General features: G+C 40.6%; 1 protein-coding gene across 6 annotated transcripts; it reads left to right on the top strand.

Annotated features, from left to right (window-relative positions):
• The first annotated feature begins 13,319 nt into the window (after positions 1–13,319).
• Positions 13,320–51,606, top strand: LOC148020234 (E3 ubiquitin-protein ligase SINAT3-like). Of its 6 annotated transcripts, XM_087700561.1 has the most exons (5): positions 13,322–13,769; positions 15,054–15,442; positions 44,115–44,259; positions 44,782–45,168; positions 50,771–51,606. In XM_087700561.1, exons 3-5 carry the CDS (start codon positions 44,185–44,187, stop codon positions 51,089–51,091), a joined length of 783 nt encoding a protein of 260 aa, XP_087556687.1. In that variant the 5' UTR covers positions 13,322–13,769; positions 15,054–15,442; positions 44,115–44,184; the 3' UTR covers positions 51,092–51,606. The 6 variants fall into 6 exon arrangements, with proteins under 6 accessions (XP_087556689.1, XP_087556686.1, XP_087556687.1 ...); XM_087700560.1 differs by lacking the exon at positions 44,115–44,259 and having other exon boundaries at positions 13,321–13,769; positions 44,850–45,168; XM_087700557.1 differs by lacking the exon at positions 44,115–44,259 and having other exon boundaries at positions 13,323–13,769.
• Positions 51,607–72,089: the final 20,483 nt, after the last annotated feature.

Below are 72,089 nucleotides of genomic sequence, written 5' to 3' on the forward strand. Positions count from 1 at the left end.
AAATCAAAGTAAGTGAGAAAACAAAGCATCTACACAGCTCTATTGCTCTTATCTATGGGTTGGCTTGATAGGGTTGCGTGTTTGGTTTCTAGTTGTCCTCGTCGGCTTATAGGGTTTTTCACTGCACTATTCTGTTCAACTCATTCAGGGTCAAGGTGGGGTCTTACAACCAGCCCACAACACCAGACATGTCAATCTTATGGAAACAATCGATTGGAGCATGTCGGGGCTTTCTGCAAGATTCAGGTAGAGGATGCCCTTGGCCTACACCCTTGCTTGATTTCTGGAGGTTCTTGGGGGTAGTGGTGCCATTAGGATGGAGATTTTTAGCAAATTGTGATCGACACACGTTTTCGACCAACAGAATCGAATGCTCAGACCAAAGACCTTGTCTGATTTCTAGAATCAGATGCATCACTTTTGTTTGATTTCGAGAATCACACGAGAATAAATCGAATACACCACTTCTGTTTGATCGGTGTCTGATCGCAACAACCGGATCATAGAATTGGACCTAGTGACGTGTTTGATCTAACATACATTCGAATAAGACCAAGCACCCCTATTCAATTTTGAGAATCAGACATATCCCAATCGGACCATCTCATGCCGTCCGATCAGCCACACCTTGTCCAATTGTGGCAATCAGACCTGACCCTATCCGATTTCCAAAATCAAACACTAGTAAATCGGACGTCCGATTCTCAAAATCGAACACTGGTATATCGGACATCCAATTCTCAAAATCAATCTCTAGTAAATCGACACAGCCTAAGAAAAGCGTTTCAAGCGAGCACTAATGGCTACCTCTCACATAGCCGATGCTCCATCCCTCTCTATGAGTGTAGTGAGCTTACCTTGATACCTGATTGAGTTGCTTTCTCTCTCAAGAACTCCAATAGCTCCACAATTCGCGATGCAAGCTCAAGTATCCTCAAGCCTCTTCCTCCAAGCTCCATCCTCCATAGCCACACGCAAGACAAGAGAAAAGAAGAGAATAAAAAGAGAGGCGATGGTGGGGGGCTTCACCTCCAAGATCCCTCACCCTCACACACTCACTCCCTCACTCACTCACACTCCCTCCCTCGAGCACTCACAAGCAAGCAAGCAAGAGAAGAGAAGAAGAAGAGTCCACTTTGCCACACACAAAAAGAATAAGCTCTCATTCATTTTTTAACTTTATATACATGCTCTAAAATCCCATGGGCATTCATCTCCTTTTTACATGGCTAGTCGTGGCCTACGCCTTTTTTTCCATTGTCCTCCTATCTTCCTAGCTTCCTTCCTACCGCCCATCTACCTTTACAATTTGCATGGGTGAGACCGGCGCTCTCAAAATAAATCATGATGCGCCTTGCGCTATTTTACAAAAGTATTTTGACCTGCACTTTTTCTTGTGCGTCTTTCTTCTTGATTTAGGACTTTTCTGTGCTTCTTATATTTCCATATTTTTCTTGGCACGCCTTCATCTTCTGTTTCACTTTTGCCTTGGCCTTGTCTTCTACTTTAGATTTTTCAGATTTTCCACCTTGTTCGTTTGAGGGTTAACATTGCAATTGCTAAAATATGAGTATATAATTCCCTATGTGCACTTTAGTGTGTTATGAAACTAACCTACACTTTGCCTCTCCAGACATCTTAAGGAATTTGCTATTATCCTCCATCCATAGGAAGAGGTGTCAGAGACTTGGCTAGATATGCCAGGCAATGCTAATGGCATTCCATGATGAACTCCTTTGAAACTGTGGCATAGGGACTAAAGGAGGCAGTTAGTTGAGGCAAGAGTCATGGCAGTAGTCATAGCTATATCCAAGAGATACTCGTGGGAATGGTAGAAGTTGGAGGCAATGCATTAGTGGCTACTCAACGAGAAAATGTTGATTTGTAGGGGTAGGTGTGGGCTAACAAGGGGATATTTAGGAGCAACAATAACATTTGTTGGCTTACCAGTCTATGTAGCTAGATCTTGCATGTTAAATTTGAGACCAGTTGCATGTTTCATAAGCTAAGGCAATTGTGTTGTGTGCTTAGGTGGTAGGCCAAGCAAATGAGGACAATGCTACTGCCATGCAACTAGAGCAATTGGAGGATATAAAGTAGACAATGCTATAAGAGATGAAAAAAGAGTGGGAAGAATCTATGATGTGGTTCTATTCTGGCTTTTAAGATCTGTATGCTCAATTGCCTCCTCTTCTTACTAAGGATGAAAACTTGGATGTCAATGCATAGTCACAACATCAAGCTCGACAGCGAATCTAACAATTCTAGTTTCGACTTAGACTAATGCATGAAGTTTTGCTACTCTTGCCCCTACCAAGTTTGGATATATAGTTCTACTACAATTGCCTAAGTGGAATTCAGGTTCAAAGTGTATGGGAGGACATGTTTCATTGGAAAGACCTTATCTCGGCAACCTTTAGATCTAGCGTCAACCTTTCGCACTAGCCCCACCCATCAAATATCTTTTTGTGGATGAAAAGGCCAAAGGTGAAAAATCGATGCTAGAGGACCTTGTGCCACTCATCAATGAGGAAGACTGGCTAGATTCGCTTGCCTTCTCTAATGTCTTTGTAGTGGCTTTGGGTGGTAGTTTGGGTGGTAGTTTGGCTAATCCAAAGCGGAGCTACTTCTTAAGCAATGCCAAGTTCTAAAGAAGCAAAATGCCAACCTAAGAGAGAAAGTTAAAGTGCTAGAAGAGGATGCTCTCCACTACCATGCAATTTTTGAAGTAGTTATCAAGCATAAAAGCATGTCTGAAATCCAATGCAATATGTGTTGCCTTCTCAATTGTAGATAGCTCAATTGTCTATTCCTCCCTTTGGTTTTTTTGACCTGATCCCAACTCTAAAGGTTGTGAAAAGGCCATTCATTTGACCCAGTCCTAGCTCCATTAGCTATTCCCCCCTCTGATTTGTTTGGCTCAACCCCAAATCCAAAGGTTTTGAAATACCATTCATCTCAATGTAGTAAATCAGCTGCAAGGAGTTTAGCATAAGGGCCCAGTAGGCTATGCAATAATGTGCTTTGCAATAGTGGAGCTTTATAGGAGTCTAATGATGGTGATAAGTCATAAATAAAGTAGTAATCAAAGTAGATATAGCAGGAGTATTGGATGACTAAAGTGGACTTAGTTTGCATTTGGTAGGCAAGACTTCAACAAAAAGGTACGAGATGCAGCACGCTATGTAGAGGCTTTGGTAGAGTTGAGCTTGTCTTTCACAATATTCCTTAGCTTGGGTTCAACCTCCTCTATGGAATTTGATTGATCTATGGATGTAGCATCCCAATTTAATTTATCATCTATTTCCACCACGCCCAACTCACTTCCTAATCCCCCTCCAATCCGAATTTGGCCTCCCATTGATTTTAGGGTTATTGTGGCCCCAAACCACATTCCACTGGTTCATGCTCTAAGTCTTCATCCACTGCATCCTCTAATGCTTGTTCTTGGTCCTACTTCTGTTTTTCCTTTGCCTATAGTGGTCACTCTAGATGAACCTACCCCATATGATTCAAGAAACTTGGAAGAAGACTAACCTCAGTGAGTCTGAGTTCACCACATGTATCATCTGTTGAGTGATGGACGTCAAGTGGTTTGAATGGATGCTCTATGGTCACAACATAATGAATAGTCATGCACCAATGGTCATGTATCTCTAGATTAGCCAATTGGCAATGTGGCTTTAACCACAAATGACAATGGCAATGGTATTATTGATCTCATTTTGTCTTTCAATACTTTTTGCTCATTCATTTAGTAAGTGATGTGATGTGATAAATTTTTCACTATGTTTTGATAAGTTTTATCCAATGTCAAGTATGGATATGGCATTTTGTGGTGATATCTATACTCGATTACGAGAACCAAAGCTACAAGACTTTCAAAGCCAATCTTCAATTGATCCAACCTTCCTACCATGCCATATATGTTTCGAAGTGACCACCTCATGAATGATCTCCTACTTAGCTACACAATGAAAATGTGAGAACCTTGGTGGTTGATTCCATCCTAGGTCTTGACAAGGAAACTAAAATATTGGGCTTTGTGCATAACAATTGAGAACCTTGGTGGTTGATTCTATCCTAGGTTCTGACAACAAAACCAAAATATTGGGCTTTGCACATGATGATTGGGACATCAAATATAGTCTTATTAATTAAAGAGTGTAAACGTCATAAGTCAGCTATCTCTCACTTAGCCATCCTGTGTTCCTATCAAACCAATCATGCATTCACTCTTCTAACCTTGAAAGTAACAAATGCAAAACCAAGGTTTGGACGTAGTGAACTTACATATTTCGTTGTAGTCCAAAACTCAAAGGTCTATTTATAGCTCTACAATCCATGTGACGCTTCAAAAGTTCCAACTCTGTGTCCTTGCAAACACCTTTTGCACTCTAATGTAGAGAGCACATAATAGAGAAGAAGAGTAAGGAGAAAGCTTCATGCACAAGTCCCTTGCTCTCACTCTCAACTCAATCCTCACTAACTCCCTCAACTCTACCTCTCTCACTACAAGGGGATGGAGAAAGACAAATGATAATGGAATAGAGCTTCACCTCTTAAGTCCCTCATCTTAACACACACACACACACACAGATGCACACACAGAGAAGTAAACGAGCAAAATGGATAATAAGCATAACAGAGACTTAAGTTTGCACACATGTGAATAACTTGATCTATTATTTTTCATCCTTCTTATATAAAAGTTAGGGGTTCCACACCTCTTTGTGCTCATGACTCGTGCGTTTCCTAAGATTCATTTGACTAGTCTACCCTCACATTCTTTGCGAGTTGATGGGTCTACGAGAAATAATACAATTCACATGGGAGTGAGCCTGACTCTCACAATTAATACAATGATGTCATACAATGACAAGTGCCTCAATATAATTTGATGAAGCTAAAAAATTAGTACATTCCTAAAAATGATTTCGGATACTTTACACTTGAGCTCGCTTTACTTTCCCTCTGACTCTTTGTTAAGTTAGTTTCACCAAGCTCAACTCATAGGTTGTCTAGACAAGCATAGCAAAACCTATAATTAAGAAGAAATCAACCAACCTTAAAACAAAAGAGCTAGTTGTATCATTACAAAATTCTCAAAAGGTGAATATAGAATGGTTAGTCAAGTCACATCAACACCCTTGGAAAAGTCTAGGTCTCCTCTAATACAAAGTTACCCTATGCCCAAAAGTGCCTAATCCCCCTACAAGAAGAGGAAGGAAAACATGCTATTGACACAAAAGAAGACAATCCTATAGGAGATGTAGTGAAAGGTAAGGTTGGGTATCCAAGTACCTCCTTCGTGCTTAAGGGTACTATAAGGTTTCTACAAAATTTGGTTTTCCAAGTCAAGAAATAGTGTAGTAGCCCTATTTCTAAACCAAACATTCTAGCAAACCCTGTGTCGAATAGTAAGCCTAACACCAAGCCTCATCCTCCTAGAGATACACCTAGTTTCATTCTCCAGAAGTTTATGCGATTTTTTGAACTTGAAAAAATCTTTAGCCTTATCCAAACAAAATATAAATGTACCTTTTACAAATTGTCACCGTGATTTGTAAAAATTAGGAAGTTAACTCATCACAATCTTGTGTACCTCTTTGAACACAATGAAGTCAATGTGGCCAAATATCTTATGTTAAAGCTCATTGATTTCCTCTTCAATCCTACTTGTAAGAGTTGAAAGCTCGTACAACTTGTCACACCTAAACTCCTTTTTCTGATCAAATTGTAAACTTCATTACATATCTTTACTTCCAAATTATTAAATGGGACATTGAGGCTACAAAATCTAAATTTAATCCAAGAGATAGGTAGGTTCTTCTTACTCTGAGACATGTGCAACACTTACAAAAGCTTATTGGATTTTCCAATGATGGTGAGTTGGGAAGTAGCAATCATTATTTCAAGTGGTCATCTTGTGTTGTTTTTGAGAATTAGTGTTGGCTTCTATTATAGGCCTTAGAGAACTAGAGCACTCTTTCCTATCAATTGTTCCATGAAAAGTGTTGTTATTAAGCACCATGAACTTCTCCTTGCTTTGTCAAGCACCTTCAACTATTTGACTCGATGGGTCTATTTTTATTGTTATACTAGATTCGATTTTTTGTTTCCCTTATATACATGCTATTCTCTTGGCTAGTGTGTGATAAGAATTGAGCAAATTCTTCCATTGTGACCTATTCTCCTACTCAAGTTGAGCGAGAAAATGCTTTGAAGACTTGGTGAATTATGATTGTGCATGTTTTTCATGTATTCTTTTCTCAAAATTGTCCACTAAAAACCAAGGCTTAATGACACAAGTTGAATAGAAACTTGTGATAGCAATAGAACCATTATCAATGCATACATAACCTATTGGTTTTAGCTCCAGAGGTTGTTTTTTTCAAGATGTTTGACCATTCCCCTATTGTTTTGTGATGGTGATAGAACCATTTTCAAAAAACAAAATGGTATACACATCATGTTTCCTTCATTGACAATGATCATTTTTGTGCTTAACTCTTTGCATATGATATTTCAATTGACTTACAAGTATCATCATGCTTTGTTCATGCCCTATAATAGTTTTAGATGAGTTTGCAATAATTTTTGGATTTGTCATTAGTAAGACCAAAATCTCGCAAGGTGCACTATATGTAAACCCTTTATATCGCGTGTGTTCAAGGCCTATTTTAAAATACCCTTATCTGTGTATTTTTTCTAAATAGAGCACACCCTTTTCTTTTCAATTTATGAATGAGTCCTTTATGCACCCTTTTGTATGTAAAAAGTGTGTAAAAGTGGTATTTAAAATCCTTACGTTGAAACTATGTAATATGCTTACATATTTATGAGCGACCCTGAAGCCCAAAATGGAGCTACTCTACTGTTAGAAATAAGCTTCTCACTAGCTTTAAGGTCATCAAAGCATGGTCAAGTGTTCATGCACTTAGGCTATCTTTGGATATTTGCATTTTGATGAAGCAAATATTTGAGTGGTTCACCACCATGAGACTAAAGCTTGAAATCCCAAAAAAGTAAAGTGGTGTCTATAGTTTGGTAGGTGAAATCAATATTATAAGATCAATGCTTTCTTCCACGAATCCTTTATAGTAGTGGTTTATGCCTTGTTCATGGCCAATTGGGTGCAAGTGGAGTGACTATTTAGGAGGTTTCTATGGTCATATAGTGAAAGCTAACAATTTCACTTTATCTCATGTCACCAAGTTATCTCTCCAAAAGAAGATGGAGGGTTAGGGTTGGAGTTTTTGTAGGAGAAAGCTCAAAGACAAGTTTTGCTTATTTACAATGTATTTTGTCCACTCGACCATGGGAAATGATTATCCATGACTAAATTAGAAGGGCTCCAATACATGAAGTCGATTTTATGCAATTGGAATAGATTTGGATAAGCTCTTTTCCATTGAGGATAAGGTGATCATCAAAGCCTCCTCGATGGCCCAACAACAACTACTTAAGGTTTGAAAGCTGATGTTTAAAGGTATCAAGTGAGAAGGGTGGATATGTGAGATTCCAGTCTTTTCTATGAAAAATTTTGCAATATCTAACCAAGGATGACTCTTTGTACATAATGCCTGCAAAAGTGCTAGCCTTAAGGCTGCCATATGTAAGTTATGCCATGAAAGAGCAATATGTTACTAATTCGAACTTTGCTCATGTTTATGATCAACTTTGCAATGGCCAAAGGTATGGACACTTTGTGCTAAGAGATGGATTTCTGATGATACATGGACGACTGTGTGTCACAAAGCAGTTAAGGCCTAGAGTTATCACTGAAAGTCATGCTCCTTCGTATGCAAGACACAGAGGTATTGATGCCATGGTCAAGGCAATGGAGCATTTTTTTTATTGTCTAGCTTTGAGGTATGATGTAGAACAGTTTGTTAAGACATGCATTGTATACCAAAAGGTAAAGCATGATAGGCAAAAGATGCACGGTTTGTTGTAGCCCTTGCCTATTTCAGATAGGCCTTGGCAGAGCATTGCAATGGACCTCATTTTTGAGCTTCCTAAGACACCTATAGGGAATGATGGATATGGACTATCATTTGTAGGTTTAGCAAACAAGTCCATTTCATTCCGGTGAGGAAGAAAATAAAGGCTAATCTTATGGCACGATTGTTTTTGCAGCACATCTTTTAAATATCATGGTATGCTAGAGTCGATCATTAGTGATTGAGACTCCCAGATGACAAGTTTATTTTAATTCTACCTCCTTCATAATCAACAATTTCCTCACTAAAGTCTTGGAAAAGCAAGCTACAAAAGCCTTTAGTTAGGAAGAGGAAGAGGAGGGAATTAAAAATTGGAATGGTGTTTTGTTAAAAGTTGATCTCTAGTCTGTGCCCTTCATAGAAAGAAGAAAAAAAACCTCTTTCGCATTCATTGTGGGGCAATATGTAAGTCACACCTTTATGGTGCAAGCTCAAGAAACTCATAGCAAAGATGTAGTTTCGTAATTGGTTATCAACGAAGCATGCATAATTAGGTGATGGTAGAAGGCTAAACAAAGAATCTATGAAAAATCTAAGGCTTTGAATTCTTTCGTTTAATGAAGGTATGGTCCATTGGAAATATCTTGTTGCATGAAAAGAATAGGGCTAGTGGAGCTAAAACTTTTGAGCCTAGTCCAAGTAAACTTAAGTTCAACTGAAAGGTAGGGATCATGTATATAATGTGGCTTTAAAATCTCCAAGAAAAGCTATATGATTCATCCTTCGTGGACATTTGGAAATTTTGTTCTTTAATACTTTCCATTTGGGAGCTATAAATGTTCTTTGATATTTGAACATGAATACAATGTTAGCACATATATCTAGAGTTCTTGACCCATGTTACTAGCTTCAAAAGGCTTCTAAATATAACTCACTCAAATCATGAACTATGTGTATGCACATTTCCTAACTTATGCTACAAGGTCTAAACGACATAGTAAATCATATAACATTCCCTACTTTTCTCTTTGTCAACTTCCTCAAGGTAGTTAGTACTTGCCCCAACATATGCATATGGGGAGAGAGAGAGAGAGAGAGAGAGAGAGAGAGAGAGAGAGAGAGAGAGAGAGAGAGAGAGAGAGAGAGAGAGAGAGAGAGAGAGAGAGAGAGAGAGAGAGAGAGAGAGAGAGAGAGAGAGAGAGAGAGAGAGAGAGAGAGAGAGAGACGGAGGGAGGGAGGGAACATGGTATGATTGAATGCTTTCTCTTTATGGTACGAGTGTGTATTTTGATCGATCTTGACAATCACTTAAGCTATTGTATTGATGCTTGATGGGTCCGATGAAATCACAACATATAGATTATTTAAAAATCCAATAAGAGAAAAAAACAAGTAACCACATATGCAGTTTCTCTATAATAATAACATTTCTATAAGGACTATGTGGTTTATCCAATGGAAGCATTACAAATAGATTATTTTTAAACTCAATAAGAGAAAAATCCAAGCAAATACTTTCAAGGTTTCTATACTAATAACATTTCTATAAGGATTTTGTGGTTTCTCAAAACGATGAAAATAGGATTCTAAAAGGGGCTTAGCATTGTTTCAATTTTGATTGACTTTGGAAACTTGCAAGTTCCTATGCTATTTTTCCCACAAGTTTTAAAAAACTACTACTTACATGTACTTCCCAAAAGTTTGAACCAACAAATTTGTTGCTCACCAATGTTTCTTAATAATAAATACAAAGTAAAAGCATTCACAACTCATTTTCGACATCAACAAAATATTACACACTGTTGTGAGAGAAGGGCTTGATGATAGCAGTGTGAGAGGGAAGAGGGTTGTAGAGTTGATAGGTAAAGGAGGTGATGGTGTTGGTGGATGCATCTAATGAAATGGAGGTGTGGAAGGAGGGATATGCATTGTGGGGTTGGTGGTGATTAGGAGAGAAGGCTATTAAAACTAGGACTAGTGACATGGAGAGGGGGCAACTCTTCGGGTAGAAGGCAAAGAAGGAATGGATAGTAATGAGGCTATTCGTGCTACTACTAGGGTAGATGGAGCTTGTAAATTGGGTTGTAATTCTCACTTGTTTTTTTTTTTGTAGGCTAAGGTGATAATATGGCAGGAAAGAGTGGCACAACACAATCTACCTTTAGTAGACATTCTATTTCAAAATCAATCCTATTCCAACAAATTACATGTGGCAAAATTAGCATAGAAATAGGAAGGTAGTTTTTGTGCAAATTTGTATGTCTCAAAAGGTCTTATATTACTTCCTCATAGCTTCAACACTCTTTATTGATCCCCTTTTGGTAAGTGTATTGCTATTCAAAAAATCGACTCCAATTCATGGGTCAAAAAGAGTTGTTAGGTGCTACATTAGCACTAGGAGAATGGTCTCTCACAACATGCTAAGGGTAGAAGAGATATTGACTAATGTTTGAGATTATTTATTAGAAGGAACCAATGGTTAGTTCATTGTCTATTTGTAAGAGAATGACCCATGTACCTTGGTTGGATGCATTTGCATGTACTTAAATGTGCCTTGAAAAATTTGCATATTGTAATGTTATAAGGTCATTATGATTTGTCCAAGTGTTATGAAACTCTATTTATATTCTTTAGACAATACCCTAGTGCTTTTCTTGAGGAGTTACCATGATAGAGGTGTTATGTCTACCAAATGTGAGATGAACCTAGTTGAGAATGTTATCGTGCCCAAAGAACATTGCATTTGCATTGGTGTTGTTGGTCGTAGTTTTGTGTCCCTTGGCTTGCATTTTCTAAATTGTAGTTGTGAGCTGTACTTGGCTATTCTATGTGGGATCTCTATTGAAACCTTTTGGTATTTTGTTCGTGAGTTGATGCACATTGAAATGTCATCCAAATATGCTATGACACTCTTCTATGTAATGCGATAAATGAATCTTGTATTTGATGTTATGTGGAATGTACTTCCAACATTTGACAAGTTGAAAGGCATTCTTTTAAAGTGATTCAACCTTGTTGCGTTTGTGAAAGTAGTTTTATGGGAATCTTGTTTGGATCTAAGGGAATTTGTGAGTAACTTGTCAAGGAGTTTGAAACCAATTCAAATTTTGTATTGCTCATTGTCTTTCCTGACCGAGTGGGATTCAACTTTCCAATCACTTAGGGATGGTTTAGTGATACCTTTTGATAACATCTCTTTTACTAAGAAGTTGATTTTGTGAACTTCTATAGGTGGTCTTGTTCTCACAATTATCTTTAGTGGAGGGTGGTCATGGGTTCTTATGGTGTGGTATGTTGATAAAGTTATTTGGGAAGTAATTGTTGTGTGCTTAAACAAAGATGGAAATTTTGAGAAAATGATTTTGATGCCTAGGGTTTAATGTTCTTTGTTTATGATTTGGTGTTGAGGATTAGTGTGCTACATGCAACCAATATCTATTGTTGCACATAATAATGAAGGGATAGTTAAAATGTGTCAGTTTGAGGGCCTTTGACTTGAGTTCTAATTGAGCTTGTGCCTTTATGAACCAATCTAATCCCAAAGTGATGGGGCAATTTTGAGGTGGAAGTATCTAAAAAGAATGTGTGTGTGACATATGGAAAGTGAGTCTTCCAATTATGCGAGTGTGGTACAATGTTTGATGATTACTAGAGACTAGTGTGATTGGGTGTTTGATTTCTATTGGGAGAGATGTAGTTCTTTAGTAGTTTCTTAGTGGATTGAAGTAATAGAACTTTTTGAGTCTAGGAGAGCTTCTAGATTTTTTAGATGTTTATGTAATTGTATGGTGCATGCTAACCTTGGTTGAATTTTTAGGTATCTTGTATGTATGAATAGATGGCCTCTAGCATCTGACCCATCTATACATTTTTTGTAGTAGCTCCTACCATGCCATGTCTTCCATATTCGATTGTTTTGTAGTTGTGTAGGCCTTGCATTTTTTGCAATGCTTCTTGACATGCTCGCTACAAAAGAAACATCTCACTTTTCATGGGCATCTCAATATGGTAAATTCCTTCTTTGTGCCCATTGAGCATATTGGACATCAAAGTCCATTAGTGTAGAAGTATGTATCTCTAACATGCCTTGGGAATTGAAATCTAATGTGGCACTACTAGCCTCTATGCATTGTGTTATTTGTATGGCTTCATGAAAAGTTGTACGGCCTCAACCTTGCACTTGCTTGGTTAAATGTGGATGTGTTTGTGGCCATAAAAATAACTTCTTCATGGCCTTTGTCATAGATAGGTACGCCCTAAGCAACAATTAAATTAGCTTTAGTGCAATTGTGCGATGGGTTCCTTGGGCTTTTGTTTCAATTTGACAATCATCATAGGGCTGTTATTGTAATGTTCTGTAATGCTAACTTTTCTATTACAATTATTTTGTTAAAAATCCATTAATGGTAGTTGGAAACATTTCAAAATGGTCAATCCAAGTAAGAATGTCCTTTATAGGGAGCATGGGAAAGGATCTAGGTTGGACTTTGCTATATGCGTGTTTTGGTTATTGTTAACTAGATGCATCAACATGTTAGCTAAGGATTGATTAGTGTGATCATTTAAAGCATCAAAGTTTGAAAGTGCCTACAAAATTGTTTGTAGGATGTTGTTGTTATTGGAATTCAAGGTACCTGAGGTTATTTCTATACCATGAAGAGGTTGGACCCGAGTGCACTAAAGTTGGTTGACTCATCTTCTAGAATGAAGTAGGTCATGTATCTCCACAAGATGTCACATGGTCTCACTCAAAGATAAAGATAACAAAACTGAGAAGCCTTAATGTTCAATGATTACAATACTTATCCTCCTGATTACATCTCTCTCTCTCTCTCTCTCTCCTTCCTTTAGTCTAACCCAAGAACCCTCTTCATTCATTTTGTTACAATCTGTGTGGCCGGTGGTCATCATGCCACGTAACCAATCTGCAATGCTATACAAGTGTCCTCTCATGGACATGGCAATACACTTGTATAGATATAGATAAGTGCCTGGCCCCAGGTAGGTAAATTGACTTCAAGATGATACTAGTTGAAAACAAAGTGCATTGGCCATGCACAAGTAAAAGAATGATGGGGCCATCACATGGCAAACTGTTAAAGATATGCAACTCTATCATGGCGTGAGCAACACAATAATGCCACATTAGCAAGACTCTACTCTGACAAGTAAACATAGCACCGTCCTTTTCGATGGTAATAAGTTGGTTAGAAGTTCCTATTTTCACGGAAATCAAATGGAGTTAGTTAACCTGAGCATTTGATTGGAATCGACTTGCATGTGTCATGGGCCTAATTTGGTGTTAAGGAAACCCCTCAGGCATTTTAAAATAAAGCCTTTTGCGTGGACAGCCCAGCCCTTCAAATTTTGAATCGTGATCGGTGCAGACGGATAGGAAAAGGGAGCGAAAGGAGATCAGCTGTTTTCTGACAGCGGCGGCGGTTTTTCCGAGCGCGGGTGGTTTTTGGCGACCGAAAGAGAGAAGCGACCCTGCTCTGTTTTTTAATATTTTTATCAAATTTCCCCTAAAACAATAACACGAGAGACAGAGAACGCCTCTCGTGACTCGCTATGGCCGATTGGAGCAGCAGACGAGAGAGTGGCTTGCGCCATGGCGGATTGGAGCAGCAGACGAGAGAGAGGCTTCAAGCAGACTTATTACTACTGTGACTCAGCCTTCACCTTCATTCTTCTTCTTCTTCTTCTTCTCGCGACTCCTGCCGATATCTCCCTCTCTGCTTTAATCCGCTCGCTTTACATTCCTTCTTTTGCTTTCATTATTAGCATCCTCCCGCCATTGCATCTTGCAGCTGCTTCAATCCAGTAAGTGCGCTGTCTCGTGTGCGCTTTCTTGTCTGTCTCTTCGAACTTTAATATGTCCCCCTGCATTGGACTCCGTGCCGTTTTGAATGCCTGTGTGCCCTTCGATTTGGATGTATTTAGTAATGGCGATTCTCTCCCCCCTCGAAAATGCATGCATTGTTTTTCAGATAGCTCGCACACATGAAATACATACACGGTAGAGGATCTCATACCATAATCGTCAGATCAATCAAGAATAGCCGGTGTGGATCCGTGCCGCTGTGCATCAAATGTATTAGGTCTCCAACAATCCCCTTTCCTCCTTAGAGCGTTCATGATCCTTCGGCAACGCCGGGAAAGGCAATGACCATCTGTGGTAATTTTTGAGCCTTAATTTGGGAATGTAACACGCCTAGTTCCACAGACCACCCGCAAGCTACAGTATCGCTAGTGGATCAAAATTAGTTCTGTCTGGTTGCTGAAAATAGCCTTCCGTCACAATGCATTTCCACTGACAAGGCAATAACAATTAAGTGCTATTCCAGCCTGTCACCTAAGGACATCCTGCCATACAAGGAACGAGACACCTAACAATGTTTCGCAGAAAGTCAATGGAAGTAATGGATTACCAGTCCCTCCTTTATATTATCCTTGCTTCACCGAAATATTATTTTCTAGAAAGGGAGACATTTCCACCACGAGTTTTGAGTTAATTGTTTTCTGATAAATAATGTCTCCAAGTAGGCCAATAGTTTTACAAGCAACCGGGTTGGTGTATCTTTGTTGTTAGTTGCTCGGACGTGTCAGTGTGCTATTCAATATGGAAAAGATCGGTCTTCCTAATAAGAGGATCCTTTGCCTGTCGATAATTAAGCAACTTGATCTGGGAGGTGCTCTAAGTGTGTTTGGTTGCTCATCATAATGGAAGCACGATCATCTTTTTCTCGAAAGTTATTTTGGTAGGATGCACTGGCAGGGCTTTAGGAAACAGTCATTTACATCGCTAGACATAGTTTCAGCTTCAGTAAAGGGCATGTTTCTGATAGTTTTCCTTCAGAGGATACGTTCTTTGACTTCAGAAGCAAATGATTCGGATAGCACACAAAGAAACTGCCCAAAGTTTGAATTATTATAAGCTGCAATATTACTTGTTTCTTTTTTGAACATGGGCCTTTCATGTGAAGCTACTTTTTAACTTTCAGGTAGGCAAAGCAGGATATCTGAACTAAGCAAAGTAGGCACCACATTTGAAGCATTCAAAACGACCTTTTTGATTGAGTCTCATCTACTAGTTGTTACTTTCAGGTACTTTACCCTCAATGATGACTTGACATACAACACTCGTGGCTTTTGCTGTTGAGGAAAAATGTGAAATCTGCCTTCAGAGTCCAGTGTCTGGCCAAATATTTTGATCTTATTCTACAGAACGGTATCCAAAGCTTCACAAGGTTGCTGTTTGTATGAGCAGCATGGCTCCAAAAAGCATGTGTCTTGAGGTTCCAGAATCTCTTGCACAAGAAGGGGATATTGGTTCCAGTGTGGCAAATGTTTCGGAAATGGATGCTGCTACCATTTCTCTCTCCAAAGCATATATTTCCAGTGCTGGGAAGTCAGCAATGCCCCCTACAAGTAGTGTCCATGAACTGTTGGAGTGTCCAGTGTGTACAAATTCCATGTACCCACCTATTCATCAAGTAAGTTACCACATGAAATCACAATTACTAGTTAGTATGTTATAACCACCTCATAAAAAGTGTCATCATAGAATCAGAAACAAGCAGTTGGAGGAAACTTCATTGGATTAGACACCGGTAACATACAAATTAAAAAATGAAATAATATCACAAATGATCACAAGGTGTGTGAGGTTCAGCAGTACTAAGAAATAAATGAGACACCTTATCAGTCCCTCTCTCAGACACTTAAGTTCACAGCTTAAAAAATTGTGCAAAGAGTGCAAAAAAGAAGACACAGTTGCACTCAAAGTATTTTGAACAAGGGAGAAGATGAGTGTGTTGAAATGGTGAAATCTGGATCCAAGATAGGAATACTGTGGCTGGAGAGAAGGTTAATTCTGCCCACCGCCTTTCACGAGAGGGCAGAGACAGCTGTTGCAGGTATAGTGGGCTGGCCAACTGGTAGTCAGTCTGCCGTGGAGTAGCTGACCATCAATTGTCACTGTGGCACTATTGCTGCTTCCATCACGAGACCCACATTTCTGTGACTGCATTTGTTCCTTTGGCTGTGTCTGGCTTGTTGAGCCACCAAAACCAAGGCTTGCATTAATATTTAACTATCATGCATTAATCCTAAAGCTTTATTTATGTTAAAATTTTTAATTTGTGCACAATAGGACAAATGCCTGAAAAGTCCTCTACAAGAGGGCATGTTGTGGAATTGCATTTCAGTTACACATTTCATTCACACATTCACTCTCAGTCAGTCTCCTTCACTGAGTGCTTTCCCTCTCCATCAACCAGCCTATCCCCTACCTTTTTAGAACGGTGGGCCTTTGCTGCAGCAGCCACTTGGGTCCAGAGGCCTGCCCAGCAGCCGCTAGCTCTTTTGGCATCATCACCCATCATTGGGGCTGTGTTTTCTTGCTGCTATCCTACAAGGAAGTTGCTGCCCATAATCAAGTGTTGCTGCCATCAGACTCCACCACCTAAGGGAGCTGCAACCTGTGTTTTTGTTTCTCTTCCTGTTGACTGCTTCTCACACTAGCTGGCTGTCACCCAACCCATATGGAGTTGCTGCAGTCCGTCAGCGCGCAGCACCAGACGACTCCTCTGCCCAGCGTGCAGCTCCAACAATCAGAGCGCCACCTGTACCTGCGTGCTGCCACCCCTGCCCAGCGAGTCCTCTGCCCTGTGTCTGCCCAGAGTGCCCCTTCGCCTGTCAGTCTGCCTGCGCAGCCTCCCTGCGCTGAGCTAGTCTGTGCCGTCAGCTCCAGCTGCCAGCGCGCCACCTGTCTCCACCAGCCAGTCCTGGGTGCCGCCTCCTCAGCCCAGCGCGCGCCCAGTCCTGCCTGCGCGTGTCACTGGACCTGCACGCCTGTACCTGTGCGTCAGTCCGACTGTACCCAGCAGTCATTACCTCGGGAATCGTGCCCGTCGTCAACACGCAGAGGTAACATTCTGCACTTTTCTTTTACACAGGAGTTCGTGCAACAGGTTCAGGTTCAGCATTGGGAAACGTGCTGAACAGCAGGTTCAGTTTTCAGCATTGGGAAACGTGCTGTGTCTGTCTGTGACACATTGAATGCACATTTTGGGGCTTTTGTAACAGACATTTGTGACAGAAATTTTGGGCAGAAAATTTTGGGGCTTTTGATGTTTTAGTGCTGCTGAGCACTAATTGCACCTTGGGAAGCGTGCATCAGTGACAGTTTTTTTTTTGACAGAGTACCCTTTGCACATTAATTGCAGACTTGTGTTTGCTGCAATTTCTGGAAATTTGCAGATTTCCAGCCCGTACTGCATTGACATTGCTCTATTACCTTTTGGGAAATAATGGCAAATCAGGGAGGAGATGTATTCACCTATGTGTCCAAGGAAGACCGATTGGATGGGAACAATTATTCCCTTTGGTCTTTCATGATGAAGAATGTATTAGTGGCCAAAAATTTGTGGGATTATGTCAGTGGAGAGGAAGCACGACCGGGAGTTGTGGCTTCCGCTACTCCTCCTCCAGGAGGACGTGCAAGAGGGCAACCTCAGCCCCCTCCACCTCACCCCGCTCAGCCACTTCCCCCAAGAACTGCAGCTCAGAAAACTTGGGATACACGGGATGCACAGGCTATGTCGCTGATTGCATTGGCAGTTCAGCGTTCTATCATTCCTCATATTCGTTCAGCAGCTTCTTCACAAGAAGCTTGGTTGATATTGGAGCAGATGTTTGCAGGAAAGAATGAGACTCGCATCTCTTTCTTGAAGAAAGAGCTAGAGACTCTAAAGATGAATGAGGGTGATTCTATGCAGGATCATCTCAACAAAATTCAGGACTTGCGGGAGCAACTCATGAATGTGGATGAGTACTACTCAGATGCGCAGCTGATTTCTACAACATTGAATTCACTGCCTCCCTCTTACTTGGCTTTTCATACTGCCTTGAACCTCACTATGAGGATTTCGAAAGAGCCCATCACTTTCATTCAGCTTGTCAGTTTGCTTCTAGAGGAGGAACAAACTAGACGGAACAGTGGTGTGGATGGTATAGCCTCTGAGCAGGCTTTTATGTCAAGGTAGAAGGGTAAAAACAGCCAAGGGAAAAATGCTTCGCAGAGTTCTGGTAGTAGTAACACTTCACAGACAAGTCAGAAACAGGGGGGCACGCAAGCCAAGAAAGGAAAATGCCATTACTGCAAGAAGCCTGGCCACTACATCACTGAGTGCAGGAAGCGCATCGCCAAAGAGAAGAAGAAGGAGTCAGGGATGTCTGTTTCTGCAGCTCCTTCCACTGCTAGTGAGTCCGCGTCCTTTGTTGCAGACAGGGACTATTGTTTTTACACTTGCAGTTATGATGTCTCTTGGGCTGATAGAGCATTTAGCTCTACAGAAGATGCTGACACTTGGTTCTTTGACAGTGGTGCTTCACGGCATATCACATCTCGTAGAGATTTGTTTGCTTCTCTTGGTGCACCTCCCGTTGGGAAGTCTGTTCAGTGTGCTAATAATGCATCATACCCTGTTCGTGGTATTGGGAAGATTCAGCTTACAGCCATTGATGGCTCTATTCTCCGCCTACAGGATGCTTTGTATGTGCCTGGCATTAAGAAGAATCTGCTTTCCATTTCTTCTATGGCACGTTGTGGTTTGCAGGTCACCTTTGATGATGACCGTTGCATGGTCCGTGACAAGGAACACATGACATTGGTCTTGACAGGTTCTTTGTGTCATGGGTTATATGAGTTGGATGCTCTTTCGGTAGATCAGTCTGCATATTTGACATCCACTCTTACTCCTGCTATGTTAGAGGCAGAGTTATGGCATGCTCGTTTGGGGCATGTAAACTATGGCAGCTTGATGCTATTACAGCGTACTCAGATGTTGGATGGATTACCTCTCTTGGAGAGACCTCCTGAGCATTTATGCGAGGGTTGCATTTTGGGGAAAATGCATCGTTTCTCTTTTCCCCGTGATGTTGCTTTTAGAGCAACAGCCAGATTACAGCTTGTGCATTCGGATGTTTGTGGGCCCATGCAGACACAGTCATTGGGTGGTTGTTACTATTTTGTAACATTTATTGATGACTTTACACGTTTGTGCTGGGTCTATTGCTTGAAAAAGAAGTCAGAAGTGTATGATGCATTTTTGGCTTTCAGTGCACTTGTGGAAACTCAGTCTGGTTGCAAGATTAAGACTCTCCGTTCGGACCGAGGGGGGGAATACATGTCCTCTATGCTGAATTCTTATTTGCAGCAGAAGGGCATTATCCATCAGTACACTACTGCATATACTCCACAGCAGAATGGGGTAGCAGAGAGGAAAAATCGGTCACTCATGGAGATGGCCAGATGTATGCTGAAGGCAAAGAGTTTGCCTCATAGTTTTTGGATGGAAGCCGTCATGTGCGCTTGCCACATTTTGAACAGATGCCCTACCAAGGCCTTGAAAACCGTCACACCTTTTGAGGCTTGGCACAGCCGCAAACCTTCTGTTGGCCACTTCCGTACTTTTGGGTGTCTTGCATATGCCCATATTCCACAGGTACTTCGAAAGAAGTTGGACAACAAGGCTGTAAAATGCATCTTTATGGGATATAGCAGCGAAAGCAAAGGCTACAGACTCTATGATCCCGTGACCAAGAAGGTTTTTGTCAGCAGGGATGTTGTATTTGATGAAAAATCAGAATTATCCTTGGCTGGTTTTGATACATATCAGGCTGCCCGTGATGTCTTTGAAGGGCTGCTGCCCATCACATTTGGTGATTCAGCTGGTACTTCAGCAAATGAACCTAATGTTCAGCCAGCTGCTCCTATGGAACATGCAGTAAATCAGCACATTGCTGAAACTGAAATTCAGCAGGAACTTGTACACAGTCAGGAAGCAAGACAGGTGCCTAGATGGTACACGCAGACTATGAGAGATAGTCATTTGGAAACACCCTTGGCTGGTCGTACTCGAAGGCAAACTCGACTGCATGATTCAGCACATTCCATGGAGTTTGTTATGGCAGCATGTACTCATGATAATGAGGAGCCTGAATGTTTTGAAGATGCACGACATAGTGTGCATTGGATGGCAGCCATGCAAGCTGAATTGGATTCTATTCATAAGAATCATACTTGGGATTTGGTGTCTTTGCCAGTTGGCAAGCGTGCCATTGGTACGAAATGGGTCTACAAATTGAAAAGGAATGCAGATGGATCCATAGATAAGTACAAGGCACGGCTGGTAGCTAAAGGCTACGCACAGAAAAAGGGCATTGACTATGAGGAGACCTTTGCTCCTACCTCCCGTATGACGACCATTCGGTCTATGATTGCCTTGGCTGCACATTTTGGTTGGAAAGTGCATCAGCTGGATATAAAGACTGCATTCTTACATGGGGAACTTCAGGAAGAAGTGTATGTACAGCAGCTTTTTTTTTTTTTTTTTTTTTTTTTTTTTTTTTTTTTTTTTTTTTTTAAAAAAGCTCTATATGGTTTGAAACAAGCTCCACGAGCTTGGTACGCAAAGATAGATGCTTTCTTGCTTAGTCAGGGGTTTGTAAACAGCCCATCTGAGTCTACCCTTTATGTACATAAAGAAGGGGGATCCATGCTGATTTTGTGTCTATATGTAGATGACCTTTTGCTCACTGGAACACATGCTGATCAGATTTCAGCATTCAAAAATAATTTACAGCAAACTTTTGACATGTCTGACTTGGGTATTTTGCACTATTACTTGGGCATCCAGTTTGTACATGATGCTAGAGGCATTGGATTATGTCAGTCAAGGTACATTGGGCAACTTCTTGAGAAGTTTGGCTTACAGGATTGCAAGCCAGTTTGTACACCCATGGAACCTGGGCTCAAACTGTCATTACATGATGACAGTGATTTGTTTGATATCCATACTTATGCTCCAGCAGTGGGATGTCTCATCTATCTATGCCACACTCGGCCAGACATACAGTTTGCCGTTTCAGTTTTGAGCAGGTACATGCATCAGTCTCGTATGTCGCATTGGCAAGCTGTGAAGCGTGTGTTTCGTTACTTGCAGGGTACTAGAGCTCTTGGATTGCTTTATGCCAAGGGGGGACCATTGCAGTTACATGCTTACAGTGACTCTGATTGGGCTGGTGATTTTGATACTCGTCACTCCACTAGTGGCAATTGTTTCTTTCTTGGCTCGTCATGCATTTCTTGGCTTAGCAAGAAACAATCCACTGTTGCCACGTCGTCATGTGAAGCTGAGTACAAGGCAGCCTTCACTACTGCAGTTGAGTGCGTATGGCTTAGACGCTTACTTGCTGATTTGGATGTATCTGTTACGGAGCCTACTCCTTTATATACTGACAGTCAGAGTGCCATTGCAGTGGCACGGAACCCTGTGTTTCATGCTCGCACGAAACACATAGAGATTCACTACCACTTTGTCAGAGAGAGGCTACATGCAGGTGATATCAGCCTTGTCTACTGTCCTACCACCAGCAATGTGGCAGACATCTTCACCAAAGCTCTTCCACGAGACAAATTTGAAGCATTTCGCGATGCTTTGAATTTGACGCCCTTTGGTGGCGGATGATCCTTGTACACTTGATCACTCTTCACTCCAGGGGGGTTTGTTGGGTATCTCACACGCCTTACTTACGCCTACGCTCATATGGGAGTGTGCGGGTGATCACTAGGACACTGGGGCACTTTTTACTCTCGGTAGGAGAGGTTTTTTCCCCCAGATTATGTGTACTATTTTGTATGTGCTTGTGGTGCACACTTACGGGCACTTACTGTGTTTGGGTGTAAACAGCCCCTTATAACCCTAAGGTATAAGGGTTATCATTTGTACTTTCAGCTAACACTCTATTCAGTACTATTGCATTGGGTGTCGTGCTCAACTCTGTCTCTCACTCTCACACTGTCTACTGCACTTCAGCTGCACCTCGATCCTCTCCCATCTGACAAAGGTGAGGAGCATTGCAGATGCTTTAGCAGTGATTGATGCAATGTCGGATGATGATGATTTGGTTTTATTTACTCTGAGTGGCCTTAACAATGAGAAAGGATGGAAATCATTTGTTATTTCAGTATATGTACGAAAGCCATTTTCAGATTTTGATGTGGCTTTTTAGATTTTGATGAGCTGATCTCTCTCATGATTATTGAAGAGATCAATATGCAGGGTGATTCGTCTGAAAAAATTGGTGAACAGGTCCAAGCATTTTACTTGAGTTCAGGAAGAAGACGTGGTAGATCCTCTTTAAGAGGTCGTGGTACAGGACGTGGTAGTGACAACCAGCAAAACAAATTGAATTAGTAATTTGGCGATATGCAAGTTTCAGGAGGTCGTGGTAACTTTAGAGACAAGGGGAGCTTTAGAGGAAGAGGTGGATTGCAGAACAGAGATTTTAACAACTCTGGTATTGTGTGTCACTACTGTGGCAAAATAGATCATATTTCAGCCCAATGTTATACTAAGAAAGATGATATTCGCAGTGATAAGTTGCAACAAGGAAACTATGCATCGTCTTCACGATTGTTATGCAGCATATGTTGAATGCTGTTACAGGAAAGGGAATACATGATGTTTGGTATGTTAATTCAGGTGTATTCAATTAGATGACCAGCTATGCAGAATGGTTTGGAGAGATGTAAGATTTGAAAAATACAGGTTATGTGCAGACGGTTGATGATTCATGCCACCTAATTTTACACATTGAAAAAGTTTCATTGTCTTTGTATGATGGTAAGACAAAGAGTTTTTCAGATGTATTACATGTATCATCTATTACAAAGAACTTGGTGTCAGTCGATCAAATGGTAGAGCAAGAGCTGCAAATCAGATTTAATGCAAAGGGTTGCTTTGTAGAAGACTTCAATGACAAGTGCAGGTTGGTTGCAAAGGGAAGTAGAGTTGGACGTATATTTACTCTGGATGCTGGAATTTCTACTATGAATGTTGCTATGTATGCTAAAGGAAAAGGTATTGCAGATATTGAAATTTGGCACAAATGCATTGGACATGCAAATGTACAAAGGTTGAAATTAATGCAGTCCAAAGGGTTAGTTATAGGTTTGCTTACATTTAGAATTGCAGAATTTTATAAGGTATGCGAAGCATGTCAGTTTGATAAGCATGCAAGACAACCCTTTTCACATGACAGAGATGTAAGCAGAAATATCCTTGATGTTGTGCATACAGATATTTGGGGGCCTATACAAAATGTATCTCTTTTTATGAAGGAAAAGAGTGAAGCGTTTGAGCACTTTAGAACTTTTAAGGTTGCATTTGAAAGAGAAACAGCTTGAAAGTAAAGTGCTTGAGGTCAGATGGAGGGGGAGAGTATCTCTCGAATGAGTTCAGTGATTTTTTGAGGTCTCATGGGATAAAGAGATAGTTTACATGCAAGTATATCCCACAACAAAATGGGGTTGCAGAAAGGAAAAACAGATATATTGCAGGAGGTGCACGCGCCTTGATGGCTGAAAAGAATATGTCTAAGCATTTTTGGTCTGAGGTTGTTCATACAATTGTTTATATTATGAACAGAACTCCCACAAGTGCAGTTCATGGTATGACTTCTGAAGAATGCTTTACTGGCAAGAAGCCTGATGTATCGCACTTGAAGGTATTTGGCTGTGTTGCATACGTTCATGTGCCAGATGAGCTACAGAAGAAGCTTGATCCAAAGGTAGAAAAATGTGTTTTTATTGGATACTCTTTAGAGCAGAAAGGGTATTGTTGTTATAATCCTATCACATGTAAGTTCAGAGTGAGTAGAAATGTCATCTTTGATGAAATGAGCAGTTGGTATGCATCTAGTGGTGATGCATTGGATGATGATGATGATTATGACACTCGTGTGTAGGCTGAAAAGCAGAAATCACGGACTCTTAGTGGACCAAAGACATCATTTGGTAGTTCTTGGTCTAGGAGACTAAGGAGTAGCTCTACATTTTCAAGTGCATCTAGTAGCACTACAGGTAAAGACAAAGAAAAGGATAAAGTGTCAGATGGCATTGATGCAGTTCTTGATGGAGACTCTAGTGGCTCAGAGAGCTTGGATGATGAGCTTGGCATTTTTTCTGTGAGGACTTCAGGTGTACAGAGAGCACGCATCAATGCAAAGACTCCATTGAGTGATCCAGTGGTACGCAGGTCTAGCAAGGTGAGATACCCTGTTAACAAATTTGGTTTTGAAGGTTATGCAGCTCACCATTATGCTTATATGGTGAAAGTGATTGAGGATGTCGAGCCCACATGTTTTGAGGAGGCTGTTGGTCATGCATCATTGGGATGCAGCAATGGATGAGGAGATGGCTGCATTAGAGGCCAATAAGACTTGGGATCTAGTATCATTGCCGAAGGGTAAGAAAGCTATTGAATGTAAGTGGGTTTATAAGATTAAGCACAATGCAGATGGTTCTATTAGTAAGTACAAAGCTAGGTTGGTTGCAAAAGGCTATGCCCAGACATATGGCATAGATTATGAAGAAACCTTCAGTCCAGTTGCTAGGATGGCAACTGTCAGATGTGTGATTGCTTTGGCAGCAACCAAAGATTAGAGGTTGTAGCAAATGGATGTGAAGAATGCCTTCTTGCATGGTGATCTGCAAGAAGAAGTGTATATGAATCAACTAGCAGATTATGAAGATTTAGAGTATCCCACGTATGTATGTAGGTTGAAGAAGGCGTTCTATGGGCTCAAGCAAGCACTTGAAGCATGGTCTGACAAGATCAAAGAGTATCTTGTCAATATTGGCTTTTATGTTTCTGATGCTGATCACTCACTTTATGTGAGAAAGGGAGATGCAGGTTTGGTCATTATAGTCATCTATGTGGATGACTTGATTATTATAGGTGATAGTGATAGTGGGATTGTTGAAGTCAAGGACTTTTTGAAGAAGTTTGAGATGAAGGATTTAGGTGAGATGAAGGATTTAGGTGAGCTCAGGTACTTCCTTGGCATTGAGGTGATCAGACGTGATGATGGTATATGGCTATCCCAAAGACAGTATGGCTTGGATATGTTGCCCAAGTATGGTATGACAGTATGCAAACCACTTTCAGTCCCGTTAGAGCAGAATGTAAAGTTGAGTGCTGATGTTGGCGATGAGATAGAAGATTCTACTATGTTCAGGAGGATAGTGGGGAGTTTGATCTACATGACCATTACAAGGTCAGACTTGAGCTACGTTGTTGGTCTTGTGAGTCAGTTTATGCAAGTATCTAAAAAGCCACATTTGGATGCAGTCAGACTCATATTGAGATATGTGAAGTCCACATTATATTATGGAATTTTCTATGAGGCAGGTACAGATGTACAGGTGTTTGGATACACAGATGCAGATTGGGTTGGTAGTATGTCTGATAGAAGATCTACCAGTGGATACATGTTCTCTCTTGGTAGTGCAACAGTTACTTGGAGCAGCAAAAAGCAATCTACAGTTGCTTTGTCGAGTACAGAGGCTGAGTATAGAGGTGCTGCTGTTGCAGCATGTGAGGGAGTATGGCTGCAAAAGTTATTGGCTGATTTAGATGTGTAGGTGGAAGGTCCAGTTGTCATTTATTGTGACAACATGAGTGGTATACAATTGGGTGTATGTCAGCACACAGGATCAGATAGCTGACATCTTCACGAAGGCATTGGATACAGAGAAGCTTCAAAAGTTTCGAAGCTTACTTGGAGTTGCAGAGATGCAATTGAGCTTGAGGGGGAGTGTTGAGATGACAAGCTCAACACATGCGGACATTAATGATGGACCGCTTGGTTAGATGGGTCCATACGTCTACACTTAGCACGTCGGTGGTCATTATGATTCACATGGCCACTGACTCATTACTTATTATATTTAGGTTGTTATACCTATTTACAGTTGGCATAGTTATAGCCGCCAGTTGACTAGTGTAGTCGGTTATGCATTGTTTGACTTAGTAGGCCACTTTCCTTTATGTTGTATCTTATCTATACTTTGTGTACATTGTAAAGTATGTGGAAGAAGAAGAAGGAACCAGCAAGAAAACGTTTTGGCCTCCATCTCTCTTCTTGTCTCTTGAGTGAGCTTCTCCTTGTGCATTCTGTGTGTGTTCGACGCAACATCTTGAGCAAGTCCCCCCACCATGCGATTCTTGACATATTCAAAGAGCTACAAGTGGTTGAAGTTCCATCGGTACAATATTGGAAGAGACGCAATACATCTCTTATTCTTTGGATACCTATAAGTGGTCACAGTTTCACAGGTTTGTACAGCAGGTATCTACCATTCTACAGGTCATTCTTGAGCCCTACAGGTGTTCCATAATTTCCTTCAGGTTATTATAGGGGTTTACAAGGGTTATTCTTACTTAGGGGTCTCCTAGAGGGTCAAACAGGGCATTTACAGGTTGTAGAGAGGGTGCAGGGAACTTTTGTTCAGCATTGAAGATCCTATTATAGAAAATTTTGTATTGATCCGTATTGAGAACTTGATAGTTCCATTCGAAGAGGGAATCCTAAGCTTCAATTTGAATCAAAAAGTTTATTGATTTGATATTAGAAGCCTAAGTTATTACTGATTTACTGACAATAGATACAATGAAACAGCACCCAGACAGCATATAGGGTGACACTATTTATCATTGTTTCACCTAAATTCTTCAACCCAAGTTGAAATCTTTTTAAATTTGGTATATGCTCATATAATAAGCTTTCCATTAAGTTACTAAGTATTCTGATTGGTGCTATATTTTGAGAGAAACAAGGGATCTATTGGCAAACTGTCTGCTACTACAACATTGTTTTCTAATGGCTAGGAATAAGAAGAAAGACCCTATTACAGAAGCATTGAATGAGGGTGTCAAAAACTTTCAAGGGGATAAAAAATTACACATGTTTCTCTTAAGGGAGGACATATTAAACTTGCTCATAGGTATTATGGTCTATATCCAATAATTAAGCGAGTTGGGGATCTTGCTTATCAACTTGATTTAACTTCAACTACACGTATCCACAATGTCTTTCATGTATCTTTGCTCAAGAAGTATGTTGGTCCTGAAATTCAAGTTTTTGAAGGACCACCTTCCCTTGATGAAGATGGTTTGATCATTTATGAACTTGAAAAGGTTGTTGGTAAGTGGGAGAAGGTTCTAAGGAATCGAGTTCTTGTGAAGTATCTTATAAAGTGGAAAGGTTTGCCTATGGAAGAGTCTTCTTGGGAACATGCTTCATATTTGGAATAATTTCCATGGCTTTTTCAAGAGGATAATTCACTCATTGAGTAGTAATTAGTGTGTTGTAATAAATTTCTGTATTGAAGCTAATTGCTTTGTTTTCATCAAAATTCGATTTTGATGGTATGCTTGGGTACTATATATCGTTCTCTACATTTCTATTGCTCGCATATGGAAATTGGTCACTTCTACTTCAAGATATGACCAAATTTGTAATGCAGTCTGTTTTGGACAGCCTATAGCAGTTTGTTCCACTCACATGGTTCTTCTTCATCGACTTATTTAGTCTTCTACAGCATGGAGCTTTATTTCAACATGATTTCATGTATTTCAAGCTATTTTTGTACTCATCCTTGTATCTTGTATCAAATTCAGCTTTGAGGACAAAGCTCTTCTAGGCCGGGATGGCTTGTAATAGAATAAAAATGCCTTAATAGGTTAGCCAATATTTAGCCTATTAGGACTAAGTATAAAAGGCTAAGTTGTAACTAGCCAAGGATCTTTTTGGTCATTTTTAACATTTCATATTTGAGGTTTTAACCCCCCACCATCTAAGAGGGTGCATACTCTTGGCTACCATAGCTTGGGGTGCATACCATGCTGTAGCCTCTCATCATGTGATTCTTAGCCATTAATGGTAATATCATTTTAGTCTAGCCACCTTGGCTATGGTTTCTTGGCAAATTAGTCTATTTCTTTGTATTTCTAGTTTAATTGTCTCTTATGGAAATTAGCTTCTTTACAAAAGCATGGACCATCTCTTACCTAGCTTGTTTATGCTTGCACAAACATACACATAGTAGTGAGTAGCAGTGAGGAAGGCAGAGAAATAGAAGGATGTTGGAAATGACGAAAGAAAAGTAGTAAATGAATGAGATGTGTAATGAATGAGTAGCGGCACATATATAGGCACAAAAATCTTGTCTCTAGTCTCGCCCACTAAAAGTCTGAAGAGAATGTCTACTCTCTAAAAAGCCTCAAAAAGACTTTTTGAAGTGGGAAATGAAAACCAAAAATGGAAATAAAGAAGCAAACTATATGGAATGATGTAATTTCCCAACAAATTATACACGCTTTTTTTTTAAAACCCAGTGGAGTCCATGAGAACACATAAGTGCATGCAAACCCTGGGATGAACAAGAAACCACTAGAGTGGGCATGTAGCCCACTCTAGTGGTTTCTTGTTCATCCCAGTTTGCATGCACTTATGTGTTCTCATGGACTCACTTGGGTTTTAAAAAAAAGCGTGTATAATTTGTTGGGAAATTACATCATTCCATATAGTTTTGCTTCTTTATTTCCATTTTTGGTTTTCATTTCCAGTTTCAAAAAGTCTTTTTGAGGCTTTTTGAGAGAGTCAGAGCGTCTCTTGAGAGACTTTAGTGGGCGAGACTCAAGACAGTTTGTGCCTATATATACTGCACTACTCATTCATTACACATCTCATTCATTTACTACTTTTCTTTCGTCATTTCCAACATCCTTCTCTCTCCTTGTCACTGCTACTCACACCCATATTGGAGGACATTGTAGTTCATGGCCACCTTCCACCTTCCATCCATCCCCACTTGGCATTCTACTGTGGCATTTTACTACGGCGTTCTACTGCATCATTCTATTGTTGTATTTTGCATCTTGGTTGCTTCCCTTTCATCAAGTGTCACACCTATTGGCATCATCACCATTAGAGATTGTTTTCATTTGTGATTTTTAGCTCCTAGCTCATCATTACCAATTGGCATCACTCCTAGTAGTCGGCGTTAGCTCATCAAGTCTATATTTGTAGATTTGGAGGCTTCTTTGGTTGTATCCTTGCTCTAGGCACTAGTCTTCATCCTTGCGTTTGCAAATTCAGAGGCTTCTCTTCGACGGAAGTCTCCTTACTTTTGGCGATGCCTCATCATCCCCCCGTTTGCAGACTCAGAGGCTTCTTTAGTGTCTTTGCTTCAAGGCATCTTTTGTGCTACAGCACCCTTGTATCAGGTTCACTTCATTATTTCAGTTCTTCATCATCTTGTTCATTTGAGCTTCTTTTTTTTTCTCAATGTTTGTTGTACACACTCTATGTTTCTCCCATGCAAACCTTACTATCTCTTTGGTTGACATTTCTTGACATGGTATCAGAGTATACTTGTTTTCTTGATATGGCATTAAGGCATACTTGTCTTTCTTGACATAATTTGCATGGAAAAAAGCCTAGCTTTCATTATTTAAAATCATCATATTTGACAATTTTTTTTCGTATCACATAATTCAAAATTTTTTGTAGCTCATGTTGCATGCTTAAAAGGGTTAACATTATCAGCCTTCTAGATGAGTGCTAGTACTATGGCACATTAGTGTAGAACGAAGTGCTAGGGATGGTAGATGATGTGATTATTTTGAAATGTTGTAGCTATTTGGAGGATGTGATGGAAATGTAGCTTTGTAGCTTTGTTGGGGGTACGTGAAAAGATAGAAGAGGGCTCATGGATGTCATATTAGTGAAGAGGGTGATTGGTTACTGATGTTGGTTCTTTAACAAAATCTTTTGTAGTTGTGGATCTTTGTAGAACCTACAAGGTACGCTTTGTAATGTTTGTGCTTGTGCATGTGTAATTGGGAGATGGATTGAGCTATAAGAAGGCTTGGGCATCGTTTCACACTTGAGGGTTGATCGTGAAGCATCTGGCTTGCTTAGCCTTATAGCTTTCCTATAGAGCTCTTGTTTTCTTGTCATGAGAAATTTATAGATTTTTGCCTATGATTTGAGCTGAGTCTCTTTGACTAGTGATGTAGCTAACTTATCTATCGGCCCTTTTGATGCTTTCCCCAAGCTCCTCCTTACTTCATTCGCAGTTCTTTTGATTGCTTTGAGTAGATCTACATTAATGGTTTATTGTAGATTGTTGCTAGCTACCTTTAACTATCCTTGTGCTTTTCAACTCTCTTGGATTTCTCTTTGATGTAGAACTGTCTTAGCCTTTTCTTGTTGAAATTGTTCTTTGAGGTTTGCAATTTGAGCTTGCAATTCTTTGATTTTTTTTTTCTCTTGATTCCACCCTTTTTCTTTAATTCAATTTGGAGGTTCTAAAATTGGGGATTTGCTTCGACTATGACTTTTGTGTAGGTCTCCTAAGTCTTTCCTAATCTTTCTTGAGGTTTCCGTTTTCTCTTAAGTGTCTCTAGCTTGTTCCTTTGAAGTTTTTCACACACAATTTTTAAGGTATCTAAGTCTTCTTTTGTGTTGAGTACTAGACCATACTTCCTTAAGCTCAAAGTGGACTCTTCGTGACGTTGCTTGTCTCCTTGTACAATGTTAGAGGCCATTTCTGTTGATATGAGATTCTCCAATTTATCCATTTTCTCTTGAAGGCCTTGTATCTAAGCCACCGGTTGTTGTTGGTTTTCTTTCAAGGTGTAGGGTAAAGGCCAATTCCTAAGCAAACCAAGGGGAAAATTGGTTTGAAGACTTGTTGGTTATTAATGATAGCAAGTAACACTTGGATTAGTGGAGGAGATAAGAGAATCTTAGTTGTACTCTATCCATTTGCAAAAAAAGCTAAAGAAATATCGCAAGGGGTGCTAATTTTGGGGCCAATAAGCTGCCCATCGTTCAGGATTAAAGTGGTAAAGTGTGCGTTTTTGGGTTTTGTGAATTTTATACTTATTGTAATTGTTAACTAATCATGTCATTACCACCCATCTCGAGGAGGAAGGCTGGTTTCAACGCCACACCTTGGCTAGCTACCACTTGAAGCCATTGCCATCGTGTCGGCTTAAGTCTTCTTGGCAATTGCACTGTGAGTTGTCATCTTGACCCGTGCACTATAGATTGCCATTGGAGGCTCCATCCTATAGCTTGTGCCTCTTCATTGCCAATAATAGATACCATTGCTTGATAAAGTGCTATATTTAGTGCTCTCCTTGATGTAGCCTCTTCTTTTGCTGTCTTATCTCTTTGTCGCCGACTAGCAAGGATCTACCATCCCAGATGTTTGCCCTTGCTCCAAGTTGTCGTTGGTTTTGTGAGACAAATTGTTGCTTGATAGGTCATTGCCTTTTCAGCATAGAACTTGCATCTCTTTTGACCCTTTGATCCTCCCTTGTGGAAAGATATGCTAGGGTTTGTATTGAGGAAATACAACATGTACGACTAAGATTGAAACACAAGGACTCAGACAGAGACAAGCAAAACTTGAATCCCAAACACAAAACATAAAATGCAAAACCTCAAAACTCAAATATAGAGAGAAGAAACTTTGAAGTGAATGAATGTTGTAAATGAATGTAAGAGTGTATAGAATGCCCAAGGACAGAGCAATGTAGTGTTGGAGAGTGGCATCCACCGAAGACGGATCCCAAGTGTTGTGACCACCAGTCGAAGATAAGAGAGTGTTGAATAATGAAGGGTAGCAAGTTGGTCACTAAAACATAGTAGTCGGAGACTAAAATCTGGTAAACATAGCAATGTACCACTAAAGAAGGTTGAAAGCTGATCTCTGGAGGTAGAGAACTGTCAGGTGACAATAGGAGAGGTGTTTGTTGATGTAGATGACGTATTAGATAGTAAAAACGCAAGTGCAGTAGATGGAGACCTCCAAACAGTGGAGCAATGGTTGAAAATAGGCCGTGTAGGGTTGGATAGTGATGGGCTGCAATTGTTGGGTGTAAAGTCCCTTAATCTTTGTGTATATAAACTTATACGGGTTTGAACACACTCTTATTTGTGCCCTAACATATAAATACATTTGATTCTTTGTGTATTGTGACAAGTTGATCCACTCATCTTGGGATTCTCTCACTCTCATATTCAACACTATTGTTGCTCCATGTCTGACTCGCATTTCTATTGTGCACTCATCCCGACAAACTGGTATCAGAGTTGTGGTAAAGGTGTGTGCGCTTTTGGAGGACCATGCGAATTAGTTCCAATGTGTGTGTGCGAAGGAGGCATGTCGTTCCTTTTGTAGGTAGGCGACAATGTCTTCGGCAGTCAGTGTGACCAAGGGAGACCAATGTGACCAGGTAGACTTGGTGGCAATCAGCGGCAATTAGTCGTGTGCAGGTGACAGCAGGCGTCAATCAATCGTGAACTAGGCGACAACGTGGCAAGTAGGTGGCAACACTCGATAGTTAATGGAGACCAGGCAGTATCACATGACAGTTGGTTGATTGTTAGCTCGATATCTTTTGATGACTTGACACATCTACCTAAGCCCTAGTTCGTGTGTGTAAGCACAATTTTTAGATTTGTGTAGATTTGTGCTTGAAAATTTGGGGTTTTTTCTAGGTTTGGCTCTGTTCATGCATAACAATGACATTGGACTCGGAAATTGTAAAAATTGTGTACATTGGCTTTGAAATTTTTGGGACTTTTCATGTATTAGTGAAATTTTGCTCAATTGAGCCGAATGTTGACATTGGTGTACATTTGGACTTGAGGGATTTGGGGCTTTTGCAAAGTTTTGTGAAATTTTATTAAATTTGCTTGTTCTATGCTCTTAGAAACATGTATTAATGTAATTTGTGAACATGTTCACAAGCTTTTGCTGAAATTCACAAATCAAATTTGTCAAAATTCACAAATTTTAGCAAAAGCATGTGAACATGGAGTTGGATGAGTCTAAGCCAGCATCTAAGCATTTGAGTGTTTTCACGAGGATTTTGAGTCAGTTGCAAGGCTTTGGTTTGCAACCCTTCAATGATAATCTGAAGGCTATTTTTTAATTGATGACTTTGCTTGATAATTGGGAATCTTTGGTTATTTCACTTAGCAACAACCTTGCTTTAACCTTTGATGGTGTTAGGGACTCTATTCTCAATGAGGAGATTAGAAGAAAGTCCAATGGAAAAAGCAATGGTTTAGTCTATCATCTTAGAGGCAGGTCAGAGGTGAGGGGTAATGTAGCAAATAAAGGCAAAAGTAGGAGTAAAAGCAAGGGCAAGCAACAGGATGTTACTTGCTATCAGTGTGGGCGTAAAGGGCTTAAAACGCTCGATTGTTGGAACTACAAGAAAGAGCAAGAAAGAAACAAGGAAATAAAAAAAAGGATGTCAAGAAAGATGATGACAGCTCTTCCTCAAAAGAAGTTGTGAAGGCAAATGTTGTATCTAGTGTGGTCATTGAAGAGCATCCTGGCATTGAAGAGATACTTGTTGCAGCATCATGCAATGATGTAGATATTGTGGCAGCAACAGGTGATATGTACATCACAAAAAAGGATGTAATTCATGTCTTACTTTTAGCTCATGATGGGCTGTCCTAATCATGGATAGTGGACAGCGGTGCCTCTTTTCATGTTACTCCCTCTTTGGAGTCAATTTTTGAATACATTGCAGGTTGCCTAGGCAAGGTTTGCTTAGGCAACAACTATGCACGTGAGATAGAGGGTATAGGTATCATTTACTTGACCCTTGAAAACGGCCCAGAGCTGATTTTGCAAGATGTCAGATATATACTTGGTATAAAGAAAAGTCTATTGTCAATTGGGCAGCTTGATGCAAGAGGGTGTTTTACTACCTTCGGTGGTGTTTCTTGGAAGGTCCACAAGGGTTCTATGTTGATTGTTAAAGGCAACAAAAGGGGGATTTTGCATTATTTGCATTATAAAGCATTATTGGCAAGTTCTTGTCTGTGGTTGAAGTGCACTCATAGATGGAACTTTGGTACAAAAGACTCAGCCATTCTAAAGCATTACTTGGCAAGTTCTTGGCTGTGGTTGAGGTTCACTCATCACAGATGAAACTTTGGCACAAAAGACTTGGCCATATGAGCTAAAAAGGCCTTTAGATTCTCTTCTCTTTAGGGAGATTTGATGTAAAAGGCTTTGGTTTCGAATTTTGTAATGATTGTATATATGGAAAACATGTGAAGTCTTCTTATTACTCAGGTGTCGTTAAGAAGTCCAATGCTCTTGATTTAGGATACTTTGATGTGTGCACTATACTTGTTAATTCACAAGGGGATGTACCATACTTTGTCACTTTTATTTATGATTTCAATAGAAAGTTATGGATGTATGTATTAAAGAGAAAAAAGGAAGTGTTGGATGCTTTTAAAAGGTTTCATGCTTTTATCACTACACAAAAAGGGCTTAAGTTAAAAGCTATAAGAACAGATAATGGAGGTGAGTATGCTTCTAATGAGTTTAAAAAGTTTTGTGAGATGCATGGCATTAAGAGGGGGTTGACAGCCCCTTATAATCTTGCATCAAATGGCTTGGTTGAAAGATATAATCGTACACTTTGTGAGAGAGTCAGATGCATGTTGTCCACAACTAATCTCTTGTAGAAGTTTTGGGGAGAGGCTCTTAAAACAGTAGTTCATGTATGCAATCGCTCTCCCAATCATGCATTGGAAAATTGCATTCTTGAAGAGGTTTGGTTTGGTAAACCTGCTTCATATGACTATTTGTGTGTCTTTGGTTGTGATGCCTTTGTGCATGTTCTTGTAGATTAGAGGACTAAACTAGACTTGAGGGAGAGATGGGTTATAGAGTTTGGCTTTCTTAAGGCAATAAGATAGTACGCAGCCGAGATGTAGTATTTAATGAGGCAAAGTTGCTGAAACATGCTATACGGGGTGACCTTGACAAAAAGAAGGTCAAGTTTCAGAATGAACAACTGGCTATTCAGCAGCCATTAGCTAAAGATTCTGTTTCTTTTGATGCTGAAAATGAGCAACAACCTATTGTGCTACAGCCAGAAGATAATGGACAGCAAATAGATGCACATGATGTGCATATACTTGAGGATGTAGATTCATTGCCTAACAATACAGATCATTAGATAAGAAGGTCTACACATGGCAGAAGGTAGCCACAAAGGTTTCAACCATCTTTGGATTGCATTTTATTGATTGATGAAGGTGAGCCTTTGACATTTAGAGAGGCACAATCATGTGAAAACAAGAGAAAGTGGAAGCTTGCTATATAAGAAGAGATGAAGTCTCTATATGCAAATAACACATGAGAGCTTGTACCTTTGCCCAAGGATAGGAAAGCTATCCCTAATAAATGGGTTTACAAGGTGAAATGTATTGATGTGAAGCCCAAGTACAAGGCATGTTTGGTTGCTAAGGCTATACACAAAAGGAAGACATAGACTTTCAAGAAGTTTTCTCATCAATGGTGAAAATGACTATGCTCCGTGTTTTGTTTGCTCTCATTGCATCCTTGGATTTAGAGTTGGAATAGATGGATGTGAAGATTGCTTTTCTTCATGGTGACTTGGATGAAGAGCTGTACATGAAACAACTCGAAGGTTTTGCTATTCTAGGGAAAGAGCATTTGGTTTGTAACCTGAAATGCAGCTTATATGGGTTTAAACAAGCCTCTAGATAGTGGTATAAAAAGTTTGATACTTTTATTCTTAGCCATGGATTTAAATGTAGTCATACAGATCATTACTTACATACTAAAAAGGGCTGACGAAGGAAGTTTTATTGTGTTGGTCTTATATGTGGATGAGATGTTGATTGCAAGAAAGCATAAGATACTTTGAATACTTTTAAAAGGTAGTTGAGTTCAGTGTTCTCCATGAAAGATTTGATGATGGTCTTGTTACACTGACTAAGGTCAAAACCCAAGATAACCTTGTAGATGTTCTCACTAAGAGTCTTGCAAAGGCTTACCATGAGCATTGCATTTGATTAGTGGGAGTTGGCTAGCTTAAAGGTACCACTTTGGGCCTTAAAGTGGGAGGTTGTTGGATGTAAAGTTCCTTTGAATGTAAAGTTTTTTAATCTTCGTATGTATAAATTTATATAGGTGTGAACACATTCTTATTTGTACCCTAATGTATAAATACATATTTGTTCTTTGTGTACCGTGACAAGTTGGTATACTTATCTTGGGATTCTTTCACTCTCACACTCAACATTGTTGCTACTCCATTTTTGATTCACATTTTCATTGAGCACTCATCTTGACAATAGTTAGTGATGGTTGGATAATAGATGGTAGGTGGTTGATTGAAATCTGCACGGTGTTGAAACTGGAAGGACACAACTGAGAGAGTTTGAGATCGAGCAGGAGTGAGCGTGAGAGTGTGACGGTTGGAGAGAGTGTGAGCAGAGTGAAAAGTCCGAGACGATAAGAGTGTACCAACAATGTGTTGGTACACAAAATCTCATTCATTCTTTCAAGTTCTGTACCCCTTCTACTCCTTTCAAGCTCTCCATCCTTTTTACTCTCTCAAGCTCTCTCCTTGAGTCTTGTCTTAACCTCTCAACCCTTGCAAGTTCCAACCTCCTCCTTCATCAAGCTATAGCCTCTCTTTACTCCCTCAAGCTCTCTACTCCTTCAAGCTCTCTACTCTTTTTGCTCCTTTCTTCAATCATCTCACCCTCCATCCGTGACCCTCTCGGCTCTCTCTATACATCATCAATGACACCCCCTCTCCATGAGGCTTTTCGCTTGCATTGTGCCTACTTCGAACGAGTGAAGAATAAATCCAACACTTGCAAGTGGCAATGCAAGTATTGCCCAACGCTCCAAATCTCATCCGTCACTCGCATTCTCATTCACCTTTGCAAATTAGGAGGGGAAGCCACACCATGCCTCGGTATTCTCGACGATGTCTATGAAGATTGTCGTCAGAAATACTTGCCATTGAAGCGACGCAAAGGCCTTTCAAGGGGAAGTGAGGAGGTGATCTCTCTCGATTGTGAGGTCTCGAATGTGGAAGACAATTCCTCTCCAACTGTCTCGGTTTTCTCCGTTGGAGAGGCCTTTTCTATTCCATCTAAAAAAAGCCATTCGAGTGATGCACATATGTCCAAGAGACAAGCCACTCTTGCCCAAGCAATGGGGTAAGTTTCCGGTCTTCTCTTCTTTCTCAAGGAGAGAGAAAGGCAAGCGGAAATAGAGATTGCACGTACCATAATTGAGTGCAATCTCTCTTTCCATATTCTCAAAGTGGATCGATGGAAACGGATGGTGAAAGCCATTGCCGCCATTGGTCTATGCGAGGGATGGTATGATGTCACGTACAATGACATGCGTATCAAGAAACTCGATGAGGAGAGAGAGAGGATTGATAAGTTCCTTGAGCCCGTGCGTGCCGGTTGAGCGAAGTATGGATGCTCTACTCTATCCGATGTGAATGGAGTGACCGCAAAAAAAAGGGAATCCTCAACATCCTCGTCTCTTGCCCACTTGGCACATACTTTCTACGAGTGGTGGATGCAAACACAAGGGAAAGGAGAACCACGGGCTTGTTCATGTATCGGCACATGCAGCAAGCCATCATTGAGGTAATGCTTCTAAATCCATTATTTTGTAATTTCTTCATTTAACCTCCCAAATTTATTATAATTTCATCGTGTATAATCTTGTAGGTTGGGCCACAAAATGTGATGTAAGTTGTCACAGACGTCTCGAATTGTGTATCTATGGGGCGAAAACTTGATACCGAGTTTTCGTCTATAGTATGGATACCATGCGCTACACATTGTCTAGATCTTTTTATGGAAGATATAGGCAAGTTGGATTGGGTGGCAGGGATTGTCAATGATACTTGCACAATCGTTGGCTTTGTCAACTCCAAGGTCTGAGTTCTTGCGATATATCGCTTATACTCGGACTTGGAGTTGAAGAAGCCCTTGAAGACTCGGTTTGTGGCCATGTGGCTTCTCCTCTAGCGTTTCTATGATGTTTGCAAGAAGCTACAAAAAACAATTGTGTCAGATGAGTTTAAGGAATCGCTCGAAGGGTTGTCCACATGAAGCCAAGTGGAAGCAAAGGCCGTTCAAAGGCTTTGCTTAAAGGAGGAATTTTGGATGGATGTGAGGGGCATTATCATTGCCGTCACTCCCATCTACAAGGTGCATGACGGACATGGAGGGGGCTACTATGGGCCTCCTCTATTATCTTATGGCGGATGCAATGGAGGAGATACAATCATCGACCATCTTGGATGGGGAGGTCTCTTTTTCATGGTATTGTTTTTATTTTTATTTATTTTTAATGATTTATTCTTCTTTTTAGTTTTAGAATCTATATTTCATATTGTCTTACACTTTTTTTAAAAAATTTCACCTCTAAATCTTTTTCTAAATCTCTATCATCTTACACCTACTGTAGTAATATCTTGGATACCATCCCTAAAAGAGATGACATTCTCTTTTTGACAAAGAAAAGATGGAAGTGGATGAAGCGACCCATACATGGGTTTGTGGCACTCTTGCATCCCATCTTCAAAAAACCCTCTCTCTTTATGGATGCCAATGTTCTTATTGATTGTGATGTCTTTCTTCCAAAGGCTTTGGCGGAAGAGTACCATGGTGCCTTCCTCTAGGAGCTCATTAATTATAGCAATCAAAGGGGCACTGCTTTCGCATCTACCATTTGTTGGAAGCGGGAATCATTGGTGAAGTCTATTTTTTGGTGGGAGTCATTTGGCTATCAATTGTCTCACCTTATGCATTTTTGCATAGGTTTGAAAATCGCATCTATTTTTTCATTTAATTCTAGTTACAACTTACAACTTGCAAACTTAAAGTTTAAACTATTTTTTCTTCACATGGTTTAGGATTGTTCGTTGGGTGCATGTGAGAGAAATTGATCCGCCCATTCCCTCGTGCATATCAAAATTCGTGATAAGCTTAGTATACGACAATTAGAGCGATTAATTTATTGTCGCTCCAATTTATGCATATTATACAATATGCATGAGATGTCTATGGCAAGACAGATATCATATATCTAATTTTTATATTTTTTAGTTCATAACTTTATTCATAGATTATGAAATATATTTAAAAAAGTTTCACTTGTTTAATCTAAGTTCTTCATTCTTTAAATGTATAGATAAATGTGGATTCACTCAAGCTCTCTGCTAGTATACTTAAAAGTGTGACTCGCGAGAGAGACTTAGAGGAGGAGCAAATCTTTAGGGAGCTTTACTTGGAGCTCGAGGAGATAGACTGGTGAGTCTCTCGTACTCGTGCATGGCGTGTCCGTGTTGTTATTTACCCTCGTGCTGATAGCAATGGAATTTTTACTTCGGCATCCACATCGGCTGCTCGTGATGCTTGTGGGGCCCTTAGATGTTGCACGAGGTGTGGGAGTGGCTCGAGAAGTACTCCTAGTTCGGCCCAGGAGGACATACCTTTCAGTCTCTCACTTAGAGCTTAGAGAGCCTGAGTATGATAACGAGGGCAATGTCATTAGTGAGGGTGATTTTGTTGAGGAGGGTGATGGTTCCTTAAGCGGTGACGAGAATGCTTCTACCTTTGATGCCGAGAGTGATATGAGTACCTAGTGTAATCATATATTTTGATTTTGATTGAGCCATGGATGATGGCTTTTATCTTGATCCATTTTTGTACACTTTTTGTATGAGATTGCACATATGGCTCATAATAAAGTTGTTGGTTTTATTATTTATACTACACCACTCTCGAGTCTTATTTCAACTCTCTTGTGCACTTTTGGCTAGAATCTCTAAGTTTATGTTTTAACTTGTAAGTCCAAACATTAAGCATAGACTTAAAATTATATGTATTTTTAATTTCATCGGACGTAACATTGGACGTAGGTCTAAGATTTATTAGTTCGATTAGTACCGTACTACTATCGGACTGTACTAATTGGACGCCATTGAATGTGACAACCATGCTTGATATGTTAGGAGTACTAGATGCATTAGGAAACATTTTTGTTTGCATACTTTGGACCATTGTAATGTGATTGTACATGAAAATTTGCATACTACCAATCATACCAAGATACATTTTTCCATACGTTGTATGCATTACTAGCCTTATGACCAACACTATATGGAGTATTTGCTTTATCAACATTAAGACCATGAGTCCCAAACACAGTGCATTGTATATATGCATTGCCAAACTTGCCACTTTGTGCCCAACATTATGCCAACTGTGCTATACATGGGGTTATGCATATTACCAGTCATACGTGGATACATTGGGCCTTGCACACCATGCATTGTTTGTTGCATATGATAAGGATTTGTGTCACACATTCCCATATATGGTCTTTGATTCACCATAGCATGGAAACTAGTGCGAGCACCAAAGTATCATGATTGTCCCATCATTGCTTGCATGCCTTGCTGTCCAAAAAGCTTTGGATTGGCACTTTAAAGTTGGCCTTGCATATGCATCAATTGCCCCATTGGCATCATTTGCTTATATTCACTACCCACATTTAGAATATCATGTTGTTGTATTGGCTCTTCCTTTAGTGTATCTTGTTATCGCGAAGTTCTTAAAGACGATATTTTCTTTTTGCCTTTGCCCCCCTTCTTTCAAGGGTTCAAAAAACACATAAATTGAGAATCATTTATCAATTGCATAGATATTTTAGTTGTCGGTATTTAGTTGATCTTAAATTGGTAATCAAATTTCTCTTCCTCTTGTTTATCATCAGCTTCTAAAGGCTTAGAAGGATCCACATTTTGGTCTTAACCAACATTATTAGCTTACTATCCATGTTGTTCGCCTTGTTCAAGATCAGACATTGCATTTTTTCTAACACTTTGTGAATTTTCAGATTGAGAGGCATCATTCTTGCTTGATCCCATCTCACCATTTGAAGACATTCTTACTGTAATGGTCGGCTGAATATAATTTCAGTAGTAGCACGAAGCTTTGGCTTGCAATCAAGTGCCTTGGGCCCACCAAACCAAGGGATTGAATGGTATCTCGGCAATGGAACCATGGCAATAGTCTTTCTCCTCGAATAGGGTGGTAAATAACTTGATTTAGCACTAGTTACAACAAGCATGAAAATCACATAAATTGAGAATGCACACTTTATCACTTTGATCTTGGACATTGGACATCGTGTTGGCCCCAAAATTGGCATTCCTTGTAGTATTTCTTTACTTATATTGAAAATGGAAAGAGTATAATTGAGATCTTATGATCTCCTCTGCTAATCCAAGTGCCTCTTGTTGTCAAAATTGACTAGCAAGCCTCCAAATCAAATTGCCCCTTGGTTTGCTTGGGGATTGGCCTTAGCCGTCGCCTCTTGTATGCTATCATTTGTATTAGAAGAACTTGGGTTGCTATCACTTGCTCTTGGAGAGCTCCAAACTGCTATTACATGTTATAGGACTGATCCTTGGTGGCTGCAAATCACATCAGTTGCCTCTTCTTGCTCTCTTACAGTCTTCTCTCTCACAATGGTTTGAATAGACTTCCAGTAGTCAACTTGGCTTTCAGATCATCCCCTTTCTTAATGGGAAACTCTTAAAGCTCAAAATCGAGATTGATATATCGAGTGCGATCTTGTACCACATAGTGGTTAATGAGATGACTCTAACTCTCAGATGCAATGGAAAAATATTGTAACTAAGAGTGAAATTCAGGAAGTAACCCTTGCATTAACTCAATGTTGGTTGTGGCATTGTGGGCTCTCCATTGAGAGATGTGATCAGAGTGAGCTAATCGAGGGTTCGACATGGTATCAACGATGAGGTTCCAAAGTCCTTGAGATTTAAGTACTTGTTGCATGAAGTTCGATCAAGTGGCGAAATTTGATTCATTAAAATGAGTCTTATCCGTGAAGGCATTTTTGGCCATTGCAATAGGAGTGGTAGTGCCAAAAGATGGAGGTGTATAATGGAGATATGGGGGAGCGGAGTACATTGAGAAAGGAATTTCAAAGTGCCCACCATGCATATGAGAAGTGTGTACAATAGATCCAAATGTGGCATGGGTGAATTGGGGAGGGGCATGGTAACCGCTTGAGGAGCCCATGGTGGAGAGATAGGGACACGGGGAGCAGAGGATAGAAATCCTTGCGTAGGAGTGACCCAAGGGATGTGAGATGACAATTAATAAGTAGAGGATGGATATCCTTGCATGTGAAAGGTTGTGGGAGGTTGGTGAGTGTTCGGAGGTAGTGAGCGGGATTCCCATCATAAGTATCCCAGAGTGGAAAGATGTGATAAAGTAGTAGGTGAAAGATACAATGTTAAAGGGTGGCATTCCTTCTAATGATGTACTAAGAGGTAGAGGGAATGAAGGGTAGGTAGGTGGTGGAATGGAGAAAGAGAAAGTGATAGGAGCGGAGATGGAAGATCCAATCCCTAGTGTGCGTTGAGCAGAAGTGGAATGTAATCCAAGATTTTGGAATGAAGATACGAGTAGATCAGAATGTGGAGAAGATAGTGGTGGGATGGGAGGGAGTTGAGAAGTGTGATTTACTTGCTCAAATGAAATAGATGGTAGAGGTATACTTGATGAAGGGTATATGCTTTGAGAGTCTTCTCTATTTAAGTTAACATATTGAAAATCATCCAGATCTTGCACAATAAAACAAGAAATAGGAGAGGGTTTCGGCTTACACGAGGGTTATATGAACTTGACACAAGGTTTGGTGGAGATAAAGGAGACGGATTGCTAGACGTATTGAATGTCATAATTCCTCTAAGATCAGAGAGATGGCTAGTCTCACTAATTGATCCAAACTGAGTAGTAGCACTTGTTGGAGTGTAAACCAAACTATACATGATGCGCAAGTACTTCTCAAACTCTTCATCTGTAAGATAATCAAAACAACAAGAAGAAGATGGTAAAGGTGAAGGTGCGTCTACCTCCTCCTCGAGACCATAATACCTTTTTAGAGCCTCCAATGATGGAGAAGGTTGATAGGGTATCATAGGATTCGAAGAAAAAGGTGCTTGAGACATTATGAGTCAAAATTGAGTGGTGTGTGAGTCTCGCACAAAGACTAGCCTTCACAATCACTGCAGGATACTCTTTAGAAGAGCAACGGCTTTGATATCATGTGAAGATATGCTAGGGTTTGTACTGAGGAAACACAACATATTTGACCAAGATTGAAACACAAAGACTTAGACAGAGACAAGCAAAACTCAAACCCTAAATGTCAAATGCAAACTGCAAACTGCAAAACCTCAAAACTCAAACATAGAGAGAAGAAACTATGAAGTGAATAAATGCTGTAAATGAATGTAAGAGTGTACAGAATGCCCAAGGGCAAAGCAATGTAGTGTCGGAGAGTGATGTTCATCGGAGACAGATCCCAAGTGCTGTGACCGCTAGTCGTAGATGAGAGAGTGTTGAATGATAAAGGGTAGCAGGTTGGCCACCGAAACACAGCAGTCAAAGGCTGAAATTTGGTAAACATAGTAGTGTATCACCAAAGAAGGCTGAAAACTAATCACCCGAGGAAGAGAACTATCAGACGACAATAGGAGAGGTGTTTGTTGATGTAGATGGCATGTTGGACAACAAAAACAGAAGTATTGTAATAGTCACCCGGTGGGAGAGATGGTAGTAGCCTATCGCTTGGCATCATATGCTGAAAACACAGACTGATGTGGTGCTATAACGATGCAGCAAATGGAGACCCCCAAACAGTAGAGCGATGGTTGAAAATAGGCCATCTAGGGTTAGATAGTGATGGGTTGCAATCGTTGATGGTTGGACAGCAGATGGTAGGTGATTGATGGCTGAAATTTGTACGGTAGAGTGAGAAACCTGCACAAAAGGATGAGGCTGAATGGTGGGCAGCTTGTCTATTTATAGATGTTGAAGGGTGCCCTAAAAAACCTAGGGTTTTGGGGGACCATTGAAACTCTCTCGAACTGCATACCAAATTTGCATTTTTCATTAATTAAGCGTGTTTTGGGGTTGCTTAAAAATGCTAATCAGCTATAAAGCATGTTATAGCTCAACACCTTGGGATTGTGCCTAAGGATGACATGTCATCTCCCATCTATAATCTCTCACCTTTGGTAGGCAAACACCTAGACTTTGGTAGGTGTACAAGATGACATCTCTATTTGTGATGGTCTCTTGAAAATTTTAGCATCCATTTTCTTTTTCTAGGGTGCGTTTACTTTGCTATTTTAGCATGCATTTCCATTTCCCAAATGTGCATTTCCTCTATCATTTATCATGTAATTTTGTATATATATGTGCTCTTTTAATTATTTTGGTTGTGCAAACATTGCCTTGCAGTTCATCAGGCAGTAACTCCTCTTCAAGAGTTTGTGCTTGTGACTTTTTGCTTGCTCTTTTTTTCAGGACAGGAGAATGTGTCTTTTTCCTTTTCTTCTTGGCAAAATAGACAATTTTGGGTGCTAAGTGGCAGTCAATGTTATCCCTTTCCTGTCCTTTCATGTTATTATTGTCTCTTCACCACATTGGAGGGACCTACGCCATCTCCCATGTATGGCGCCTAAACCCAATTCACCTTCATAAGTGCATCCTGTGTCCTTTGTTGTTCATGTTTGCCTTATTGCATTCAACCAATATTCGGAGAGAGAGAGAGAGAGAGAGAGAGAGAGAGAGAGAGAGAGAGAGAGTGTGTGTTTTACGAAAAAAAAGAGAGAGAGTGTGTGTGTGTGACTGGATATTGTTTACTCCACTCTGGCTGTCCTTTCTGTGTGATATTTGTGTGTTATGGTCTTAGAGGCCTTTTGGTTTGATTTGTGTTTGTTCTGTTTTTCTTAGCTGACCTGATGGTCTGATGTAAAATTTTCATTTAATTCAATTATCTTCACACGAGAGAGAGAGAGAGAGAGATTTTACGAAAAAAGAGAGAGAGAGAGAGAGAGAGAGAGAGAGAGAGAGAGAGAGAGAGAGAGAGAGAGAGATTTTACGAAAAAAGAGAGAGAGAGAGAGAGAGAGAGAGAGAGAGAGAGAGAGAGAGAGAGAGAGAGAGAGAGAGTAATTGACTTTCTTGTTGCAGTGTCCAAATGGTCATACATTATGTTCTAACTGCAAGGTACGGGTACACAATCGTTGTCCCACTTGCAGATATGAACTTGGAAATATTCGATGTTTAGCCCTAGAAAAGGTTGCAGAATCACTTGAGCTTCCTTGCAAATATCAAAGTTTGGGATGCCCTGATATTTTTCCTTATTATAGCAAGCTAAAACATGAGGCGCAATGCACATTTAGGCCCTACAATTGTCCTTATGCTGGTTCGGAATGCTCAGTAACTGGAGATATTCCCACACTAGTAGCTCATTTAAGAGATGATCACAAAGTGGATATGCATAATGGATGCACTTTTAATCACCGATATGTAAAGTCAAATCCCCAAGAAGTAGAAAATGCCACCTGGATGCTTACGGTAAGGCTTATTGTTTTACTTGAGTAAAATTTATCTCAGTTTTTTGTGTATGTGGTGCTTGTAATGCATTGTGATGTCTCTTTATTGTATTGGAGAGTTCCTTAATTCACCTTATAATTGTCCTTTTCAAAGCTATGCATGAGAGGGCACTATTCCTTTTGTTACTTCATCTGAGATTTATTGTTTCAGTTAAAATATAAACCAAGTAATATTGATTCCAGTTTGTTATATAAATGATGCTCATGATGCAGCATTTTGTGATTTCTCAAGTTCCTTAATGTACCTTTTAATTTTGTCTTATTCAAAGCTATGCATGGGAGGGCACTATTCTTTTTGTTACTTTGATTCTTATGTTCAAAAAATATTAGAGGTTTGTTGTCACGTTGCTGAACTTGTAAGGTCCCATCTTAGGCTGGGAACACTTCGAAGGATATTAGTTCTGTTTATTTTATCTTGTATGTTTCTCTTTAAGCCCTCTCTTCCATTTGTTGCTTCCCTTAAGTAATGGCCTGCTTAAACAAGCTTGTGATATTGTGTGTTTGTATCTACTATCAAAGGTTGACGTCAATGGAACTGTACTGTTATCTTTATACTAGCATAAAAAACACAACCACCAATGAGATCAAAGTTTGTTGCCCTTTGTTGTGGACATTCAAAGAACATTGCTCGAGTTTCTAAAGTTGACTTAAAGTCAGTCTTTACAATAAACTGGTGGCTCACTTATCATCTACTTATGGAACAAGATTGCTAATATTACTTATTTGAATCGGGCTGAGCCAGATAAGCTCTACAGTTGGGGAGGCGAGCTGGATTTTCAGCTTTGCATTTATTCATTTATATGTTAGGGTGTTGCAGACTGATTTAGTAAAGGGCCTAATAGTGGTATCAGAGCTATGACCTCTGCAGGGATGGACAAATGTGACACAGTGAGGTAAGGAATAATGAAATTCATCAGAATGCTTTTGAAACTTTGCATGATTCCATCCTCTTCTTGAAGGCGAGTAGTATGGAAGCTCTGAAAGGGAGTAATGGGGTAATGGGCAGGTAAGCAAGGTGGATGGTGGGTGCTGGTAGCATGATACCATGCTTAGCAATTATGGAATCTGCCTGATTGGAGCAGTCCATCCAGCCATTCATGTGTGGTGGGATGAAGTCGTTGCATTGGATAACCTAACAAAGGTAACTTGGAGGGAGTGAAAAGAGGGTGTGCAGATGGCTAGACCAGTTGGAGATTCACAGATGGGAAGCTGCACACAAAAAGGTCTAAGTGTGGCTTTGTCAAAAAGGAGTCTTGTTGTTTGGAAACATAATTATAGAACATGGCATCAGAATTGACCCAGCAAAGGTAAGAATAGTGCTTGATTATTCTATTCTTTGAACTCTTAGTATGGTTCCTAAGGGGGGCTAGCGGCCTCCTTGGAGGGGGTTTGAGGGTAACATTCTTGTTCCAATGGTAAGTGGAATAATCCTCAGAATATTCTTTGGACAACTAGTGAAGGTTAATAGGTATAATAGTTGCAGGCTATAAAAGTGAGACTCACTCAAAACCATGATCATCTATCTCTTGCCCATTGGCATGGCTAGGTTGGACCAATGCATGGTGGATTTGCCTATGTGAGTTTTGACATTTTCTATATAGTGACATTTATTACTCTTTGGTGCATGTCTTGGCACGGAGTCGGGATGCCCTCGTGCTTGACAATCATCGGGATATGGCTATTTTCACTTTTTGTGATGTCGAAATTGGCTTGATGCTTCTTCTTTAGATGTTTTTTGGATTGTGATTCATGACCTAGAGTTGGGATCCTAGAGAATTTTTGGCGGTGCACTTGGGTACTTTGAGAGTTTTCTTCAAGCATCATTGGTCATTGTTGTACACATGGTTATTGGCTTTATGATGTTGCTATTAGGTAGGCCATTGTTGGCAGGCTTGTCTTCCTTGAGGAAAATGTTCAATACACTACACACTGCTGTACAAGGTGGCACCTCTACTTTGTCTAGTGGTTCTTCCACAAAGGCACAACTCTTCATTGTTCAAGGATCACCCCTTTAGTCTTGGCTATTGCCTTTGCTCCCTACTTAGTAGGGGTCCCTATCCCACTCCCACCTTCACTACAAGCCCCATCGGCTTTCCCACATGTTATTCATTAGGTTAGCCAATAGGGATCCCCATAGGTCTCAAGAGTCACCACTTCTTCAATGAGGCCACTTGTCGATTTGCGAAAGCCTCAACTGATAGTTAGTTTTTCAAGTTGCACAGTGGTTCAGGACTCTCGTGCTTGCTAGAGTCTTGAGTTTAGTCTTCTCCAAAGACCATTCATGATTGACTTAGGAGATCATGACGGATACCTTATGCATAGGCATATTGAGGTTAAAGAATCTACTTAAATTTAGGAGGCTTTTACATTGGATAGATAATTTGCACCATGCTATGCAAGAATCACACTTGGTCTTTGGTTCCACAACCTCAATGGAGGAAGGTGATTGGTGTCAAATAAGACCAAGTATTGGGCGGATGGGACCTTAAAAAGCATACCATTAGGCTTGTTGCCAAGGGCTTTACCTAGAAGGATGTCTTTGAGACCTTTGCCATGGCAATTCTGATGATGATTAGGATGGTCTTGGCATTGATAGCCCATCACAGGTAGCTTGTTTACTAGATGGATGTGAAGTCGACCTTCTTGAATGGTGATATTCAAGAGGAGATTTATGTGGAGCAGTCACTAGGTTCCATGTCCCAAGATTAGAGGATCAAGTTTACAAGAGTAAAGGATCAAGTTTACAACTTAGAAAATGCTTGTATGGCATGAACAAACACTTGGAGCTTGCAATCATTGGATCAAGTGCTTCTTTCTTGACCATGGGTTCTAGTGGTTAGAATTTGACGCCAATTACTACTTTCAATTGTTAGATGGGTTGGTGTCCTTTGTCATTCTTTGTGTGGATGAGTCAATCATTATAGGGTGTTGTATTGAGCATTTTTGATTCATAGTAGGGTCTTAGGTTTTGAGTAATGTATGGCATGTAGAAAATTCCTAGTTTATACATAGTAAACCCTAATGCATTCACAACGTTCACAAATTATCTTTTGATTGTGCTGTAAAAAAGAAGATTGCGCCTCTAGCCTAGTTAAGACTGTAAATTTCTCCAACGTTTGTTCTCGAGTGCAATAGAAGCCTGGCACGTAAGTATTGGAGGAGAGAGTAGAACCTGCATACTAGGGCATCATATTGAGATGCTTTTGGTGCAAAGCTAAAGATGCAAAGCAAGTCTAAATGGGTGCATAGTGGAACAAGAATGAAGAGGCCTAAAGAGATATTTGGCTTAAGAATATTTACTATATGGGCTCAACTCGATTAGCCAAAGGAGCCATGGGATGACATGGCTAGTTGAGCCTAAGAAGAACTAGCCTTACTTGGCCTAGGGGACCTATAGGAAGCTAGCCTAAGGGTAGGACCACTGTTGAGGTCTCCTTTTTCTAGGTCTCTGCCAAGGGAACTTGTGTTGAGTGGGGGAGACCTCATGGACTATTGAAGTTCTCCTTTTTCTAGGTCAGTGCCAAGGGAACTCATGTCGAGTGGGGGAAACCTCATGGACTATTGAAGCGTGATGAGTCCTTGTAAGGATGACTAGATGGCCTTGGGGACTTAAGACTGCATAGCAAGATGGAATGGGGAAGTGACAGCTTGGAATCCGGTGCTGTTTCAAAACAGGGATGCATTCCTAATTGGTGGAACATTCTTGCTGCCATTCTTGATGGGCATTTCTTAATATGAACATTTCCTTGTAGGGAATGTGCAATTTGGCAATAGATAAGCTGGATAGAAGATGCCAACATTTTCTAGATCCATTAGAAAAATAGAATAAAATTTAAACAATTGTTTCTGGCTTGCCTTTCACTCCATACATTGTCATTATTCTCAATCTTTCTTGACTATTTACTGCAATTCTTGACAAAATAGCATCTGTGACAGGTGACCATGGATCGCAACATGCAAGGATACCAGCAAGCATGCATTTTCCATCTTGCCTTTCACCCCTACGTTGTCACTTTTCACTCTTCTTTCCTCACACTTTCTCTCAACCTGTTGATGCGAAATAATGCTATGTTCGTCTTTTCTTTAGTAGTGTCTTTGAAGTGAATTTGTGTATAATTTATTTTGAATCATAAGAAATTCTTAATTTATTTGTGGGTGCCATGTAGGCTGTTTCCTCCCCATTCTTGGAATGGAGCCTCTTTGTTCCTATGCTGTTCGTTGTTCCTGTTCCCCATCTCCTGTTCTTGTTAGCTATGGTGCAAGTCCATAGGAGGTCCAATAGAATTGGGAATTCTTACAGGTCTAAGGCCTTAAAGTTTTATCAGCCCCTACCTGATTTATATTTTTATTAAGATTGAGACAACTTGATTAGTCACTCAGATTTCAGAGTTTTTAGGCCTTCTACCTGGATCACTAACGATATATAGGGCCCTACCTAATTTACGTGCATAAGATTGGGAAAATGTTGATTAATCATCCAGACTTCAATTATAATCAGGGCCTCAGTTGGTTGAGGCTATTCAGACATGTAGTTCACATATAGAGTCACTCAGTTCAGTGAAAAGGAGTCAATGTCTGTCATGCATGTGTATTAGTTCATCATCCTTGTGGGAAGCTCTCAATATGCTTACAGTGGAGCAGCTGGAAATTAGCTCTTAATGTGGTGGAGCAGGTGTTTTTGAAAATCAGGATCTAAATGATATCCAGTATAAATTCATTAGGCCTTATTCTAATGTAGACGAAGTAGCTGTATCTCAAAAACGGCATACAGATAAGAATAGTTCAATCAAATTTTATGTATGCATGTGCTGTCAAAACTTCACCCTTTCCATTGCCTCATTAAAGCACAAAGATACCAGCTGTGTCTTCAATTTCGAAGAAGTTCAGCCTCCACATTCTTCTAGCTCAATCATGTTGAGGCTTGAAGATTAGCTTGAATACTCTTCTAGCTTTATCATGCTTCAGCTTGGGCATTCTTCTAGCTTAATTATCTAATGAACATGGACATCATTTCTGATTCCATATCTAGCGTGACTGTACTTGAGTTTGTGTGTCCATCCCCACTGTCAGATCAGTCTTCTAGAACATGGATTAACTTTATGTAGGAAAGGGGCTGGTATCCCTGGTTTGAAGAGGTTTTCTCATGCATCTCCTGGGTTGATCACGCAAAATAAATGTCCCTGCCAAGTTCAAAGCATACGCCTGGATGTCTCTTGCACAAAGCATTAGATATTTTCAAGAGGAAACTTATCTCCAATTTCAGAGAATCGTACAATGCTCGCTGTCTACGATGTGTTGGCAGTATCAGCAGGAAAATAATGCTTTAGTGGGGAGCAAAGCAAATTCCATTGTAGGTTTCAAGCGTTGGAAACTCTATTCTATGTTAGTTGCTTGTGTTGTTGGATCTTGTGCAACTTACAAGTATTGTTACACTTACCCATGAAATAAAATTTTTTCTTGCTAAAGTTGCACAGTGAGATTTTTGAATGATGTTCAATCTCTTCATGATCATCAGTTAAGTGGAAAGCGGTAAATCTTTACTGTCTTTTTGTACTTCTGTGCAGGTTTTCAATTGCTTTGGACAACATTTCTGTCTCCATTTTGAGGCCTTCCAACTAGGAATGGCACCTGTATATATGGCTTTCTTACGCTTTATGGGTGATGACCAAGAAGCCAACAACTTTAGCTACAGTCTTGAGGTTGGTGCAAATGGACGAAAATTGATCTGGCAAGGTGTGCCTAGGAGCATCAGGGACAGTCATAGGAAGGTCCGAGATAGCCATGATGGATTAATCATTCAAAGAAATATGGCATTATTCTTTTCTGGTGGTGATAGAAAAGAGTTAAAGCTTAGGGTCACTGGCAGAATATGGAAGGAACAATGAGATGTTAGCATGAATTTCTGTTATGGAACATACTAGTAAATGAATTACTAGAGTATGTTGCTGCCATGACTGATTTACCGGTTTCCCTTGACACAAATTTGAATTGCTGAAGAAGCATCTGCTGTTCTATATAGAAGCCAATCAGCACTGGTTTAAGGTGGCAATCACCAAAGAACAGCGTCCAGCTTTTGAAGGACAGCTCTTCATATAGAGCTGGTTACTGCTCATCCAGGAAACCCGGGGGAAATAATATAGGTCTGATCAACTGAGAAGCTAATCTAAAAAGCTGCTTCAGGAAGGATTTTGGACCAGGACCTTTCAATGCAATCCTTTTCTCTACTCCTGATCTGCATGGTTTACACCAAAGATTGACCTTTTTCTATGTATCTAGCAGATCATGATTGAAAATGGAGTCTAAACTGCAAATAGCAGCTTCTTGTGTGATCATGCACATGTGCATGTGCATGAACATAAGAAAGGATTAACATGCTAAAAGCAGTAGTCTTTCTTTGACTTCTGTGATGAACTGAATGTCTGTTGGTGTTTGTTAGCAAGCTTCAAGGTGGCAAATTGATCAAGCCTTGTTATTAGTACAATTACAGTTAAGTGCGCAAAGAGATGAATTCTAATTGTTGGCAATAATTCCCTTTGTTATTTTCAGGATTGCTATCATTTTCCTTTTCCTTATTGTTAATCTGGTTGGTAAGATAACAGAACAGTTTGCAGAGCGTTCACATATTGTTTGCATGAGAGGCTTGGCCTTGCCCAAGAGTTGAAAGTGGGCTTTTCTGATCAGAAAGAACAAATATATTGGGTGTTGAAAGTGAAAGCACAAACAAAAGATCTGATTGGGTCCCCCAACTAGCTTTTAAGTTCTTTAGTGTTAGGAGCAGAAAACATTGACAATGGTAATCAGAAAAAGATTCAAATCTTTGCAAGTATTCTGCTTTTCTGTACTCTTTGCGTGTGATAATGTTCGTAGTCCAGGGCAACACGGTAAAAGCCTATTTTGGATATAGAAACTTAATTGGGAATCTGTAGATATGTTTTCTCCCCTATTGCCACAACAAAAAGAACTTGTATGTTTCTCGAAGATAAGCATGCGACTTATGCAGGACTTAAACTCATGACTCATGACGCAACATGGTCCTTGAGCTTCTGAAGTCCCTTTATGCAGTTTGAGTGCATGGGATTGCATGTGTATAAGCTTGAAAAAAACCATAAAGATGATGTGGATGTTGTTGGCATTGCCTGTTAGGGCAGTATGCTTATACAATGATATGGTGACATTGTGGATCATGAATAAAAGTAATGGCAAGGAAGAATAAGTAGCCCCTGCTTTTAGGAATAGAGAGACGGTAGCTCTTGCTTCTGGGAATTAAAGTAGTGCTGGGAGCACATTAGGGCAATGCTCCAGTGCACACTTGTATATAGAAGAGCCTGCATGTGGTCATTTTTTGATGGTAGTTGACTGCACACGCCTAATACACACTTGTATATACTAGTGTTCATTTTAAGAGTTGGGTGTTTTTGTTCATGGTAGTTAACCATGCAGTCAGCAAGTGCAGAATTGGAATTCGCTCCCGTTGTGGCGAAATTCTTGATCACTAATCGCGAAATAGGTCATGGAGCAAAGGTACAATGAAAACCTCTAAGCTCCTCAGTGATAATTATCATCAGGGCGTACTAAGTATAAATCTAGATGGATGATATAAACGTAATAGATACAAGATGTACATACAATGGTCATCTTGGTTGAGTGGCTTTGTCCCTGCAGCAACTTTCTTCCACTGACCACCATGCTACAAAAAGTTGCTGCAGGGACAAAGCCACTCAACCAAGAAGATGACCATTGTATGTACATCTTGTATCTATGTACATCTTTGCTGAGAGGTGGTGCTCTTGCAGCATGAGAATGTCTACCGATCCTCCCCCTAATGCTCTATGCAAGTCTTGTCTCATGAGGGTTTGACCTTGCTTGAAGCGTCGACCTTCGAGAGAGCCTTTCAATCCACCTTACTTGAGAAATGATGAATACGCTATAGTTGGAGGAGAGTAATCTCTCTTTGTGCCATGCCTTCTCTCTCTCTCTCTCTCTCTCTCTCTCTGTGTGTGTGTGTGTAGTGCTTGTATTTGAGGGTTACCCTTGTTTTTTAATAGGCAAGGCAAAAATTTATAACATCATTCTAAGAGGAAGGGTCAACGTAACTAATGCACTTTTTTTTGGAAGGCCTCTCATCTTTATGTCCTTAGCAAGAAGGGTAACCTTAAATAGTAACTTTAAATTGAAGGGTCAAAATTAACATCATCCAAGTTATTGGGTGTTGACATAGAAACAAACATAAGCATGTTGAGTGTAGATAGGTGCCAACAACTTCTTCCAAGGCTTTTGATCTGATTTTGCTTAAAAAAATCTCACATATAGTTGAGCTAGTTGGTAATGTGATAACAATTTGAATAGTTTGGGGTATATTTGCTCCCATTCTATCTCATCACCACATTGATTCTAAGCATTAATGAGTCCTAGGGATGGATACGAAGAATATAAAGATGTAACAAATCTAATCAATTGCAACTCACATTGTTTTTGGTCAATAATGGGCATCGGTCTTGCACCAAATTTAGTTGTCAATTGATCTAGAATATCTCTAGCTTGTCAAAGACAAATCTCATCATCCCTATGACAGTTTTTATGAGAGAAAGGTTTAGCAGCATTGAAAAAGGAGAAATCATTGAAGCATGATTCCAAATTGGAGACAAGCCTCTCCACGAAGGATCTTCCTAAAGCAATTGGTTCATCTAGGCTTCCACCAACATCTTTGTTGATAAACACTATTGCTCCTTGTTTGATGCAAATGAGCCATAATATAAGAAGTTCAAAGCCTCTACCAAACTATTTTCTCTCATCACAATATTTGTCTTTCAATAAAGAAGCATACACATCTCTTCCTATAGTTGTTATGTTGACATTGTCATATTAAAACTTGACACTTGTAGATTCACCTCCTTTAATATATCTACCAATAAGTGAATAATGAATTGTAACTCAAACAATGTTGCTATCTTGTAAAGACTTAGATATTTTTCCCTCCAGTAAGCAAGTAAACTAGGCATGATTTTCACTCACCTATAAATAAAAATTCTTGGTTATACAAACAAAAAAATATATTTAAAAGAAAATACAACAAAGCACAATAAGTTACATAATATTACCTTCTCATGACCTTTCCTCTAGATAGCCATCGTATGCCATGTAAAGCATTTGTTAGATATGAGATATATGAAAGCAAATGTTTTTCATATCTTCTATCCATGCTTTCATCTAGTAAGATGGAGAACACTAAACTTGCATTCACCTCATTTTTTAGTTTTTGCCAATATAAAAATATATAGCTTCATGAAATTGTTTTCCATTGTTAGAGTTAATATATGATGAATATTCATTAGATAGTGGCATGTGAGATGTTTTCATATACATATGAAATTTGCATTCTTCCTCAAAACTTTATAGGGACATATCTTTCTTAACCACACGATATAAGACTTGGATGACACTTATGATGTAAATTTTTTGTTCATATATCATTAAGTCTATAATATGTTTTTCTATTATCTTTGCTTGATGTTCTAGACATTTGTTTTTTTAAAATGGCTTATTTATGTTCTTCCGAGGCCTCATGAATTTGCAGTGCTTGCCTTTGAATTGTGGAGCTACCCTCATTAGCAAATATATTTTCCATTTGACAAGCAATATATATCTTACATTTAACACGCACACACACACACACACACACACACACACACACACACACACACACACTCTCTCTCTCTCTCTCTCTCTCTCTCTCTCATGGTCTTACATATATTTTTCTCAATAACATTCACAATGCTATTTGAGCCACTAGAACTAGCTTGATGTTTTTGCAGCTCACAGCCACACCGACACTGGGTGGCAGGCAACACCAGTACAATGTCCCATGTCCCAATATAGCCTTATAAGCGCCATTCGGAGTTGACAGCCTCTGAAGAAGAAGGTGATGGTCCAGTCGCCACCACTGACCAGTGATCATGTGATGAATCCACTAATCATACTTGCTACTACAGAGAGAAGTACTCGCTACGAGAGGTACTTTTATGGAAGGCCCTGATTTTTCAATAACCCTTATTTTTTAAGTCTACGCAAAATCTTATATTTCTTATCTACAGCTTGGGCATATGCAATGCTAGCAGAGCTGTCATGGTGGGATGGGTGGCGAAGTATGCTCTCACACCACATTGAGAGACATTTTGAGAGGAGCTTTGGAGGTGAGTATTCCATGGATCTGAGGGTTTGAGAAATTAAAGGTGTTCATTGACTCCTTGTGATCAAGGTTCTTAAACATGGATTGATGAAGAGTTGCCAAGAAGTCATCTAAGACCTTTTTGCTTGTCAAAAATTTAAATGACTCATGCTTCTATGCTAAATGCATTAAATTATTAGATAAGAGATTAATCCACCTTACTCGAGAAAAGGTTGGGAGATGAACTCATTTGCTCATTTGATATATTGACATCTATGGTTCCTTGGAAGTCCTCATATTTGCAACTTTGTTTGGGACATGGATCACCACACTCCATCAAGTGTGACCTTTTTTTATCCAAAGCTACCCTTCAAAGTAGAAAGGGCTAGGAAATGCCATGCTTGGAAATTTCTTTGTAACCTATAATATCGCTCTCCAAGTTGTCATCCTCTTGTTTTGTGACTGTATTATCAAGCTAGAATCCCGTGAACGCCTTGAATGACTAGTCTCTAAGGTCTTTCTTCTAGAAAGCTTTAGGACACTCCTAGCTATAATGTGTTAGAGGCTCCACAATTGCAGTAATTTTGTGTGCCAATGGCCACTTCTCAAGTGTGATATTTTGTTGAAAGATACCCTTTCAGTCTCTAAAAATTTGTTAAAGAGTCCTATTAGGAAATACCATGCTTGAACTAACATTAAGCAACTATTAGGATTGTCTAGACTCGAACTCATCTAGTTTCTCCTTTCCAACTTGTAGAAGCTAGCAACACAATAAATAGTTGTTTCTCATGCATATATGTTGTGTATTGGAATAAAGGTAAATCTGAAGTCCTAACCTAAAAGGGTCTCTTGAAATCCATAGTTGTAAAACGTTGTTGAGTCCTTGAAAGTTACTCGGCATGTTGAAAATCTTCATGCGTTTTTTGTGCATTATGTTGGGTCAATGTACCATTGGTAATCAGGAAGAGTTGTAAGCTTGATCCTCTATCATGCATACATGTGTGTGCACTTTTCTCTCTTCAAACATTGTAAGGAAGGTTTTTAAATGTAAAGCACTCCTTGATGATGCTAGCAAGTTGGATTTCTAGACCAATTGATTAGAGAAAGTTGTGGATGATTTGTTTCACATGTCCATTCCACAATCTTGGAAAAGCGTTAGCAACATCTAATGTACCTCATGGCTACCAAAATGCACCTAGTTGGTCACACCATCATTCTCTTGGCAAGATATAATTATGGCCAATTTATGGTAGATGACCTTCTCTTTTATTCTCAACAGGATGTTGGAGAACAAAGTTAGTTATTATGATATGACTAGCACTAAGAAGTGATCCATGTGAGCAATGATGTATCCAATCATGATGGGAGAGGTGGAGTAATTTAGAGATGGTCTTTGTGTGCCACATAAGTTGTGATTTATGCCTATATTATGGTGCCTTGGTTACAATAAGTTAGTATGTTCAATTTGACAATCTCTATCTCATTGTTATATCTACACTCACACTTGATCTTGGCAAAACTATTTCCACATAATATCAGAGCCATTGAGCATACTCTTACCTCCTCCACCATAGCTATCACATATTATGTTACGCAAGGTCTCAAGGAAATCATTTGCCACACAATAGGCATTTGACATTCTTAGAGCAAGCCATCATGTTTCCAATTTTAGGCACAATTTCATTGAGATGTAGGATGCACTATGTTTCTTCTTCTAGGTGAAAAGTGCCTTGAAGTGCTCGAATGATGGTCCTTCTTCTAGGTGAAAAGTTCCTTGAAGTGCTAAAATCTATTACAATAGTTGTATCACTAGAATCTCCCCTTGAATTTTTAGCCCAAGTGCTCCATTGTGGAGCTTGCAAATAAGATGAAGGCATTATGATTGGTTCAATGGTGTTGATGCTACCATTTTTGAAAAGGATACAATAAATATGATTCATATCACCTTCCACAAGGAATATACTTCCAACAGAGACACACTAAGGAATGTGCTATCAACTACCTTAGGGGCACAATGCACTAAAGGAGAAAGAGCTTTAAGAGATAGCAAAGCTACTACTACCACTCCAAGTAAAAGATGTCTTATTTTTGGATGCTACAACCAAATGAATAAGTGCTAAGGTTACTTATAGTAGTCATTATGGCAAGATAGGACATAAATAGGCAATTTGTTACCAAAGAACAAGACAGTGTCAAAAATGCAAGAAGATTGGTCAACTACCAACTAATGTTGGAACAATCAAGCTAATCTTATGGGTACTTTGTTTCAAGAGTCTTAATAGAAGTTTTCTCTTCTTTGGAAAAAGATCAAGCTAGTCTTATGGACAATAATACTACAAGACTCACAACTTCATTAGAATTTGATACTTGTTTTGAGAGCCCTTGTATATTATCAATCATATTGTATTTCCAATATTGAAAGAGACTTTGTAGAAGCTATCAAGCATGAGGCTTATTCTATAGATAATAAGCTAGCCAATGTTAGCAAGATACTCTTCGATCTTGTCAAACCATGCCCTAGATGCTTGCTTCAGTCCATAGAGCACCTTCTGTAACCTACATACATATGTGGGATAATCTAAATCCTCATGATCTATTGGTTGCTCCATATATATCTCTTCTTGCAATTCATCATACAGAAAGGGATTCTTTACATCCATTTGTTGCAAACTCCAACCATTTGGCTATTGCCAAATCAATCGCATATCATCTAATAATTGCCACCCTAGCAATTGGACTGAATTTCTATTCATAATTTATGCCATATGTTTGAGCATAGCCTTTTGTAACTATCCTAGCCTTATACCTTGCTTTATTTTGTAAACCCACTTACAACCAATAGCTTTCTTGCCCTTAGGCAATGATACCAGATCCCAATCTTGTTGGCCTCTAACGGAGCCATCTGCTCATCCATTGCTGCATCCTAATGAGCATGACAAACATCATTCTCAAAACAAGTGGGCTCAACATTCTCAACCACCTTTACCATATAAGTCTAATAGTGAGCTACATAACCTTCAAAACCAAATCTTTTAATAGGGTATCTGACCCTGCTAGACCTACGTACCACTAGATCACTCAGTGGAGCCTTTACATTACCATGTTCTCTTTGTACACATGGTGTCCTAATTGAAGGAACACCAAGCTCATCCTCCAAACTCTCTCAGTCCTCACTAGAATGTCCATCAAATCCCAAATGACTAGCAGATGTATCATTACCATCTCACACTTTTTTCTTCCCTTTGTCTTTATCTCCAACACTAGTAGATACACGTGAAAATGTGGGATTGCTCCTTAGTCTCCTAGACCAAGGGCTAACTATAGATCTAGTATTAGATGATGTTTCTAGTCTAGTAAGTCTTCGTGATTCTTGTTTTTTTTCATGCACATGACTATCATGATCATGATCATGATCATCCAATGTAACACTACTAGATGCATACCAATTGCTTATCTCATAAAAAATAACATCCATGCTTACTTTGAACTCACTTGTGGACAAGATTATAATAGCAATACCCTTTTTGCTCTAAACAATATCCAATGAAAATACATTTTTCAATCTTTGGATCCAACTTGTTTTATAGCTCATTTGGCACATGAACATATGCAATACATCCAAACACTTTTAAGTATGACACATCAGGCTTCTTGCCTATAAAGCATTATTTGGCAATCATTCAATGAACTATAACTGTGGGAGTTTTGTTCATAATATAGACACTAGTATGAACAAATTTAGACAAAAAATATTTTGAAAAATTCTTTTTAGCCCATCAATGCACATGCAACTTCTCAATAGGCCCATTTTTTCTTTCTGTAACCCCATTTTATTGTAGGGTATACGTGTAAGCACTATTTCTTTATCCCATGAGACCTCAAGAAGTCACTAAACTCATTAAAGAGATACTTTTTCCTCCATTTAACCTCAAGCACTTAACTTTCAAGCTTGTTTCTGTTTCAATAGTAGCCTTGAAATTTTTGGAGTGCGCAAACACATCACTCTTTTTCTTCATGAAATACACCCACATCTTTCTTGAACAATCATCAATACATATGCTAGAATATTTGATGCCACCAAGAGAGATATGTTCTATGTAGGTCCCCAAATATTTGTATGCACAAGATCAAGTATATTCTTATTCACATCTCTATCATGTGAAAAAGGTTGTCTTGCGTGCTTATTAAATTGATATGTTTCACACAATCTATAAAATTTCACAACTCGAAAAGTAAGTAACCTTGTAACCAACCCTTTGGACTACATTAATTTTAGTCTTTACACATTTGCATGTTTAATATATTTGTGTCATATTTTAATATATGCAACCACTCCTTTGCCTTTAGCATACATAGAAGGACTTCTAGCATCTAAAGTAAACATGCGGCCAACTCTACTTCCTTTTGTGACCAACCTGGACTTACCATTAAAATCTTCTACAAAACAACCTTTTGCATTAAATTGAACTTGTAGCCCTTGCTCTACCATTCGACCAATAGAGGGTAATTTTTTTGTGATCGATGGTACATATAATATATCTGATAGACTCTTTGTTTAACCATCATGTAAGGATAAATAAACTTTTCTAATATGTGAAATAGAGTGGCATGAATCATCACCCATTTGTACATAACTTGGATTTTGTAAATCTTGTATCTCTCCAAACCATTCACCATGGGTGGTTATATGATTAGATGCACCTAAATAAACTTACAATACATCATTATATGTCCCCTTTCTTGTAATAACATTCATAATATGCTGCATAACAAATATATGATTATTTTTATATTCATTCTATCATGAAGATGATGCATAGTTTTCTTGCTGTAATTTACATTGTTGATATCATCTTTTTTAGCATAACCTTGGGCTTGTAGCATGACTTGTTTTGCCATAATAATGACAAACAATACCAAAATTTCTAGAACATTTGTTTTTCCATACGCCCTACCTCTAAAGTTGCCATAGTCTCCTAAAACTTGCATATCACCAAATTGCTAAATCAACCTATTTTGTTAGTTATCACCAATAAAAGGTATTAAAACAAGAGAGATTTGAGAAAACTAAGTTGAAAAATAAAATGTGATTAGAATTTAAGTTGGCATTGAGTGGCCATAATAGAATTTCTTGGGAAATAGGGTGTTGTTGTCAAGGTCCTAATTAAAATATTCATGAATGTAGTAAAGGAAAGAGAGAGAAAGAGATAGTTGTACTTAATACAAATTTAGCCCTAAAATTAGAGGAAATTAAGTAATTAATGAGGTGTCTTTCCTTTTGTATATAATCTAGTTGAGATGAGATTTAAAAATAATCAAAATGCTTAAAGGGTCGGTCCTTCTTGATTCAAAATCTCTGTTAATGATGTGTTAAGTTTCTTAGCAACCATGTGAACTTTGACTTGTTTTCTTTGGGCTAGAGTGTTACCAATTCCAATGACTAAAGTTTGAGCCATGTGAGCTCCTACTGTGAGTAAATTGGAGTGATAAAACAGTTTATGTTCAATGAGATTTACAAAGGTGTTAATAGAAGACCTTGCAATTCTTACATTCAATCCTAAGCTGAATACCCTAATATTTGAGTAGTTTTTCAGGTTGATGCACTTATGATTATAGCCCTAACTAATGCTAAGTTCTAAGGCGTGGATGATGTAAGTAGCTCTAAATTATGTGACAAAAGAGTAGATTGTTCTCATTGGATCTTGGTGGAAAGCCCCAAGAATTGAACCCGAGTTAAGGACTCAAAGGTCTACTTGGCCAAGAATGTAGCAGCTAATCCAAGATGTGCATGCCTTGGCTTGTCCACTCTTCTTGTGGTGATATCCAACTTTGATTGATGTTGTGGTAGTACTCCTAAGGAGAGGCTAAGGAATTATCTATACATAGTAAGATGTGGTGTGTGCACATATGGGGATGTGTCTTATGGATAAGGGATATTTAAACCACTTAATGTGCACTAGGAAAATGAATACAATGCTAGAGTGCCCTACTCTAATTCATGGTGCTCTCTTTGTCTCTATCTTAACATGTATGGGTGCTTATGTTACCTAGAGAATGAAGTGTTAGACACTCCTAACCAAAACTCGAAGTCCCACCTAATATCCTAGGGTGAACCCTAAGGCTACAAAGGTGTAAGAGAGGTAGTTTAGACTAAGTGCAATGGCTTGAGACTACTAGGGATGCATGAGATGAGACAAAGGTTAAGGGTTTATCCCTTGTAGATGTGTAGATTTATTCCAACAAAGACAACAGTTGAGACTTTGCATAGCTATTCATAGCGAGTAAAAGTAACATGCTAGATTAAGCAAACTAAAGGCTACTATAAGAAGTATGCAGATGAATACAAATGTATAGCCACTTTTGAAGAGGGTGACAAGATCTACTTATGGGGTCCAAAACATTCAAAAATTCTACAAATTGGGCCAATTTCTAAGTTTTCTTCAAGATCTTATGGCCCATTTACAATCCTTAAATGTATTGGTGAAAAAATTAGATTTACCATTCTTAAGTAATACCTATCTAGTCTTTCATGCTAGCTATTTGGGAAAGTGTTAACTGCAGCATAAGAAAAAGCAAAAAAAGAGAGTAAAAAAGCGTAAGTTAGGACGACCTAAAAGAGGTGGCCCAGAAGGAAATCAGACACTACGGAAGAAGCAGGAAGGGAAATGAACAAAGTGCAAGGGTGGTCTCAAAAGGTTAGGCAAAAGCAAAAGCACACTTTTAAATGAAACGCCCCTAAAACATTTTGTAAAAGAGCACCAGGCTTCCTCTTGTGCAAACTGTAAAGGTAGATGGGTAGTAGGAAGGAAGCTAGAAAGATAGGAGGACAATGGGGAAAAGGACCTAGGCCACCATGACCGGCCATGTAAAAAAGGGGATAAGGGGATGACCGTCCAAAAGGGATTTAGGGTTTTTTATATAAAGTTGAACTCATCTTCTTCTCCTCTTCTCTCCTTCTTGCTGCTTGCTTGTGTGTGCTTGAGAGAGGGAGTGTGAGAGTGTGAGGGAGTAAGTGTGTGAGGGTGAGAGATCAAGGAGAAGAAGCTCTCCATCATCTCCTCTCTTCTTCTCTTCTCTTCTCTTGTCTTGTCTCACGCTTGGCTATGGAGGATGGAGCTTGAAGGTGGAGGCTTGAGGTTGCTTGAGCTCATATCACAAATCATGGAGCTACCTATGTGCTTGAGGGAGAAGGCAACTCATGTGGCCATCAATGTAAGCTCACTACACCCTAGTAGGACGAAGGTGCATCGGTTAGGTGAGAGATGGCCATAGGTTCTCGCTTGAAATGCTTGAACAATAAGCGGTCCGTGGGTCTTGGCAGTGCTCACCTCTATATTTTCGTTCTGTTGCCGGGACCAACGGATTCAAGCTTGAGCACTTGCGTGCCTCAAATTGAGCAAGGAAGTAAGGGTTTCATCCCTGAATCGGAGCTTGAGATAGGTAGGAGGTTTTGGGATTTAATCTTTGCAACAAGTAAGTATTTTGGTTTTTCTATGATTAGGCAAGTAGGAGGAATCATTTCAGTATTTGTTATTGATTTTTGTTGCATTTAGAGTAGGTTGGGACCAAGAAATCGAAGGAGAAAACTTTAGGGTTTCTGCTATTGAACATGCCTAAACCTTGCACAAACAAGGGGGAAAATGGAAAAAAAAGAGTGCTTGGAGTTTTTCTCCTGGAAGAGGTGTGTAGAAATCTTTATGTGCATCTAACCTTGGATCCTAGAGAATCTTGCTTGTAGACATGGCCAAAAAATTATTGGCACGAAGTGATTTTCGTTGCCGCTGTTTATGTGCCAGGAATTAGACATGAGTTGTAGGTGTTCAATTCTCAAAATTGGATGCTCGGACACCCTAGACTCGTCCGATTCCGAGGATGGGATGGCCAACACTCGGAACAACTTGACTAGTTTGATCGGACCACCCAACAAATCAGACTCAGACACTCAGACACACCAGAATCAGACATCCCATAATCGGATAATCGCAGAATTGGATAGAGTCAAGCAGATAGCTAAAATTGGACACCTGTCAAATTGTACATTCAATTTCTGAAATCAGACATCTTAGAATCGAACTTTGCAGAATCAGACCAGATCTTGGCACATCAAAATTGACAAATCTAGCACATTTGGGGTGACACAGAGTACCACCTGCAACAACAAGAGAATTTGCTAAAAGCCTTACAGGTAAAATTGACCCTAGAAATCGTAGCCGAAGGGCTAGTCACAATGCTAACGCTCATATCAACATATTCGACACACTTAAAGTTGTAGGCTAACCAATATACCCCATTTGACCCTGAGCAAGCTGAACGATGTAGCACACACCCTAGAGATTAGAGGAAGCGGCGAGTAAAAATTGAGCATAAAGCCCTATTCGATCGAGTACGTAGATGAGAGTGTGAAAGCTGCAAGTATCACTTCGTATTCACACTCACATTGTTTTTCAACACTTGAAGTGCACCTAAGAAACACTGAAAGACTGATTTAGCACAGGTGCACGGAAGAGAGCATGCGCACACTGTTAACCCTCAAACGAACGAAGGTGGAAAATCCGGAAAAGCTAAAGTAGAAGACAAAGAAAAAGGCCAAGGCAAAGAGAAACGGAAGACAAAGACGCTAAAGGAGAAGAGTCCTAAATAAGGGAGAAAGGCGCACAAGGAAAAGCGCAAGTTAAAACTTTTGTAAAAGAGCGCAAGCACATCATGGTTTAATTCAAGAAGCGCCGGGCTCTCACCCGCGGGCTCTCACCCGTGCAATTTGTAAATGTAGATGGGCGGTGGAAAAGAAGCTAGGAAGATAGAAGGACAATGGGAAAAAGGGCCTAGGCTATGGTCGGCCATGTAAAAAAGGGGAAAAGGGGATGACCGGCCAAAAGGGATTTAGGGTTTTGTATATAAAGTTGAAAAGTGAATGAGAAGCTCATTCTTGTGTGTGGCCAAAAGTAGATCTCCTCTTCTTCTTCTTCTTCTTGTTCTTGCTTGCTTGAGCTTGTGCTTGAGAGAGGGAGTGTGAGAGTGTGAGGGAGTGAGTGTGTGAGGGTGAGGGACCGAGGAGGAGAAGCTCTCCATCTTCTTCTCTCTTCTTCTATTCTCTTCTCTTCTCTTGTCTTGCTCGCGGCAATGGAGCTTGGAGCGTGGAGCTTGAGGGTGGAGCTTGCTTGAAGCTTGCACTTGGATCGTGGAGCTACTGGAGTGCGCGGGAGAGGAGGTAACTCGAACGGCACGGAGGTAAGCTCACTACACCCGTATGGATGGCGCGTCGGCTATGTGAGAGGTAGCCATTAGTGCTCGGCTTGGAACGCTTGAAACAATAAGCGGTCCGTGGGTCTTGGCGGTTGAGTGAAAGCTCCCACATTTTGGTTCCATTGCCGGGACCAACAGATTCAAGCCTTGAGCGCTTGCGCGCTTCGAATCGAGCATTGGAGTAGGGTTTTCCCCGAACCGGTGCTTGAGGTAGATAGGTAGGAAGCGAGGGGGTTGAAGAGGGTATTCGATCTCCTTGGCAAGTAGGTGTTTTGCTTTCTTGAGATTTATGTTATGAGATGGAGTAGTGTAGGTATTTACTTTGTGTTTTGGATGCATTTAGGATAGGAAAAAACAAAGAAAAAGAAACAAATAGTAGGGTTTTCTGTTGCTGTATAACAGGCTAAAACAGGGAAACAGGGGACCAGATTCAAGTTTCTGGGTGAGACAGGGACAGGGAACTAGCTGTGAGGTTCTGCAGTGCTGGGAAAGGACCTTAAGAGGTCTGGGAGGCCAGGACAGACCTCAGTTCCTTGGTTTTCCTTGTGTGAGAGAGAGAGAGAGAGAGAGAGACTTCTGGTTCACACGACGAGGAAGCGCTACCCCGACCTCTAGGCGCCAGCGATTTGTGCTGCTCCAGGTGAGTTTGGTGTTTTCCAACAAGTGCTCTAATCAGATCTAGAAAGTCTGTGGTGATTGCATGCATCAGACAGTAAGGAGGGGTCAAACGTGCGGGAATCGCGCCCGCCGACGACGCACTCGGACCAACTCGCAGTGGTCCGATTCCCAGAATCGGACCACCCGAGTTCGGGAGTCGGACTGTCCGAGTCCCAGAATCGGACCGTCTGATTGAGAGTGAGTCGGACCAGTCTCGTCCGATTCCCAGAATCAGACTAGCCCGATCGGACGTGCCATGTGGCACTCGGACCACTCAGACTCGGACCAACCCGTCCAATTTTGAGAATCAGACGCTCGGACCAACTTGTCCGACTCGGACACTCAGACACTCGGACCAATCCATAATCGGACCACTCAGAATCGGACCAGGCCATTCGAGTCCCAGAATCGGACCACCCTGTCCGATCCGATTCCCAGAATCGGACCACTTTGAAAATCAGACCACTTTTTCAAACCGACTCCCAGAATCGGACATGACCAAAATCGGACCACTGGGCCAATCGGACCAACCCAAAATCGGACGTCCGATTTTGATAATCGGACTTCTGAAAATTGGACATCTTAGAATCGGACCAACAACTGTCAAAATCGGACAGGTATCTTGAACACAAATTCTGACACATCTAAACCCCAAAGTCGACCCAAGACCACGCAGAGCTAAAGGCACTTCACAGATTCATCACGGGGCTAAAATTTAGAGCACGTAGTTCAAAATTTGGCTATAAACGGCCCCCTCCGCACCTCCCCCAAGTAGGTTGGAGAGAAAACGCGCGCCATGACAGGTCCTCCAAATTAGACCCTAGTAAAGCAATGGCTCTGCACCAGCATGGAATCTCACTTGCAATAGAGCAACCAAAATCCCATACCCGAACAGAGAGAAACAGAGACCCTAGAACATCAATTGGCCAATCTAGCCATCAAGGGCAAAAATGCCACACCATGAGAACACAAAGACATTGTGTTCAAACCGTGACTAGTCAGAGAAAAATGCAACTTCAGCAAGCTACAAATGCGAAGATGACTAGACATGACACTCTTGACGAGAGATGTACCTTGAATAGCACTGCACTGACGATCCAAGACAGCAGTGGAGAATCCACATCTGGTCGTGCAGTTGAGAACTCAAGGGCATCTGTCAGAAGGCTTAAATTTACAAGCCGAGACCCGGAAGATGAAGACATAGTACCACCTCCTTATCTTAGGGTCAAACTCACCGCGAAAAGAGAGCATACTATTGATGCTCTAATTGATGAAGGAGCAGATTTTAATATCTTGACACATGAATCATGGACCCTACTGGGCCAACCAGAGCTCACACCGACTAGTGCAACTCTTAGCCCTTATGGGGGACATCCACAAGCACTCATAGGGAAGTGCAAAATCCTTGCGACAATTGAAACAGAAAGCTTGCCTATCCTATTTCATGTTCCTCCAAAAAGTGCTAGTTGCAGGAAAGAAACCCTCCTAGGAAGACCCTTCAAAAGGGCGACCAAATGTGAGGCTGACTATGTAGCAGAGAGGATACACCTGACACTACCGGGTGTGAGGATAGTCACCACCTTTAGCAAGGGTGACCTCATCGAACCTCAAGGGAAAGGCAAGGAAGGTGATGCCATAACAGTCAAGCCTGCAAGCGAGGGCAAGGACTTGTTGGAAGAGTTAATGCAAGCACATGTCGAACAACGAGAACCAGTGAGAGTGAGGCCAGGCCTGAAACAAGAAGGTTAAGAGACAATGCCAAGGATGGGCTTTGGACTTACAAATATCGTAGAAGACCCCAAAAGAAGCCCAAGCCTTATAGACAAAGGCATCGATGGAGAGTCAGCATAACGCCGCGATGGATATCCAAAGCGTTGCTACATGCTCAAGGGTACTACGCAGGTAATCAATGGATTTGGGTATCAAAATCCCCTGCTAAACCGCCTCTATCAGCTGAAGGCCAGAGTGCCTCAAAAGCATGGTACAGGGGGAAATCTAAGAGAAACTCTAGGTCTCAAGGCAAGAAACCAGACATGATTGTTCGAAGGAAAGAGCCTCAACCTAGCATGCTTAATAAGCAGATGTCATATGTAACCATTGAGCGTGCACAAAAGCCATTAGTGCCCGATGAGCCTTGGATTTCCCAAGGGGAGAACAAACATCATAGGCACAACATTGCTCATGGCAAGGCTACTCGCTCAACAAAGCACATGGCACAATCATCTAATAGCCTTGAGAAAATCATTCAGCTAGTGCCACATCCACCTAGGAGTCCTAGATCTCCTACGCCCTCTTCTCCCAAACAGACACAGGAAGCGCTACAGCAGTTGTCAAGGGCGACTGCTCAATTCCAATCTCTATCCCCATCTAAGCTTCCAACCGTCAAAGAGGTGGGACATGATGCCATCCGTAGCTCTCGGAGAACTTTGTCCCCAAAGTCAACCACTCTTGGATATTGATTAGAGTTCCTATATAGGGGGCCTTGCTCAAGTTAATGCATCTTGTAGGTCAAATGGACACATTACTTTAAGACGAGTATCCAACGAGAGTTTAGCCTGTGACAAAACTTTGACACCTACTGTGTGATTTCCATGGGTGTGGCATACTTCAGAAGGGATACAAATCTAGAATAATAAGTCTCCAAGGTTAATCTAGATTGCTTTAAGCTAAAGAATCCATTCATTTTTAGTATGTAGTAGGCTAGTGGGACAACTCTATACCAGTCACATCCGAGAAGAACCATGACGAAATAGCAGCAAAACCTCAGGAGAGACGTGAGAACCCCAAAAGCATAAGAAATCCTAGCGTTGACCAATCTTGCTCATCTAGGCCTGAGCCCCCAGCCATGCTAAAGCCTAAGAAAACTCTTAGAACTTTGCATGAGATAGCAACCGAGTAGGCCCTCGTTGAACATAGAAGTGTCGCAGAATGCTTAACTGAGTTGGAGGCTAAGCTCAAAGTGGTCGCGCGTGTCTACGTCCTTGCGGACATGGGCACGATCCCCAAGGAGCAGCTTGGAGATTACTTGACCTTTTCTCTATCATGGGAAGAACGAGAACATCTTAACGGGCACTACGACAGGCTCCTGCATGAACATATGCGACTCATCCCTGACGAGGAGGCTGACGAATTGCGCTTAACCGTCACGTTCAATGAAGTGCTTTGCCGATCGAATCTCGTAGACATAGAGCTACTAAAGCGACTGTCAGCAGGCCAGAGTCAATTTGAGCAGCGTTGGTGCGAAAGCCGCGTTGAAATGGCCGAACTAGGGGCTTAGATCATGACGGTCTCAGAAGAGCGATTGGCCAAATGGTGGTCTCAAAGAGACCCAACCTACGCGGCACCAACTTCCCTTCGAGTGCTCACTGACATTCGGGGTACGGACTTAGCTGGGACTAGGCTACAGGGCCCTTTGATTGATAAGGTTCTCACTGAGGAGGAGTTACATATTGCCAGTAGACTCGGTCAAGGTTCCATGCTACTCGATGTGGCAAAATATCTATCAGTATTAAGTCAGCTGCCACGAATACTAGATGCGTGTGCCACGCTCCGGTACAACCCCGAGTTCTACACTTGGTTCTTATCCTCGTGAAGTGACATGGATTCATGAATATGTATATAAATAAACACTGATTCTTGTGTCACCTTGTATAAACAATATCAACACACGCAAGCAATGATAGTCAAGCGCAGGCAGAAGAGTTGGGTCTGACAGGCTAAGCTCCTCAAGTCCTCTTCTCATCACACATTTAAAAGCTGTGTGACCATTCCCACCCCCAAGTGAAGGGCATGCAACCCACATTACCGCCATAGGAGGCCTTGACCAACAACACTGATGTTGTAGACAGGGTGCAGTCCCTTTCTATACACCTCCTTCCTGTTTTGGTCTACCCTTCTGAGGATGTGCCCTATCCCACTCCATGACAACCAGTCCACGCGACTTAGCATAAACTAATATCCGTTAATGACTGGGGGCAACGTGAACATCAGCATGGGGGCCATTCCTCTACAACAAACACCGCATGCCTCACCCCTTCCCTCCTTGTCATATGCGCTTCATGAACCACACTAAAATCCCTTCCATGCAAACAGTTGTATCCTATATCCAGGTCTAACCCTTGGATTGCGTTTTGCAGGTTTCCTTTTGCGGCGGAACGCATGGAGAATCATGGAGATCTAGCATGCAAAGATGCTCTTCGTAGAAGGCGGGAGCATGTGGCACGCGCCCCTCCACCGGAGCGCTATGTGCCCACCATCAAGAGGTATGCCAAGAAGCGGGGCCCTAAGCGACACTGCCCAGGGCGAAGGCCGAAGAATCCTCGAGTCAAGAAAGTCGAGACTCGAAACGCGCAACAGGTGGCAGCACTGGTGGCACGAACTCCTAGCTCCCGCTTGGGCCCCAGATGCTCAAAGGCAGAAAGGGCAGCTCGGGAAAGAGAAGAATTTAATGAATTATTTAAAGACATTCTAGAGACGGTAGCGGGCCGGGATTACACCATTCATGTCCCAGCCGACATGTTCCCCGCTCACCCCCACGTGAGCCCCAATCACCCGGCCACCCAGACTCGCCCCGCCTCGTACAAATCGAGTAGCCCATGATGCATAAAGGGCTTATCAAATGATAACTGGCCATAACTTTTTGTTTTTGAATGGTTAAGTGTTCCCGACTTGTTAAGTGTTGACATTTTCCCGACTTATATGAACTTTTCATATCTGCGTTTAATATATTTCATGCCTTTAGCAAAAGGAGAAGCTAATCAAGCGCAGGTAATAACTGTCTAAGTCAACACCGTAGGATTCTGATCAGTGATGTCTCCTTGCATTGCACCGGTTTATTATAGTTGCGGCATATGCCATGCATGTAGTCTCATGATGCGACAAGTTGATACAGGATGAGACAGATCTTTGGGCGAAAGTGTTCAATGTCCGATCACCGCAACACCACCGATCCTCCAAGGAGCCGCGGCAAAGCCACGCTGCCGAATTCACAAATCACCCTTGCCAACCACCCACATTGCATGGCCCAAAACACATTCCTGGGTCACGTTCCCTTTCTGGGTCAAGCTCTATAGTTGGCTCACGGCAGTCGCTGCCTCAATTGTACCAAATCGCATGTGCCGCAAGGAGGTTGCAATATCTCAAGTGTATCTCCCCATCTCGCCAACTGCTTCTCTAACAATGAGGCTAGGGCACAAGCATCATTGTACTATCCATTTTCTGAGCCTTCGAAGCTTAACATTTTCCAACCCATTGAAAGGCTGATAGCCTCAACATGTTGTAATGGTTGTACTCAGGCAGGCCAAAAAGAAGAAGAAGAAGAAGAAGAAGAAAAAAGAACAAAAAGCACCCACAATCACCTCACAGCACCTAGGGGTCCTCAAATTAGGTACGCCCAGTGACCTTGATCGACTGGCTCCGTCCCTAGTCCCCTAGCCCTTTAGTATCACCCACAATTGTTCAGGGCACATCAAGGGCAGGACATACCTAGGGAGCTTGTCTCGCCTATGGTTAGACCTGTCAACCTGACCCACTTGCACAATTCTCTCTTGCACTCTGCCATAATACCATTGCAATCAATTGTGGTAAGCACCGCACGATTGGCCATGAAATGTAACACCGTCTTCATCAGGCAAGTCCAATAGCTTCCAGCTACCGAAAGTGTGGTGTCCCTGTATTCAATTATGCTCCGTCGTGCAGTCACAATGCAAAAGACGTCTCATATACCTTCACGTGTACTTATTCTCAATATGGATAACTTTGCTTCATCCACACATTGTTACAAAAAACTAGCCCATGGTCTTCTAACTACGTAATATCTAAGTATGCACAAGCACTCACCTAATATGTGCACCAAAGTATATACACAGTTTGGGTCCTCAAGTGCAGGATAATACTCTCAGCTTGCTTAGAGTTCGACCTGTCTCCCAAACTAATCAAATATGTCTTGTGTACGATAAGAAGACTAGCACTACCCTTTAGGGAGAGACCACACGAGAGGTTTTCAAGTTACAGGTGTTGAAGACTCCAACAAAAGTGTCGTTCGATCTTCATCAATACCCAACTCTGAATGCTTATCCCTCACCATCCGACAAGCCCACAAAGGATCATCATGTGAAGAATCCCCAACAAACCAACACTTGTGCTGGCCATCAATGCAATCCCCAACACAAAATAGCCCTACCGCCAACTCCCACAACCTTCCACTAGCCACCTTGGCCACCAACAGGTCCCCTAGAACCTTCTGCCACACTACCACCAACACTCCTCCACGGAAACCACCGGCGTCCTTGTCACCCACGTCTTCGGTGCATGCTAAACGCTTGCTACCTACGACGGTGAGTGCCATGGGACTGGCACTCGTCTAGGAGGGGGGTAATGTTAACCCTCAAATGAACGAAGGTGGAAAATCCGGAAAAGCTAAAGTAGAAGACAAAGAAAAAGGCCAAGGCAAAGAGAAACAGAAGACAAAGACGCACAAGGAGAAGAGTCCTAAATAAGGGAGAAAGGCACACAAGGAAAAGCGTAAGTCAAAACTTTTGTAAAAGAGCGCAAGCGCATCATGGTTTAATTCAAGGAGCGCCGGGCTCTCACCCGTGCAATTTGTAAATGTAGATGGGCGGTGGAAAAGAAGCTAGGAAGATAGAAGGACAATGGGAAAAATGGCCTAGGCTATGGCCGGCCATGTAAAAAAGGGGAAAAGGGGATGACCACCCAAAAGGGATTTAGGGTTTTGTATATAAAGTTGAAAAGTGAATGAGAAGCTCATTCTTGTGTGTGGCCAAAAGTAGCTCTCCTCTTCTTCTTCTTCTTCTTGTTCT

Source organism: Lygodium microphyllum, chromosome 19 (genome assembly GCF_053477565.2).
Source record: "Lygodium microphyllum isolate KBCC chromosome 19, Lygodium_microphyllum_v1.1.10, whole genome shotgun sequence".
Classification (NCBI taxonomy): domain Eukaryota; kingdom Viridiplantae; phylum Streptophyta; class Polypodiopsida; order Schizaeales; family Lygodiaceae; genus Lygodium; species Lygodium microphyllum.

Coding starts and splice junctions, on each gene's coding strand:
- LOC148020234 (XM_087700557.1), top strand. CDS start 15,209: ATGAGCAGCATGGCTCCAAAAAGCATGTGTCTTGAGGTTCCAGAATCT. Junction 15,443..44,781: donor TGTACCCACCTATTCATCAA/GTAAGTTACCAC, acceptor TTCTTGTTGCAG/TGTCCAAATGGTCATACATT. Junction 45,169..50,770: donor ATGCCACCTGGATGCTTACG/GTAAGGCTTATT, acceptor ACTTCTGTGCAG/GTTTTCAATTGCTTTGGACA.